The 64335-nt window shown below is 44.0% G+C and overlaps 2 protein-coding genes across 3 annotated transcripts; one reads left to right on the plus strand and one right to left on the minus strand.

Moving 5' to 3' along the window:
* Positions 1–32354: 32354 nt before the first annotated feature.
* LOC134164774 (cyclin-dependent kinase-like 2) lies at positions 32355–41117 on the minus strand. The gene is given in 6 exon segments (XM_062620910.1): positions 32355–32789; positions 33090–33202; positions 33948–34126; positions 35404–35598; positions 40666–40785; positions 40787–41117. Coding segments are annotated over 6 exon segments (801 nt in total). The 5' UTR covers positions 40832–41117; the 3' UTR covers positions 32355–32640.
* Positions 41118–44099: 2982 nt separating this feature from the next.
* On the plus strand, positions 44100–60416 carry AP1AR (adaptor related protein complex 1 associated regulatory protein). Of its 2 annotated transcripts, XM_062620841.1 has the most exons (10): positions 44100–44255; positions 47691–47739; positions 49659–49685; positions 50523–50548; positions 51421–51517; positions 52248–52346; positions 55448–55509; positions 56567–56640; positions 57662–57790; positions 59844–60416. In XM_062620841.1, exons 1-10 carry the CDS (start codon positions 44179–44181, stop codon positions 60107–60109), a joined length of 906 nt encoding a protein of 301 aa, XP_062476825.1. In that variant the 5' UTR covers positions 44100–44178; the 3' UTR covers positions 60110–60416. The 2 variants fall into 2 exon arrangements, with proteins under 2 accessions (XP_062476825.1, XP_062476826.1); XM_062620842.1 differs by lacking the exon at positions 52248–52346.
* Positions 60417–64335: the final 3919 nt, after the last annotated feature.

Here is a 64335-nt window from a genome sequence, read left to right on the forward strand (position 1 = left end):
ACCTTAACGTTGCCTCCTTTACAAACAGCAAGGGTAACACCAAATGCACATCACTCAGAGGACCCACAAGCCATTTTTCTCCACTGCTTCACTTCAGTAAGTCAGAAAACCAGTCATGAAGCTCCCACAGCTAGGGGTAAGCACAGCTGGCACAGTGACATTCGGGAAGGGTGCTCGTGGACTGCGGAGCCTGCTCCAGTGAGGAGAATTCTACATACTTTAAGATATTAACTTTTAGCATTGGCTGTTCTCACTATTTAAAACCACCAAAACACTGAAGTTGTCTGGCTGGATCATCTTGAACATCTCCTTGTGTTGACTCCTCCTCTTGTCTTGAGGGGTGAAAAAGATTTGACCAGTTGTGTCCATAGATCAGATGATTCTTAGTCCAGAAATAAGGATCTTAGCTTATGGCCTGAGAAGCTGAACATTTAACAGTTATTTCAGGCTGTGCCATTGGTTATTTTCTCCTGTTGGGAACGGTTCTCAGTCTCCCAAACAAATAGTCATCGTATTTTGACTAATGAAGGTATCTCAGAAGTTAGAACTTAGAAGTTTCTCAAAACTTGAATGAGTATAGGTTTGGGTATTTTATTTTGTATTGCTTTCTCAGCCGGATGAGAAATTAAGGGTCTGCATTTCTGCAAGAGTTACAGCACACACAGACAGCTTCAGTGGTGAGTAAAATAAGCTTAAAAGCACACGCGCTGAATGCGGCATGCACCTTCACCTGTGTCAGGCCAAGTCCCCAGCTGATGTAAAATGTCCTCACTTCCCTGGAATCAGTGCTGCTGTGGCAGTTTAAGCCAGATCTTCAGGAAGTGGCTATAACTTTCATTATTATTTAGTTATGTTTATATATCTTCTTTGGGATCAAAGACAAGAATGTAAGAACTTGGTTTGGTGTAGTATCCAGGTTGGTATTTTAAACTATTATATATCTGCCCTGAGATTTTTATCATATGTATTTCTTGCAGAGTTCCATGACATGGAGCAATATAGCAGTGCTGAACCCAAAGTCAAGAAATACACGCATTTTCTGTCCTGCATACAGATAGCGCTTAGAACCTCTTCTTCCCATGTTTTTAGAAGTACACAGAGTTCTAATCAGGTCACAGTAGAACTGAAATCTGTTTTCTGTGGGGGGCACCACTGGTCCTGGAAGCTCTGGGTTGCTACCAAGAGAGGTTATTTATTTCGTAAGAAAGGAAAGGAAAAGGGTGGAGGTTTGGAAATCCAGGAGTACCCCTAGTTGTCAGATCATAGGAAAAGTCATAAAGCCGTTCTGGCTTCTGAGATTGGTGCAGTCAACATGCAGAATTCTGATTTTTCAGCAGCATCCAAAATGAGGAAATGTGAAGGCCTATGCTAGAGGGCCTGCGTGTGTAAGGAAGCAATATGCAAGTAATAAGGGTAAAATGACAAAAAAATCTTATTCCTAAGTTTAGAAGGTTTAAGGTTATTCACATTTTCAGAGTCAGGCAATCAGTGAAACGTAACAGTCATTTTTGATTAGCGTGCCTTATTTTTAGTTAAATTATCTACTTAACAAATAAGTATTTAAACTACTCACAGAAATCATCTTCTGAACTGCCCTCTAAACGGTGGTAGAATTTAAGGAAAAGTTTGTAGCTACTTCAGACTTAAAGCAGGCTGTAAGCGTTAAAACCAACTGCTGTTTAAAAAGCACACACACCCCCAACACCAAACCCTAGATTTGTTGACAAATATTGTACCTATTGGAAACTGTAAGAGAAAATGTAAACATTATAATGGCATGTTTGCAAGATGACTTTGACAAACTCCTTGCAAAAGTATGATGAAATGTTTCGCATCCAGATGCGTTCATGACCTTACATTCTGTGTGGTGAGACAAAGATGGAAAATCACACGTGCCGATGCTACAGTTGTGGTCAGTTTTCATGTTTATTCAGAAGTTAAGTGAGACACTGGATTACCACTGTTGTTCCCTCCAGTAATATTATTCTTTGTGGGATAATGGATACTCTTTTAGATACTAATATATGATAGGATCGTAAGATATAACTTGATAGCAGTCAGGCTATAAAATCTTCTGTGGAGCATGTCAGAGAAGTATCTTAAAGACAAACTTACTAAAAGCATCTGTTATTTGATAGAGCATTTGGTGTTTGGAGAACCAAAATAATTTAGTAATTAAAGATCTACTACTCCTGTGAAAAGATGGAACTTAATCTGTGTTTCATCGTGAAAGCCTTGTCAGGGATCTGACTTGTGTCTGATTGTTGTGCTTTGTTTTTCTTTCAACTTTGTAGGATGAAGAAGACCAGATAAAAGAACATACTGTCAGCAACACCAGGAAGATAACAACTGGAACTCTTGAGAAGCTCATAGAAAAGCTTATAACATCTTTTGAGGATAACGATTTTACTTACATCAATACGTTTCTATCAACATACAGGGCTTTTGCTTCCACTAAGGAAGTACTAGAGTTTCTCCTTGACAGGTAAGAGCCAGTATAATGAAAACTAAGCCATTGTTTACATGATAGGGGAATGTTGTCAGGAATTCCTTCCATTACATGTAGTGCACATGAACTTAATAACCCAATGGACAGATGTCAATAATACTGCAAAATCCACAATTTCCACATAAACTTGAAGCGCATAAAGGCATGTTGCCCACATCCCAAGTCTCATTAAAGCATAGTCGCCAGATAGAGAGTGTGCTGTGTCTGATTGTTAAAAAACGAAACCGAAACCGGGACTGACACAAGACAATGAATATTGTTACCACCCCCCCCCCCCCACCCCCCCCCCCCCCCCCCCCCAAAAAAAAAAAGGCTAGAATGCATGGGCTGCAAATCCCATAAGAATCTAGAATAGATGTTTATGTTTTGCTGGATACTGATATTTCCAGACCTAATTCTGTTTTCTGGGGACTGCTGATTTGAAACAAGGATTGTACAGCCATAAGCAAGATTTCACCATACCCTTCTATTACTTCATATGAACATGCAGTCATAATTTTTTACAGACAAGAACTTCTTAATGTTCATTAGTGTAGAAGAGCAGCATTAAGAACTCACAGGTTTTAACCTTGACTCTCCTCACTAGACAGATAAGGAACCAAGGCATAGATAAGTTATCTGTGCTCTTCTTTTGTATTTGAAAAGCAGTATAGTACTCCTTGCTTTAAATGAATGTTTTGTGGCTCAGTTCATAGCAGTGTTGAAATGCCTAGCTGCCAGGCCTGCTGTGATTGTAGCAATAGCTGCGGTTGCTCAAGTGTAGCAACTTCACAGTCAGGGAAGAAGTCAGATGAGGAAAGAGCAGCCATCCTGGGGAGCAGACTGCAGTGAGCTTTACTACTGTGAGCTTTACCTGTCAGTCCATACCAATTCAGATGCAGAAAATGAGGAGCAATAAAAATTGCATATATGAAAGAATATAAAAATGTTGAGGAGTTCCTTCTTTTGAGTGGGTAATTCTATGCCTTCAGGTTTGGATTCTAAATTTTTGACGTATATATCTTTGAAGACTAAAATAGGAAAGGACATCAAGTTTGTGTGGATTCTAATAACTTTAGAGAGGAGCTGACTTGCCAAGTGACAATGTCATGAGATCTCTTGCTGCCTAAGCATGTTGATTGCCAAAGAGAATCCAGGAGCTGTATGCATATACATTGTGACTTTCAGCCAGTAATCTTTCATGTATGATTTATTTTACTTACTTTCATTAAGATACTTTTTTAAATGAAAAATTCTGAATGAATGAAATTTGCATCTTTTGCAAGGATGCTTTGCCCCAAATGGCTATTTTCAGTATCATTCCCCTAAGTGCAGTTTTTCTTGCTATGTATTGGTGGGTTGCCAGACTGCTCATTTGTGGTTCTTATGTGTTAATTGATGTGTATCTGGGGAAATTTTCTTTCTGTAATCAGTGAGAACTTGCAAAGAGCTCAAATAATGTAAATCAGTCATTCAAAGGTGGATTTGAACAGGATGATATACAACAAGTAGTCCTAAGAGAACTTATTCTGTCTTAAAGTACATTCATATATCCACTTTAGATTCCCAGAAAGCATATTTATGTGCATTCCCCAATATGGCCAACATAGTTTTGACTTTTAGTAGTTTCCATTCTTACTTCTCTCTTACTGAGGTACCTCAGTTATGCAAACAAATGTCCCACCTGAGACTGCGGCTTCATTTTAAAACTCACTGTCCAAACATGCCTAGAACTTTTTGCAACAGACCCCACCATAAAGACCCTCTACTGTCTGTTTTTTCAGATACGGATGCCTGGATATTCAAACCCTTGAACAACTTGGCAATGGGAGTTCCTGTGGAAGGGAAGCAGTTGTCCACACGTAAGTGTAGTTTTGCCCTGAGAGCTGTATTCAGGATTCAATATTAGAGGAGGATGTGGTCTTATTCATGGGGTAGTACAATGTCTGATGAGTTTATCTGATGCAGTTTTCATTAATAGAGTCAGCACAGCTGATTATTTTTCCAAGATTGTTATTATATTGAAAAGAAAATGCCCGATGTAAGGTTTTGGTTTGGATTTTTTTTCCTTTTCTTGGTTAATTAGTGTTCCACCTCGTGCTCATGTAGCAAGTTCTATACTAGGGCTTGAGGTCAATTATGGCACAGCCTCATTTGAGAGACTTGTGGGAGCTATAAGCCCCTCCTGATGTTTCCAAATTCAGGGTCCAAGCCAGCAGTTACTTCTCCCACTTGTTGCAGTGACATGTAATTGTTACTGACCTAAGATCATTTCAGCTGTGTTCAAAATCCCCAGAGTTCCATACTTGCCAGCCTATCCCTACATAAAGGACAACTCCCCCTCCCCGCCTGCTGGACCTGTCTTTCCTAAAGAGCCTGTAACCTTCCATTCCAACACTCCAGTCATAGGAGCCATCCCACCATGTTTCTGTGGTGCCTATTATACCCCCATAGATGTGCACACATCTCTAATTCCTCTTGTTTGTTCCCCATGCTACGGGCATTTGTATAGAGGCATCTGAGCCGAGCTCCAAATGAAGCCAGCTCATTGGCTGGAGCGGCTGGAATATCTCTACATTGCTCTGAGCATTTGTTATAGGTGCTGGCAACTGACTGGGTGCGTTGGGATTTATGATGCACCCCTCCCCCAACACACCTAGTTTAAAGCATCCTCGACCAGTCTGGCAAGCCTCCTACCAAAACCACTCAGCAGCTCCACCAGTCCCCAGTAGACCTGGCCTACAGACTTTGGGGGTTCAAGACACCCAAACCCCTGACTATGACACCACCCTTTTAACCATATATTAACCTGGCCAATCCTCCTAGCTTTTTTAAGGTCCTCCCCTGTATCCTGGAGAATTGACGAAAAGACTATCTGAGCTCCAGAGCCCCTAACCACCTCTCCCAGGGCTCTGTAGTCCTTCTTTATGTTCCCCAGGCTACTACTATCTATATCCCTAGCACCCACATGTATCACTAGAAGTGGGTAATAGTCCGTGGGACTTCCTAGAGCAGGCAGCCACTCTGCAACACCCCTGATCTGTGTCCCCAGGTAGGCAACACACCTCCCTTGAGATTGGGTCAGGCCGACAGATGGGTGCTTCTGTCCCTTTCAAAGTAGAGTCCCCTGCTACTACAACCCGCTGCTTTTTCCTGGCAGCACCAGTAGAGATCTTTACCAGTGCATCAGCCGGCTGTTTCTGGAGCAAGTGCCTTTCCTCGTGAGCCCCCTGCAGGACAGCAAAGCAGTTCTGCGTGGGGATAACAGATTTAGGAGGAAGCCCCTTGCTTTTAATTGTCCTCTTCCTCCTTTTTTTTTTGTTTGTTTTTTTTTTTCTGTTACTAATTCCCAGCTTCCCCGGTTAATGGCTTCCTTCATGAACTAGAGGGGAAGCTTGAGGCCCCTGCACAGTTTGGGCCTGGAGCAAGCATTCCTGCTTCCTCTCAGCTTCCCTGACATCTTGCAGCCTACCAACAGCATTCCGCAGCTCAGCCACTTGCTGCAGGAGGACTTCCACCAGGGAGAACCGAGTGCATCCCCGCCCATTGTGCACCTTTCCCTCACCAGACCAGTGCAGGCACTCTCTACATTCCGAGCTCTGCACTGCAGCCTCCCCTGTCATCTGCTCTGTCTGGGTGCCTATGCTGGCCACTGCCGGGGCAGCCGGAGCAGAGCTCCCAGACTGGGCTCTGGTCATATGGCGAGCGCTCACCATTCCACTCGCCTACCCGCACAAACTGCCTCACCACTCTCCTGGTTGCTCGCGCTCCCTGGGGCAGGCTTTTAACCAGTCAGGGCTGGTGCCGCTCCTCCTGCCCCCCCCCCCCCCCCCCCCCCCCCCCCCCCCCCGTGAGTCCCTGCTCGTGTCAGCTGCGCTGCCGTTTCCTGGGCAGGTCCTGTCGAGGACTTGAGGCTCACTCGGTGTCTCTCGCTGCTCTGAGTTGAGGCTCCTGGAAGCTGATCTCGCCCCCGCTCCCGTGTTGAAGGTATCTTCTCTCGAGCTACTCACCTCAGCAATAGCCAGAGGCAGAGGCGCACTGTTATACCCGTGCACAAGCTTTTTATCCATTCTCTGCTGCATCAGCCAAATACCTATTCATAGTTATCCTGAGAACAGGGAGGAATTATTACAATTGCTTCTCCGAAAGGATTTCCATAATTCCACCCTGGTCTCCTCCTTTTGGCGCATGCTCTCTGTCTCCTGGTGGTCATCTCAGGGGTCTTTTGGGATGAAGATGTCTTCCTCTAAGGTGAACTTTTCACCTGGGTCGTGAGCCAGTTCTGACCAGTCCTGTGGGTGTTAGTTCCTTCAGTTTCTCTCACTGGTGTTACATTAGAGGATGGTCATGTTTGATAAGCTTTTATCTTGTGTAGGCCACGTATGCTTGATAAAAGCAAAATTTCATTAACCCTTTATTACCTCTCACAATGCCCATCCTACCCCTGTGGTGGCTGAGTCCCTCCAGCACTGAGAACACCCATCGTTTCCTTAAAACAGAGTAAAGCAAAGGGATATGGGTGCCATCCTATCCCTGGGGTGTCCCTGCCCTGGCCTGCGAGAGCTCTTCTCTGGGTGAGGATAGAGGGTTCCAGGGGTGCCTGGGCAGGGCTCCCACATACACCCCTTTCCCCATCCCCACCCCGGCATACCACAGTGCTGGGCACTGAGTATCCCCATGGCCCATACTGCAGGGAGCGGGCGGTGGACTGCCCATACCCCAGCATTCCACGGCAGTATGGGGGCCAGAACACTGGATTCCAGCCTGACCCACCCAGTAGCCCATGGCCACTCAAGCCTGCCCCAAGGAGCACCCCAAGAATGCTCAATCCCTTCACCGTGCACCCCAGCAAGGCAGGGATGAAGAAGGTAGGTACCCGGTGGCGGCAGCTGAGGCTGGGAGTGTGACGATGAGCATATGGGCTGGGGGGATGCAGGCCTCAGTATACCCAGCAGAGCTGGATATGGAGGGCTGCTTAGGGATGCTGAATTCTGACCCATGCTTTAGCCAGCCCCCTCTCTCCTTCCTAGGAGGGTGATGATAACACAGAGCTGCTGGGATTCAGCAGCTCGTCACTCTGGCCACTACAACAAAAGCAGCTTTCCTGGAACTTCAGGTCAGGGGTGTCTCTTTCAAGCTTAACAGGTGAAAAGCAAGTAGTCCAATATAGTTCCCTTTGTACTCCAAGTCTCACAGATCCCCCAGGAGGAACTGGAATCTAAGGATAAATATGAAAAACTTGTCTTCCTGTCTGCTGCTCACTCCACATTTTACCCTCCAGTAGTACACGTAGGTGCCATTCAGTAGCAGTAAAGCTGACTTTCCATTTATTACAAGACCTGTCACAAAAGGCAAGGATGCCATGGTCCAGTAGCAATTTTTCTTTTTCTTCTTCCACATTTTTTACCTCTGCTTTGTTTCACAGGTTCTTTTCTGCAAAGGTCATATTTGTATTGTTTTCCCTTAAAAAAAATGCTGGCAAAGTTTTCTTTTAATGGTAACCACCCTCTGGAGAAACAAGAACGATCCTAAGCCAATAAATGTTTCTCACAGATTGCATATTGTCTGTTGAATTCAGACCCATGACATAAAAAGGTATTAGTTCCCTGATACTTACAATATGCACCAGGACTTCCATTTTTGAAGTGTTAATTGCATTTGCTACTATTTGACACGTCACTCCTATAATCAAGGCTGCAGATACAATGTTTAAGGGAGAGAAGTGAGCTCATTGGTAGTTCATTCAGAAAGAGCAGAAGAACCCCATTGCACAGCTGAGCTTAGTGTTCATCCACAGGGATTGTGGAGAAGAATAGAAAGGCTAAGTGCTTCAAAGTCTAAACACCTTCTGGCCACTGAAAGGACAGCCTCCTTCCATTGTTTCATTTCAGACTTCAGATATCAGTAGTGAAGCATGAAGACAACTTGATGGAATCATACTGAGCCAAGGCTCTTCTCTCACCTCCCAAAGCCCTGATCTTCACGGACAAGATGGAGGATGTAGCAAGCAGCAGTCAGATTACTTGTAGAGAGGAAGAGCCAAGTTTTTCTTCAACTCAATTCAAATGTTAGGCAAAATCTGGGTGTACTCACGGACCTACAAGACGGTGAGTGTCTTTGCAGATTCCCATAAGGCCTCAGAAGGAGGTCCTCAAAGAAGCCAGGGAATGTTACATAGCCGGGGAGGAACGAACCATCCCTCTCCACTGAAGCAGGAGCTTCTCAGCTAGCCACATGGTGACAGCAACACAGTTCCCCTCACCACTGCAGAGCAGAATGTAAGAGCAAGGACAGGATAATGTAAAATCATCCTGCATCAGCCTGCATACCTTACCTGGATGTAAACTAGAAGTGATGACTAGTATTGACCTGACATGCTGGCTTACATTAGAAGATGGACTCTGATTCAGAATATAAACACTACAGTTAAAGAAATATTTAATTTTAACTAGAGAAAGAAGAGCAAAAAAAAGGCAAAAATGCATATGTTCCTGTAGGGATGATTACATTTTTACATTTTTACATTTTTAGCATGAAGGTTGTTTAGAAGACCAAGAATTTATGTATTTCTAATGATTAAGACACTGGTTAATAAAAAAAACAAAACAAAAAATATCCCATTATTCCTTGTTGTAAAGCCTCATCTCCTCAGAACTGCAAAATTACAGTTGTTGCACAGTACTACAACTGCACAAGCAGAGCTTTCTGAGTACAGTTCACAAGCACTGGTTACAACCTCACATTTATACCATGTGTTTAAATCAATTCTTAAATTCATAGTCATGAAGGATTTCTTGGATGCCAGGTGCTAGAAATACTCATATACTCACATGAAGCCCCGAGCCAGGACTACTTTCTCTGGAGGACAGGAGGTATGTTTATTTATACACATGTATACACCAAAATTCCCTGGTACTGAGGAGAGCGTCCAGCCTGGTCATGCTTTTCACAAAGGCTGGGAACTCACTTGAAGAAGTCATCACAAATGTTGCCATGGTCAGTATTTACTTAGGGGAGAATTTGCTGGAGGCACAAATTGGCAGCAAGACTGAAACTGCCCTTGCTTTACCCACAGCTTCCTCCTGCATTTTTATCGAGAAGGTGTTAGAAAAAGGCACTGTGAAAGTGGTGTTGCTCCTTTGCCAGAGGTGGAAAGAGAGAAACAGGTCAGCAAGACAGAAAGAAGATTCTCTTAGGCTTGAGAGACCCCAGGCAATCACATAAGTTCATCTTTCAACTAATATCAGTCTCTCAGTGAAGTTACATTATCTGACTTTGTGCCACCCAAACCACACTTTGCTGGCTACATTCAAGCTGAACCAGCTCAGATGTGTCCCCAGGGCTCTGTCAAAAGGTCAGGGGCTCATCTCAGCCTCTCAAGGGGCAGCAGAGATCCTTCCAAGCCCAGTAAGACAGTGCAAGCATAAAATATTTTCTTTTACCATTGCAAGGAAAAGGCCTAAGGTGTCTGTCCTAAGGTGTCACTTCTATAATCAAGGCTGCAGATCTAATGCTTAAGGGAGAGAAGAGAGCTCCTTGGTAATTCATTCAGAAAGAGCAGAACAAACCCATTGTACAGCTGAGCTTAGTGTTCATCTACAGAGATTGTGGAGAAGAACAGCAAGGCCAAGTGCTTCAAAACCGAAAAACGTTCTGGCCACTGAAAGGACAGCCTCCTTCCACCGTTTCATTTCAGACTTCAGATGTCAGTAGTGAAGCATGAAGACAACTTGATGGACTCATACTGGGACAAGCAAATAAGTTAGCCCAGGCTCTTCTCTCACCTCCCAAAGTCCTGATCTTCACGGGCAAGATGGAGTAAGCAGCAAGCAGCAGTCAGATTGCTTATTCCTTATTGTAAAGCCTTACCTCCTCAGAACAGCAAAAATACAGTTGTTGCACAATACTACAACTGCACAAGCAGCCCCTCCTGAGTACAGTTCACAAGCACAGGTTACAACTTCACATTTATACCATGTGTTTAAATCAATTCTTAAATTCGTAGTCATGAAGAATTTCTTGGATGCCAGCTGCTAGAAATACTCATATTCTGAACATGAAGCTCCGAGGCAGGATTACTTTCTCTGGAAGACAAGAGATACGCTTATTTGTACACATGTGCAGAATGCAATGTTTACATAACACTTACAAGCAGAGAGGAAAGGAAAGCTTTTCAGCTTTCACTGATGGCAGTACTTCAGGAGATCCAATACCGGAGAGTGTCTGAGATATGCTGACGCATACTCAAGCTAGAGAAAGGCTCAGAGTTAACATATTCACCTATTTCACTGGTCTCTACTGCAGCTCAAAGAGCACCAGGCACATAAACAACACAAGCTCTAAACAATGGAGAATGTTTTTACCTGTGCCTAGGTCCTGAACCCATCCCTCCTCCCAGCATGCCACGCAAACTTAGGGGAACAGGCGCTGCCTGTCTCAGGCTGACACAGCCCAGGAGTCACACCTGTTTGCTGCTGAAAGGCAGAGTTCAAAAAGCAGTCACAGACCACACTAAAAGGTTTGTAAGCCTCAGGCCTTAACCCAGCAAGTCTGATTGTGCCTGTGCCATTTCCATGGCTGCACTAGTTTGCATGCTAGGCCTTTTACTCCTGAAGTGGTTGTACCTCCAGGGTTGGACTGCCAGGTGACTAGTTAGCTAAGCAGAGCGTTTCTGCTATTGTCCTTGAGCTTCTTCCAATGTCTCTGTCAGGAGAAAGGCTTCAGTCTTCATGTTAATGCCAGCAACTTCTTAGCAAAACAAAAATGAAAAAAATCATAGCAAAGATTGTGGGACCTGTTTCCATCTTCCTCATAGATGCATTTATCTTCTCAACTTGCGCACCTCTGCTAGCATTAGCGCTACTTTTACAAGAAATAGGTTGTTTCCTGTGACTTGCCATTTCATCACTTTTTGGGAACTTTAATGGAACCTATGACTCACCAAGGCATGCATTTCAAAGTTGAAGTTTCATGCCTACAGATGAGAGACTAGCTACAGCAATAAATACCAACAGCTAAATTCCAAAAGAATTCAAAAGTGAAAAGAAGCAGATCCCTGAATCCTCCCTTCTGAAGGCAAATGCTGCCTCAATATGTTTCAGAAAGAACCTGGAGCACTAACCAGGAAGAGACCTGGGCACGGAGAAGCAGCTCCTGGCAGGGATGGCTCCAGGCAGCAGAGGCAAGGGCAAGCAGTGAGTGGGGGTAAACTGCAAACCAGCCAGAGCGGTGGGTGCTTTCAGGCAGCTCTCTTGTGGCCTCTCACTGCAGGTGTTCTCTGGCCGTGCTCTGCGGGAGAGACAGCTGTCTCTCTGGAGTATCTCCTCTTCAGTTTCCCGGCTGAGTGCTCTGCCCTGTGTCCTTCACTTTTCATTTACTGTTATACATTTTTTTCCTCTCAGGTGGAGCTTCAGTGACTCCAGTCACACTTTCTTTTATTCCTGTTTTTGTAAAGTTCTCTTGCTTCTCATCTAAAGATAGAGACAATAAAAAGTATAAAGGACATGCTTGGTGAGGGGTGGCCGTACCTTGGGGGTGGGAACTTCGGGATGGAAGTGTGCTTTAGTATGATAATGAGATTATAACGGGCAAGGTTCACCTAAGGAAAGCGATTTTTCCACAGCTGTTGACTCAGCCACAGACGTATTTTCTTACATTTGCCATTTGACTGCTGCTGATTGTTTGAGTCACTCTGTGATTTCATACTATGCCATTGATCTAAGTAGGTGTATGCATACATACATACACATTTAGTTGTAAGATTATTAAGTCCATCCTTTGGTAGACAATTTGTGTATTTAATTACCTCGCTGTAAGTAACACTCCCATTCTCTCTTGTTATTTGGAATGGATGTTTTTCCAACTTACACTCAGCCCTAATTTCTTCTCCTTTTAAAGAGAACTGCAAACAAACTGCAAAGTTGCAGAATTGGATTTACTGTTTTTCTGAGAGACAGGACATCTTTTTAGTGCTTTATTATAAATTTCTGCATTCATCTGGTGGATAAGTCAGAGAAAATACCTTATTTTCCTTGGAAAGCTTTTTAATACAGCAAGATGTTTTGCTCTGAAGAGCAACAGTTGAAAGATGGTATCACTAAACCCCAAATAATATTTTCTGCATTGTGGAGTGATGTTACACTTTCTTTTCACAACAACAGCCTCAATACTGGACTTTAGAATGGTGGCATTAGCGAGAGAAAAGCTATTTTGTGCAGCAAGAAGTTTTCAAAGTTCAGAAAGATTTTTTTTATGTCCACAACTCAAAGACTCAACATCCAGTTACAGAGGAAGAAATAAAGAACAAGGACGATACTTGCTCACATTAATTTGCTTTCCTAAGATTCCTATCACAGAAAAGCAAGGCTGGCTTAAAAGGATGCGGCAAATTCGTTTGGAGCCAAATGCGTTGTTATAAAATGTACTGGTTTCGTACTGCAGCAGATGCTGTTGCTTCTTTCCACCCAGCCAAACATGTTTCCCTCGAAGCACAGCCCACTTGAAGTTAAAGCAGAATACAGGCTCTGGTAGACTGCAGGGGGCTTACTTGGGTTCTGCACACCAATCCTGGGGTTCAGCTCTTTTCCCTTTGGGAGCTGACTTTTCTCCCCTTGCAGCTGGCTGTGAACTCACGGCATTGCCAGTTCAGTCTCCCTGGTGCTAGGTCCATCAGCTGTGTAAACCTTGGCGCACGTGAATAATGCTCTTTTTTGCCACCCTACAGGAAGTAGTGGAAGCTCTAAAATAAGCAGGAGGGGAAAGTCTCAGAGCAGTGGAGGTTTTTATTGCTTTTCAAAGTGCTTGCCTCTCGTTCAGTCTATCAAAGAGTAGGGACCAAATACCCGTTTCCTACCTGTCTGTAATGCTTTCTGCCTTGCTCCCGAGTTGTCTGAAGGAACTCCAAGCTCTAGCTCAATCGTTAAACACAAGCTGTTAAACACTGCCTTGGCTGTTAGTACCTGCTGCACAGCTCTGAAACTGCCTATTATGATGACATTTCTTGATAAGGTACTATGGAAAAAATTACATTTCCTGTTTCTCCAACACAGAAATATTCAAATTGCAGTGCCAGCTCACTGAACACAATTCCCTTGGATTTCAGGGTGAAGTCTTGCTACATGAAGCAGCCGAGAGCAAGCTCCAGAGACGTGGCATTTATATGCAATCTCCTTATGAAACTGAGGAGCGACGGCAATGATGGTTACAAAGTTGCAAAACTGACTCTGTGCTGAAGTGGCCTAGAACATGCTTTCTGTACTGTCTCTTCGGCTGTGTGAGCAGAGGCCGACCGTTTTGCTCTACTCACTGTGATACTATGCAGCCGAGAGCGACAACTGGAGTAGTTGGATTCAAAAGGAATTTTTGGTATGAAACCGGGGAGCGACAGCAATGATGGTGACGCCATTGCAGAGGTGACTGCGTGCTGAAGAAGCCCAGGAGCAGCTTTCCCTCCTGGCTCTTTGGCTGTGGGAGCAGAGGAAAACGTTCTTGCTCTACTCTCTGTGCTGCTGGGCAGCCAAGCGCAAGCTCCGGAGAGGTTGCATTCAAATGCACTTTCAGGCATGAAAGTGAGGAGCGACAGCAATGATGGAGGCACCCCTGCAAATCTTACTGTGTGCTGAAAATTCCCAGCCCTGGCTTTCAAACCTGGCTCTTCGGCTGTGGGAGCAGATGCCAAACATTCGTGCTTTCCTCACTGTGCTGCTGGGCAGCCTAGAGCGAGCTCCAGAGTGGTTGCATTCAAATGGACTTTCAGGCTTGAAAGCGAACTGTGTGCTGAATATTCCCAGGACATGATTTCTCTCCTCGCTCTTCGGCCGTGGGAGCAGAGGCCAAATGTTCGTGCTCTATTCATTGTGCTGCTGGGCAGCAGAGAGCGAGCTACGGAGAGGTACGATTCAAATGGAGTTTATTCATGAAACCGAAGAGCGACAGCAATGATGGTGACACTGTTGCAAAGCTGACAGTCTGCTGAAGAATCCCAGCACCAGCTTTCCCCCTTAGCTCCTTGGCTGTGGGAGTAGAGGCCAAAGGTTCTTTCTCTAACCACTGTGCTGCTGGGCTACCGAGAACAAGCTCGCATTCACAAGGACTTTTAGGTATGAAATGGAGGGGCGATTGCAATGATGATGATACTGTTGCGAAGTCGATTGTGTGCTGAAGAGGCCAAGCACCAATACTTCCTCCTGCTTCTTCGGCTGTAGGAGCAGAGGTCAAACATTCTTCCTCTCCTCTCTGGGCTGTAGGGCAGCTGAGAGCAAGCTCCAGAGAGGTTGCATTCAAATGGACTTTTAGGTAAGAAACTGAGGAGCGAAAACAATGATGGTGACACCGTTGCAAATCTGACTGTGTGCTGAAGATTCCCAGCACCATCATTCCCTCCTGGCTGTTAGGCTGTGGGAGCACAAGCCAAAAGTTCGTGCTCTAGTCACTGTGCTACTGGGCAGCCTAGAGCGACAACCAAAGAAGTTGGATTCAAATGGACTTTTAGGCATGAAACCAAAGAGCGACTGCAATGATGGTAGCACCGTTACAAAGCTGACTGTGTGCTGAAGAGGCCAGGCACCAGCTTTCCCTTTTGGCTCTTGGGCTGTGTGAGAAGATTCAAAACGCTCATGCTCTACTCACCGTGCTGCTGGGCAGAAGAGAGCAAGCTCTGGAGATACTACATTCAAATGGACTTTCAGGAAAGAAAGTGATGAGCGACACCAATTATAGAGTTACCATTGCAAAGCCCTCTGTGTATTGAAGCGGCCCAGCCGCAGCTTTCAATTTTGGCTCTTTGACTCTGTGAGCAGAGGCCAAAATTTCGTGCTCTAATCACTGAGCTGCTGGGCAGCCGAGAGCGACAAACAGCGAAGTTGTATTCAAATAGAATTTTATTAACGAAACCAAGGAGCGACAGCACTGATGGCGACAACATTGCAAAGCTGGCTGTGTGCTGAAGATTTCCACCACCACCTTTTAATCCTGGCACTTTGGCTGTTGGAACCGAGGCCGAACGTTCTCGCTCTACACACTGTGCTGCAGGGCACCCAAGAGCAAGCTCCGGTTGCATTCATATGCAATTTCAGGCATGAAAGTGAGGAGTGACAGGAATGATGGTGACACCGTTGCAAATATGACTGTGCGCTGAAGATTCCCAACACCAGATTTTCCTCCTGGCTCTTAGGCTGTGGCAGCAGAGGCCAAACATTTGTGCTACACTCACTGAGCTGCTAGGCAGCAGAGCTAAGGAGAGGCACAATTCAAACGGACTTTTAGGTATGAAACCAAGGATCGACCGCAATGATGGTGACACCGTTGCAAAGCTGAGTGCGTGCTGAATAGGCCCAGCACTAGCATTCCCTCCTGCCGCTTCAGCTGTGGGAGCAGAGGCCAAACGTTCGTGCTCTCCTCACTGTGCTGCTGGGCAGCCGAGAGCATGCTCCGAACAGCTTGCATGCAAATGGACTTTTAGGTATGAAATGGAGGACCGACAGCAATGATTGTGACACCGTTGCAAAGCTGACAGTGTGCTGAACATTCCCAGTACCGGCTTTCCCTCCTGGCTCTTAGGCTGTGGGAGCAGAGGCCAAACGTTCATTCTCTACCCACTGTGCTGCCTGGCTGCCAAGAGCAAGCTCCGGAGTGATTGGATTCACAAGGACTTTTAGGTATGAAGTGGAGGAGCCATTACAATGATGGTGTCACCGTTGCAAAGCTGACTATGTGCTGAAGATTCCCAGCACCAACTTTCCCTTTTGCCTCTTCTGCTGTGGGAGTAGAGGCCAAACGTTCGTGATCTCCTCACTGTGGTGCTGGGCAGCTGAGAGTATGCTCCAGAGAAGTTGCATTCAAATGGACTTTAGGTAAGAAAGCGAGAACCGACAGCAATGATGGTGACACAGTTGCAAAGCTGACTCTGTGCTGAAGAGGCCAGGCACCAGCTTTTCCTCCTGGCTCTTCCGCTGTGGAAGCAGTGGTCAAACTTCCATGCTCTATTCACTGTGCTGCTGGGCAACTGAGCGCATGCTCCGAAGAAGTTGCATTTAAAGGGATGTTTAGATATGAAAGTTTGGAGTGACAGCAATGATGGCGACCCCATTGCAAAGCTGACAGTGTGCTGAAGATTCCCAGCACCAGCTTTCCCTCCTGACTCTTCGTCTGTTGGAGTAGAGGCCAAACGTTCATGCTCTACTCACTGTGCTGCTGGGACCACTAGAGCAAGCTCTGGAGAGGTACTTTTAGGCATGAAACCAAAGAGCGACATCAATGTTCGTGTCACCATTGCAAAGTTGACGGCGGGCTGAAGAGGCTCAGCACATGCTTTTTCTCCTGGGTTTTCAGCTGTGGGAACAGAGGGCAGATGTTCGCGCTCTACTCACTGTCCTGCTGGACGTCCTAGAGAGACCACAGGAGCGGTTGGATTCAAAAGGACTTTTAGGTATGAAAACGAAGACCGACAGCACTGATGGTGACACCGTTGCAAAGCTGACTGTGTGCTGAAGAAGCCCAGCACAAGCTTTCCCTCCTGTGTGTTCAGGTGTGGGAGCAGAGGCCAAACGGTGATGCAATGCTCATTATGCTGGTAGGCAGCAGAGAGCATGCTCCGGAGAGGGACGATTCAAATGGACTTCTAGGTATGAAACCGAGGAGGGACAGCAATGATAGTAACACCCTTGCAAAGCTGACTGTGTGCTGAAGATTCCCAGCAGCGGTTTTTCTTCCGGGCTCTTCGGCTGTGGGACCAGAGGCCAAGCATTCATGCCCTAGTCACTGTGCCGCTGGGCAGCCGAGAGCATGCTCCGGAGAGGTTGCATTCAAATGGACTTTTAGGTATGAAAGCAAAGACCGACAGCAATGACGGTGACAATGTTGCAAAGCTAACTGTGCGCTGAAGAGCCTAAGCACATGCTTTCCCTCCAGTCTCTTCAGCTGTGTGAGCAGGGCCAAATATTCCTGCTTTCCTCACTGCGCTGCTGGGCAGCTGAGAGCATGCTCCAGAGAGGTTCCATTCAAACGGACTTCTAGGTATGAAACCGACGAGAGACAGCAATGATAGTAACACCTTTGCAAAGCTGTGTGCTGAAGATTCCCAGCACCAGTTTTCCTTCCTGCCTCTTCGGCTGTGCAAGCAGAGGCCAAACGTTGGTGCTCTGCTCACGCTGCTGCTGGGACCCCTATCGCAAGCTCCGGAGAGGTACGATTCAAATGGACTTTTAGGTATGAAACCGAGGAGCGACAGCAATGGTAGCGACATCGTTGCAAAGCTGACTGTGTGCTGAAGATTCCCAGCACAAGCTTTCCCCCCTGGCTCTTCGGCTGTGGGAGCAGAACTGAAACATTCATGCTCTACTCACTGTGCTACTGGGCAGCCTAGAGCGAAAACCAGAGAAATTGGATTCAAATGGACTTTATGCATGAACCCGAGAAGAGACTGCAATGATGGTAGCACCGTTTCAAAGCTGACTTTGCGCTGAAGATTGCCAGCGGCAGTTATCCTTCCTGGCTCTTCGGCTGTGGGAGCAGAGGCCAAACGTTGGTGCTCCACTCACTGTGCTGCTGGGCAGGCGAGAGAGACCACAGGAGTGGTGGGATTCAAATGGACTTTTAGGTATGAAACGAAGACCGAGAGCAATGATGGTGACACCGTTGCAAAGCTGTGTGCTGAACAGGTCTAGCACACGCATTCTGTCCTGACTCTTCGACTGTGGGAGCAGAGGTGAAACGTTCGTACACTACTCAGTGTGCTACTGGGCAGCCTAGAGCGACAACCAGAGAAACTGTATTCAAATCGACTTTTAGGTATGACCCTTAAGGGAGACAGCTAGGATGTTTCAAGGTTGACTGTTTGTTGAAGATTCCCAGCCGCAATTATCCTTCCAGGCTCTTTGGGTGTGCGAGCAGAGGCCAGACTTTTGTGCTCTACTCACTGTCCTTGTGGGCAGCCGAGAGCAAGCTCTGGAGGGGTTGCATTCAAATGGAATTTTAGCGATGAAAGCAAGGAGCGACAACAATGATGGTGTCACCGTTTGAAATCTGACAGTGTGCTGAAGAGGCTCAGCGCATCCTTTCCTTCCTGGGTCTTCGGCTGTGGGTACAGAGGCCAAACGCTCATTCTCTGCACACTGTGCTGCCTGGCAGCAGCCAAACGTTGGTGCGCTACTCACTATGCTGCTGGGTAGCTCTGGAGCTCTGGAGAGGAACGATTCCAATTCACCATTAGGTACGAAACTGAGGAGTGCCAGCACTGATGGTGACACCGTTGCAAAGCTGACTGTGTGCTGAAAGACCCAACACAACCTTTCCCTCCTGGCTGTGGGAGCAGAGGCCAAAGGTTCGTTCTCTCCTCACTGTGCTGCTGGGCAGCAGAGAGCATCCTCCAAAGTGGTTGCCTTCAAACGGACTTTTAGGTAGGAAACCGAGGAGCGACAGAAATGATAGTGACATCGATGCAAAGAGGACTGTGTGTTGAAGAGGCACAGCACAAGCTTTCCCTCCTGGCTCTTCGGTTGTGGGAGCAGAGGCCAAACTTTTGTGCTCTACTCCTGCTGGGCAACCGAGAGCAATCTCTGAAAAGGTACGATTCACCTGGACTTTAAGGTATGAAACCGAGGAACGACAGAACTGATGGTGACACATTTGCAAAGCTGACTGTTTGCTGAAGTGGCCCAGCACAAGCTTTCCCTCCAGGCTCTTCGGCTGTGGGAGCAGAGGAAAAACTTTGGTGCTCTACTCACGCTGCTGCTGCGTGCCGTAGCGCAAGCTCTGGAGAGGTACAATTCAAATGGACTTTTAGGTATGAAACCGAGGAGTGACAGCAATGATAGTGACATCATTGCAAAGCTGACTGTCTGCTGAAAATGCCCAGCACAACCTTTTCCTCCTGGGTCTTCTGCTGAGAGAGCAGAGGCCAAACTTTCATGCTCTACTCACTGTGCTGCTGGGCAGCCAAGAACATGCCTCTAAGAAGTTGCTTTCAAATGGACTTTTTGGAAGGAAAGCCAGGAGCGACAGCACTGATGGTGACACCGTTGCAAAGCTGACTGTGTGCTGAAGAGGCCTAGCACCAGCTTTCCCTCCTGGCTCTTCTGCTGTGGGAGCAGAGGCCAATCGTTCAAGCTCTACTCACTGAGCTGCTGGGCAGCTGAGAGCGAGTTCCGGACAGGCACGATTTAAATGGAATTTTAGGTATTAAACCGAGGAGCGACAGCAAGGATGGTGACACCACTGGAAAGCTGATAGAGTGCTGAAGAGGCTCAGCACATCCTTTCCTTCCTGCATCTTCTGCTGTGGGAGCAGAGGCCGAACGTTCGTGTTCTACTCACTGTCCTCGTGGGCAGCCGAGAGCAAACTCCAAAAAGGTACGATTCAAATGCACTTTTAAATATGAAACAGAAGAGCGACAGCAATGATGGTGACATTGTTGCAAAGCTGACTGTGCGCTGAGGAGCCTAGCACACGCTTTCTCTCCTGGCTCTTCGGCTTTGGGAGCAGAGGTGAAACACTGGTGCTCTACTCCCTGGGCTGCTGGGCAGCAGAGAGCAAGTTCCGGAGAGGCACGATTCAAATGGGCTTTTAGGTATTAAACAGAGGAGAGAAAGCAATGGTGGTGACACCATTGCAAAGCTCACTGAGTGCTGAAGAAGCTGAGCACCAGCTTTCCCTTCTGGCTCCTCGCCTGTAGGAGCAGGGGCCAAAATTTCATTCCCTCCTGACTGTGCTGCTGGGCAGCCGAGAGCAAGCTCCGCAGAGCTTGCATTCAAATGGACTTTTAGGCATGAAACCAAGGCGCGACATCAATGATGGTGTCACCCCGGGAAATCTGACAGTGTGTTCAAGAGGCTCAGCACGTCCTCTGCTTCCTGGGTCTTCAGCTGTGGGTACAAAGGCCAAACGCTCGTTCTCTACGCACTGCTGCCTGGCAGCCAAGATTAAGCTCTGGAGAGGTTGCATCAAATGTGAAAAGCAACAGCACTGATGGTGACATCGTCACACAGCTGAGAGTGTGCTGAAGACGACCAGCATCAGCTTTCCCTCCTGACTCTTTGGCTGTTTGATCAGAGGCAAACGTTCTTGCTCTCCTCACTCTGCTGCTGGGACCCCAGGAGCTAGACCCTAAGATGTATGATTCAAATGAACCTTTATGTTTGAAACCGAGGAGCAGCAGCAATGAAGGTGTCACCGTTGAAAAAGTGACTGTGCGCTGAAGAAGCCCAGCAGCAGCAACGGTGTCACCATCATTGCAGTCTCTCCTCGGTTTCATACCTAAAAGTCCATTTAAATACAAATTCTCTGGTGCTTGCTATCAGCTCCCCAGCAGCACAGTGAGTAGAGCACAAACGTTTGGCCTCTACTCCCTCAGCTGAAGAGCTAAAGGGGAAAGCTGGTGCTGCGAATCTTGAGCACACAGTCAGCTTTGCAACGGGGCCTCCATCATTGCTTTAACTGCTCCCTTTCATACATGAAAGTACATTTGAATGCAACGTATCCGGAGCTTGCACTCTGCTGACCAGCAACACAGTGAGTAGAGCATGAACGTTTGGCCTCTGCTCTCTCAGCCGAAGAGCCAGGAGGGAAAGCTGGTGCTAGTGACCTTCAGCACACAGTCAGCTTTGCAACGGTACCGCCATCATTGCTGTCAGTGCTCACTTTCATACGTGAGAGTGCATTTGTATGCAACGTCTGCGGAGCTTGCTGTCTGCCTCCCAGCAGCACGCACTGAGTAGACAAGGAACGTTTGGCCTCTGTTCTCACAGCCGAAGAGCCAGGAGGGAAAGTTGGTGCTGGAAATCTTCAGCACACAGTCAGCTTTGCAACTTTGTTACCATCAGTGCTGGGCCTCCTCTGTTTCATAGCAAAAGTTCATTTGAGTAGTGCCTCTCCGGAGCTTGTTCTAAGCTGCCCAGCAGCACGGTGAGTAGAGCAGGAACGTTTAGCCTCAGCTCCCACAGCCGAAGAGCCAGGAGGGAATGCTGGTGCTAGTGATTTACAGTACACAGTCAGCTTTGCAACGGTACCTCCAGAATTGCCGTCAGTGCTCACTTTCATAGGTGAGAGTGCATTTGAATGCAACGTCTCCGGAGATTGCTGTCTGCTGCCCAGCAGCACGCAGTGTTTAGAGCATGAACGTTTGGCTTCTGCTTCCCACAGAAGAAGAGGCAGGAGGGAAACCTGGTGCTGGGAATCTTCAGCACACAGTCAGCTTTGCAACGGTATCACCATCAGTGGTGTCGCTCCTAGCTTTCAAACCTAAACTTGCATTTGAATGCAACCTCTCCTGATCCTCCTCTCGGCTGAAGAGGCCCAGCACCTTCTTTAGCTCCTACGTCTTCTACTGTGGGAGCAGAACCCAAAAGTTTATGCTCTGCTCACTGTGCTGCTGGCCAGCCGAGAGCAGGCTCTGGAGAGGTTGCATTCTAATGCACTCTTACGTGTGAAAGTGAGCAGTGACAGGAATGATGGTGACACCGTTGTAAAGCTGACTGTGTGCTGAAGATTCCCAGCACCAGCTTTCCCCTTTAGCTCTTCAGCTGTGGGAGCAGAGGCAAAACGTTCATGCTCTGCTCACTGTGCTGCTGTGCAGCTGGGAGCAGGAGCTGGAGAGGTTGCATTCAAATGCACTTTCAACTATGAAAGTGAGCAGTGAGAGCAATGATTGAGACATCGTTGCCAAGCTGACTGTGCTGAAGATCACTCGCAGCAGCTTTCCCTCTTGGCTGTGGAAGCTGAGGGCAAACGTTCGTCCTCTACTCACTGCATGCTGCTGTGCAGCATACAGCAAGCTCCGCAGAGGTTGCATTCAAATGAACTATCACGTGTGAAAGTGAGCAGTGACAGGAATGCTGGTGACACCGTTGAAAAACTGTGTGCTGAAGATTCCCAGCACCACCTTTCCCTCCTACCACTTCTACTGTGGGAGCAGAACCCAAACGTTCATGCTCTGCTCACTGTGCTGCTGTGCAGCTGGGAGCAGGCTCTGGAGAGGTTGCATTCAAGTGCACTTTCAACTATGAAAGTGAGCAGTGAGAGCAATGATGGAGGCACGTTTTCAAAGCTGACTGTGTGCTGAAGATCACTCGCAGCAGCTTTCCCTCCTGCCTCTTCGGCTGTGGAAGCTGAGGGCAAACGTTCCTGCCCTCCTCGCTGTGCTACTGGGCCCCCTAGAGCAAGCTCCGGAGAGGTACAATTCAAAAGGACTTTCACGTAGGAAAGTGAGCAGTGACAAGCATGATGGTGACACCGTTGTAAAGCTGACTCTGTGCTGAAGAGGCCCAGCACCTGCTTTCCCTCCTACGCCTTCTACTGAGGGACCAGTACCCAAACGTTCTTGCTCTGCTCACTGTGCTGCTGGGCAGCAGAGAGCAGGCTCTGGAGAGGTTGCATTCAAATGCACTTTCATGCATGAAAGTGAGCAGTGACAGGAATGATGGTGACACCGTTGTAAAACTCACTGTCGGCTGAAGAGGGCCAGCAACAGCTTTCTCTCCTACCTCTTCTGCTGTGGGAGCAGAGGCCATACGTTCATGCTCTGCTCCCTGGGCTGCTGGGCAGCTGGGAGCAGGCTCTGGAGAGGTTACTTTCAAATGCACTTTCAACTATGAAAGTGAGCAGTGAGAGCAATGATGGAGGCACATTTGAAATCCTGACTGTGTGCTGAAGAAGGCCATCACCAGCTTTCCCTGCTGCCTCTTCTGCTGTGGGAGCAGAACCCATACGTTCATGCTCTGCTCACTGGGCTGCTGGGTAGGCAAGAGGAAGCTTTGGAGATGTTGCATTCAAATGCGCTCTCAGATATGAAAGCGAGCAGTGACAGCAATGATGGAGGCACCGTTGAAAAGCTGAATGTGTGCTGAAGATCACTCGCAGCAGCTTTCCCTCCTGGCTCTTCGGCTGTGAGAACAGAGGCGAAACGTTCGTGCTCTACTCCCTGCGTTCTGCTGTGCAGCACACAGCAGGCTTCGCAGAGGTTGCATTCAAATGCACTCTCACGTGTGAAAGTGAGCAGTGACAGGAATGATGGTGACACCGTTGTAAAGCTGACTGTGTACTGAAGAGGCCCAGCACTGCTTTCCCTCCTGCCTGTTCTCCTGTGGGAGCAGAACCCAAAGGTTAATGCTCTACTCAATGCGTGCTGCAGTGCGGCATAAAGGAAGCTCCACAGAGGTTGCATTCAAATGCACTGTCACGTGTGAAAGTGAGCATTGACAGGAATGATGGTGACACCGCTGTAAAACTGACTGTGTGATGAAGATTCCGAGCACCACCTTTCCCTCCTACTTCTTCTACTGTGGGAGCAGAACCCAAACGTTCATGCTCTGCTCACTGTGCTGCTGTGCAGCTGGGAGCAGGCTCTGGAGAGGTTGCATTCAAATGCACTTTCAACTATGAAAGTGAGCAGTGAGAGCAATGATGGAGGCACGTTTTCAAAGCTGACTGTGTGCTGAAGATCACTCGCAGCAGCTTTCCCTCCTGCCTCTTCGGCTGTGGAAGCTGAGGGCAAACGTTCCTGCCCTCCTCGCTGTGCTACTGGGCCCCCTAGAGCAAGCTCCGGAGAGGTACAATTCAAAAGGACTTTCACGTAGGAAAGTGAGCAGTGACAAGCATGATGGTGACACCGTTGTAAAGCTGACTCTGTGCTGAAGAGGCCCAGCACCTGCTTTCCCTCCTACGCCTTCTACTGAGGGACCAGTACCCAAACATTCTTGCTCTGCTCTCTGTGCTGCTGGGCAGCAGAGAGCACGCTCTGGAGAGGTTGCATTCAAATGCACTTTCATGCATGAAAATGAGCAGTGACAGGAATGATGGTGACACCGTTGTAAAACTCACTGTCGGCTGAAGAGGGCCAGCAACAGCTTTCTCTCCTACCTCTTCTGCTGTGGGAGCAGAGGCCATACGTTCATGCTCTGCTCCCTGGGCTGCTGGGCAGCTGGGAGCAGGCTCTGGAGAGGTTACTTTCAAATGCACTTTCAACTATGAAAGTGAGCAGTGAGAGCAATGATGGAGGCACATTTGAAAACCTGACTGTGTGCTGAAGAAGGCCATCAGCAGCTTTCCCTGCTGCCTCTTCTGCTGTGGGAGCAGAACCCATACGTTCATGCTCTGCTCACTGGGCTGCTGGGTAGGCAAGAGGAAGCTTCGGAGATGTTGCATTCAAATGCGCTCTCAGATATGAAAGCGAGCAGTGACAGGAATGATGGTGACACCGTTGTAAAGCTGACTGTATACTGAAGAGGCCCAGCACCAGCTTTCCCTCCTTCCTGTTCTCCTGTGGGAACAGAACCCAAAGGTTCATGCTCTACTCACAGTGCTGCTGGGCAGGGGAGAGCAGGATCTGGAGAGGTTGCATTCAAATGAAATTTTAGGTTTGAAAGCTAGGAGCGACAGCTCTGATGGGGATACCGTTGTAAAGCTGACTGTGTGCTGAAGATGCCCAGCGCCAGCTTTCCCTCCTGCCTCTTCGCCTGTGAGAACAGAGGCCAAACATTCGTGGTCTACTCACTGCATGCTGCTGGGCGGCATAAAGGAAGCTCCGCAGAGGTTGCATTCAAATGCACTGTCACGTGTGAAAGTGAGCATCGGCAGGAATGATGGTGACACTGTTTTAAAACTGACTGTGTGCTGAAGATTCCAAGCACCAGCTTTCCGTCCTATCTCTTCTACTGTGGGAGCAGAACCCAAACGTGTGGGCTCAGTCCGCCCTCGACACGGTCTAGTTGCCTCCAGTCCCTGCGGGCCTGTGGCGGAACATGTCATGGAGGAGCAGGCTCCCTATCTTCCGTCGTGCTTTCAGGCGGGTACAAGCCAAACAGGACCCCGACACCCTTGCACAGCAATGGTGGGGAAGCACAAAGGAGGGCCAACACATCGTGTGCCCGTGGTTAATGGGTTGTTATGAGATGTAAAAAACAAATAGCGTTGGCTTGATGTTTGGTCAGAATACAGTACTCACCCTGCTATTATGGCACAGTTGGCTTCTTGTGATAGCGTTAGTTGACATTTAACATCCATTCCAAGAACAGATACAGGCTCCCAAGCACAACTACAGGCTGGCCAGAGGCTGGATTGAGAGTAGCTCTGAGGAGCAGGACTTGGGGGGGGGGGTCTGTCCTGGGAGGTGGTTCGTTACTGAGAAGCTCCACGAGCCGGCAGTGTGTGCTTGCAGCCTGCATCCAGAAAGCCAACCGTGTGCTGGGCTGTATCAAAAGGACTGTGACCAGCAGGTCGAGGGAGGGGATTTTCCCCCTCTACTCTGCTTTCCTGATACCCCACCTGCAGTACTGCATTCAGCTCTGGGGCCCCCAGTACAAAAGGGACATGGACCTGCTCAAGCAAGTCCAGAGGAGGCCACGAAGATGATGCTGGAGCAATTCTTCTAAGGAAACAGGCTGAGAGAGTTCGGGTTGTTCAGCCTGGAGAAGGGAAAGCTCAGGGGAGACCTTATGGCAGCTTCCAGTGCCTAAGGAGACCTACAAGAAATCTGGAGAGGGGCTTTTGACAAGGGCATGCACTGATAGGACAAGGGGGAGAGGTTTTAAACTGCAAGATGGCAGATTTAGATGAAATATTACAAAGAAATTCTTCAGTGAGGGTGGTGAGGCACTGGCACAGGTTGCCCAGAGAAGCTGTGGATGCCCCATCCCTGGCAGCGTTCGAGGTCAGGTTTGATGGGGCTTGGAGCAATCTGGTCTAGTGGAAGGTGTCTCTGCCCGTGGCAGGGGGTTGGAACTGGGTAAGATTTAAGCTCTCTTCCAACCCAAACCATTCTAGGATTCTATGATTTATCAGAAAGGGCAGAATGAGTAAGGAAGGAATGAGTACGGAAGGAATGAAGAATGAAGTAAGTAAGAATGAGTAAGTTCCTCATTTAAGGAAGATTTTCTAAAAGCGCACCATATGTGTTGTTCACCTAGGTGGATTCTAGATTGTCAGCAGTGGATTCTAGAACAGTTCTACCTCTCTTACATACTAAGATTTTCAGAATAATGTTTGAGTTTCCAAGTGGGATCTGAAGCGAAGGGTGTTTGAAGTCACACTAGGAAGCAACCCCTGTGTTTTTTACTCAGATACATAATAGCTGTGACCACAGAAAGAGTAAAAAAGTAACAGAAACACTGGCTTCTGCAAGATTAACCATTGTGCTTTTTCATGATTGATGTTACCTGGGAAGGAACCCCTGTTTCCTGTGGGGAGCAATACGTTCTTGACTTTAGTTGACCCATTCTTTACGACCTGTAGTATAATAACAAATATATTGAATCACAAAGTGAAAACACCGCTCAAAAGGATAGGAACATTTTTTGCTGCAAGTTGCACTCGGGCTGGGTAGACCTGTGCTGTCTACATTATCCTGTTAGATATTTCTTACTATTAGAAAGTTACACAGCTTTGTGAGGTTGCTCTAGGGCAGCAGCCCTAGGGAAAAAGTACACAAACAAACGCGCACGTATCTTTGTGTCCGTAATTCCTCCTGTTATAAAGGAAACAGCTGGTGGGAGAGCAAGCTCTGAGGGATCCTCAAAGTTAATATTAAATATATCAATGAGAAAGAAAGTCTGTCTGTCTCACTCCCTCCCCCCCCCCCCCTTTCATAGATGCAGTCTAGAAGCTGTGGCAGAAAATTTGGTGGTTACAATAGTGATAATACTAAATGGAAATGTGTGTGTGTGTGTGTGTGTGTGTGTGTGTATGTAAAAGATGGGAAAATCAGTCCTTTCACTGAAAAAATCGGTAAGCTCCATCTCCCTGTCTTCTCCTTGATATGCATGTTTGCCTATTCCTCTGTGAAGAAATCGTAAGATAAAGGAACACAGTCCCATTGTTTATGAACAGAGTGAACTCAACAGCAGAAGCAACTTCTGCTTCATTAATACCCTGCTATCCCCCAACAGAGTCTTGTTTCAAGCACTGTGCAGTATCTGAGTGCTTTGGACGCTGCCTCTTCTTGCTCTGTTCTAGCTGGTTTGTATCATCTTTATACAAATAAATTACTGAAAAATATTACCTTGTATGACTGTAGATACCTTTTCTTTTTTTTTTTTTTTTCTTTCTTGGAGTTTATTTGAATTATCCTGAAAGACTAATAACCTCACGCAACTCGTAGGCAGTTCAGGTCTAACTTCATGCTAAACTTCCAGCTGAGCAAGAGGTGGGCTGTGCTGGTGCAGGGTCTGCTCCAGCATCCAAGTCTCCACCTTGTTGCAGAATGGCTCTAAGAGCAAGGCCATGGAGCCTTAGAGGCCCTGTGCGAGCAAGGCAAGGGGTAGGCCTCACAGGTAACCGGATACCGGATGTGGGAGGAGAATGTGAAGGAAGCTGTGTAGAACTAACCAATACTGTTCTGACTAGTAGGCGTGGCTAAACACCACGTGGATTTAAGCGAAGTGCGCCACAAATAAAGTAGAAGTTTGCTTATCACCCATACTGGGTTGGCATGTCTTGCTTCTCCTCGCCGTTTCCACCACCTGGCTGAAGTCACCAGCTTCTCCTGGAGCTTTGCTGTATGCCAAGGCCAGCTCCATTTGACCATGTCCTGGGAGAACTGGTGGGGAATCATTGTGCTCTTCAACCTCAGAAGCTTCTGGAGATCTCCCTTCCCACCATTTTTCATTCAGCTTGTGACATCATGATTTTGGTATGGAAAGGACAGCTTCCAAAGAATACCGTCAGTGTTCCCTGAATCTAGAAGTATCCTGTATTGCTTCGATTTTCCTATTTACTTTGTGCAGACCATTTTCTGCCCTCAGCTCTGCACGAAGCAGTAGAGCACCTGGTATAGATTGTGGTTAGCAGAGGAGGGAAGACATTCCTTTCTCTTACTTTTCTTTCTTTCCCCTTTTTCCTGGCAGAGCATAGGTGAGGAGGAAGATGGTGCTGTTTCCCAGTTATCTTGGTGAGAGCGCTGATTCATGCCGCTCCTGACAAAGGAACACCATCGCTAGGGGTAAGCAAAGCTGGCACAGTGGCATTTTGGAGAGCTGCTTATGGACTTCAGAGCCTGCTCCAGGAATAAACAGCAATAAGACATAATTCCAACGCTTCCCCCCCTCTTTATTATTTTCTTCTTTTCATCGTAAGAATTTTAACGTTACAAAAAATTACAACCACTGAACAGAAAAAGACTCTCCCTAGTACTGTAATGATACTGCTTTATAAAAGCTGACTAATTTTTGCCTTTGGTAATTCAACTGAGTTGTTGCATCTTTTCTACATTTTGGGTCAGGGAGGGAGGGAAGCACTGCATTGTATCATTGATAGAAGTCACGAAAAAGTTCAAGGGCACCTAATGAAAGAGGCAGAGAGTGGATTTTGGTTGTCCCAACCAATGTTACATGTCCCAGTATGCTGATTCATAGCCTGACAGTGTAATAATCTTCAATTCAAGTGAGGGTATGAAGTTTTTGACAGTGTAGGTAGTTAAATCAACATAGATGTGTATGTATGGAGATTAGGAGGATTTAGGGAGTTGAATTTTATACTTTCATCCACTGAAAGTCAATGCAAGTCCTTGCAAACACTCTATTTTTAAATTTGTACCTAGAGAAAAATATCAACTGCAGAATAAATTTTAAAAACATTCTTGATAAATCTTGTTGCATACAAAACCACTCATTTCAGCAGGGACTTTAGCAATAGGACATGGGGCAATGGGTTTAAACATGAGCAGTGGAAGTTCAGCTTAGATATAAGTAACAAGTCCGTTACTGTGAGAGTGGTGAGACGCTGGAAGAAGTTGCCCGAAGAAGTTGCCCAAAGAAGTGGTAAACGCTCCATCCCTGGCAGTGCTCTTGATTTCTTTCTTTCCCCTTTTCCTGCAGAGCTCAGCTGGGGACGAGAAGGAAGAGGGCGCTCTTTCCGATGCTACCTTGGAAAGAGCACAGATTCAGGAGGCTCCTGCAAAAGAAACAGCACCACTAGGGGTAAGTAAAACCGGCACAGTGGCAATTTGGAAGGCTGCTCATGGACTGCGGACAACTGAAGTTGTCTGCCTGGATCATCTGAAAGACCTCTCTCCTTCTGTTGACTCCTCCTCTTTTCTTGATGCGTAAAAAGGATTGCCTTCACCTTTGTCAGGCCAAGTCCCCAGCTGATACAAAATATCCTCTTCTTTGGAATCGGCGCCACTGTGGCAGTTTGAGCCAGATCTTCAGGAAGTGGCTATAACTTTCATTAGCATTTAGTTATGTTTATCTAATTTCTTTGGGATCGAAGGCAAGAACTTGTTTTGATGTAGTATCCAAGTTGGTATTTTAAACTACTCTTTAAGTGCCCTGAGATTTTTCTCCTATCCATTTCTTATGAAGCTCCGTGACATGGAGCAATGCAGCAGTGCTGAAACCAAAGTCAGCAGCCCAAGGCAACTGGAAAATGAGACTTTCTCATGTCTTTGCTCTGACCTGAACTGAAACCTATGTTCTGTTACGCTAGTGGGAAGCCTTTGTTGGCTTGGCTTAACAGCATTGTGATCTAGGACCAGAGAATCTCACAGAGTGCCCATCTGCCCATCCCAGTGTGCAAGAATTTGGTTTAGGTCTGACTGAGAAATCTGTCCATGTCTTCAGCATCCAGGAGACCTGTCCTAGATGACTGGCATTCACCAGGCTGCTTGACATGAGGTCTAGGAATTTCTGAGTCTTTCGAAGTCCACCCACAATAAACGGGGGCATAGTTTGCAAATTTAATATGGGTCATTTAGAATAAAAAGCAAAACCCCAAACCCCAAAGAACAAATAAGATCAACTATGATAGTAATACAAGGATTTATAATTAATTTATCCCTGTTACCTGAGGCTTGATTTCTTTCTTTCCCCTTTTCCTGCAGAGTTTAATTGATGACCAGCCATGATCATCTTGAAAAAAAGGACTTCTCAACCAATATTGCACTTGAAAAGTATCATAGATAGGATAAGGTATGATAGGAGGATAGGATAGGAGAGGACAGGATAGGGTACACTTAGCATGGGTTTACATTTCAATTAGTATAGTTTATTCATATTATTTTACAATATATGTTAGTATATATTTAGACTACTATAAGATTTACCACTTCTATTTACAAGTACGAACATGTACCTCCTAGTTCAAACAGTTCAAGAATACCAATTCAGGGGTTTTTTGAAAGTAAAGATAGTGCGATTCCATTGTTTACACTTTTCATTACATTATATATGAAAAAGATGTTTTTAATTGCTTTCCTGCAGTCTTTATAGATAAGTATTAAAAGTTTTTCCACTGGTATTTGCCTTGAGTTAGTCTATGTTCTTACCTCAGACTCTCTTACTGCATGTCAGGTTGGGGGGCTCTGTTTGTTTGGTGTTGGTTTTGGGTTTTGTTTAATGCCTCACACCACCTCTGTCACTGTTTACTTAATTGCTTTTACTGTTGGAACTTCTTCCAGCTCCCACAACTCATCTTCCCTGCTCCCTTGAGAACTTGAAACGCTACATTTCAGCTGAATGCCCTGTAGGTGTAACCCTTCAGCTACAACCCTCCTTCAGCATTGCTTTCATTTTCAATATCACACCCAGTAACAAGGTATGGACTGGTTGTAACACCGCCAGCATTACTGGCATGCATCTTCTTTAAATTCCTGCAGTTTTTTTATGAGGGTAACTTCTGTGTTTCAACAACAGTGGGGCTAGAAATAGTTGTCCAAGTAAACCAGTGTTGTGGTTTAAGCCCAGCCAATAACTCAGAACCACGCAACTGCTCGCTCACTTCCCGCCTACTTCCTCCCCCAGCAACCAGGATAAGGAGGAGAATCAAAAGAATGTAAATCCCACGGGTTGAGGTAAGAACAGTCCAGTAACTAAGTTACTACTGCTGCCACCAATAATAATAATGATAACGGAAATAACAAGGGAAGAGAATACAATACCACCCGCTGACCGACACCCAGCCCGACCGAGCAGTGAACCAGCCCTGCCAGGTAACTCTCAGTTTACATCCTCGGCATGACATCCTGTGGTATGGAATACCTCTTTGGCCAGTTTGGGTCAGGTGTCCTGTCTCTGCTTCTTCCCAGCTTCTCCTCCTCCCTGGCAGAGCATGAGACTCAGTTAAGTCCTTGGTCAGACTAAACATTTGAGCAGTAACTAAAACCATCTATGTTATCAGCGCTGTTCCCATGCCAAAAGTCAAAAACACAGCGCTGCATCAGCTATTAAGAAGGAGAAAAAATGATAGCTACTGCTGAACCCAGGACAAAGGGAAATAGAGGGATGGTCATAGCAAGGCACAAGAACTACCACAGGGTGAGGTAAAGTTGGTCTCAAGGGATGTTAAGACTGGCTACAGTAAGAGAGGACTGAAGAACAGACTGGGATTTCTGCTCCTGCAGCCCTACATGCCTCAATAAGAGTGTCCGTGTGCCCCCATTCAGTTATCTGGAACTTGTCTTTGCTTCTTCTTGACACTGCCCTCAAAGTGCTGAATCTCCTCTTTCAAATCTATTCCACAGTGCAAATGTCAGGAATTTCAAGCTGAAGATGGAGCTTGCGTTTGCATGTGGGAAACATGGACAAATGTGCTTTCTCTAATTACTATTTTCACTGTTAGTTTGGTTCAGCTGCAGACATTATAAGCTTCCCTTTCCTTTCTTTCCCTCACAGATATGAGTCTATTCCAAAGTTATAGGCTTCCTAACTTGCACACAAGCAGGCGCATCCCTCCACCAGCAAGGAATGCAAGCATGCTTCCTTGCAGCACCTCCATCAGCAAGCAGAAGTAGGGTTGTCAGAAAACATTGTTTCCACACAGGTCTGCTAGCCAGTAACAAGTAAGCTTATGATCTACAAAACACCCACTTAAGTAGCAGATGAGGGGCAAAGCTTGTTGGGAGATGAGTCAGATGATGCTTTCAACACACCAGTCCTTCTTTACCTTTTAAATCTCCTTGGAAAACTTGATCAGTGGGGCATTATATGCTACAAATCCTCCCTGGAGGATATGCACTGACCATTTTGGCTCTGGAGATGGCTGGCTTAGTCTTGCCAGTCACCCAGGAAGGTTGCTGTTGTAACCTTGCAGCCCCACTAAGCCACCAAACCAAACAGTTGATCATGCATGGGTAGTTGAGAGAAAGCCACTTTAACAGCCACAGCTCTTTCTGTAGGCTGTATTCTGCTTCCCAAGGACAAGTAAACAGAGAAACATTCATAGTAAACCACCAGTTAAATTACCTTGGCTAAATCTAGCACTGAAGCAGGGAGCTTGGGATAGCGTTTGTGCAGAGATTTGGCCTCCTTCACTTCAGGCAACCTCATGCCAGCAAAGAGGGGATTTTTATAAAATAACTCTTGGTGTCTTGGAATTAAATTACCTGGAATCACACAAACAAAGCAACCATCACAGAAGAAATACAGGACAGTCCGGTGAAACATTTAAGAAGCTGGAACACTTTGCCAGCACTACCCTTAAGGGCTATAGTCTGCCATGAATTGATACTGTACTCATGAATTCTTAGATCCTCATTTGTAAACGGTGCTAAGAGCACACGCTCTCAGAGACAGTTCAGCACACACAAACAGCCTTTCCCCCAACACCTTCCTTCCCCCCATCAAAATGTATCTGACCCCTCCATTAGTAAACAGGTATGAGGATCCTGACAGGCTATTCTTACCCAGGCATTTGGTGATATGGTAGAGCTGGTCAATGTCTGAATCTCCTGGGAAAAGGGGCTCTCCTGTGAGCATTTCTGTTATCAGAGAGCCAATAGGCCACACATCGACATCCCTGGAAATTAAAAAAAAACAAACACCACCCCAGCTAGGTTTAGGTAATACAGGAACATACATAAACGTGCACAATCATACTAAGAGACCTGTGGGTCACACAGTTTAAGCTCTGACCTGGTTTTGTGACACTGGGGATCTCAATAAGAAAAATCTTATCCTCTCTCCCAAAATGTCTGTCTGAAATTGTTTGGAGGGACTTTTCTGCCTTCCCTCCATAATTCCAACTGTGCAGCAGTCACAGGCTCCCCAATACCAGCACTGGCAACTGAAAAGCTCCTACAGACAACAGACCAGGAATGCCAAGGGCTCCCTTGCCTTCTGAGTCAGGAAAGCCTAGCACTGGCAGGAGTTAGCTGCAGAGTGTGAGAATAAGGAGGAAAGCTTCAACCTTTATAACGGAAAGCTTCAACTTTTACAAGGGAATAATCAGGGAATGCTGAACAGCACAGAATCACAGAATGGTTTGGTTTGGAAAGGACCTTAAGATCATCTAGTTCCAACCCCCTACCAATGGCAGGGACATCTCACACTAGACCAGGTTGCTCCAAGCCCTGCCCAACCTGGCCTTGAACAGTGCCATGGATTGGGCATTCACAACTTCTCTGGGCAACCTGTTCCAACCCTTTAACCTATCTGCCAAGCAACAGTCCCTTGCCTCCCCAAAAAACAGAGCAACCCAAAAAAACAGAGCAACCCCTCCATAAACTCCACAACCCTTCCACAGGCTGACATGCCAGTCTTACTTGCCCTACTTGATGTCTCCCACCAGCAGATCTGGAGCTCTGTACCACTGGGTTGCCACATAGTCTGTGTAAGGTTTCCAAGAAGCTGCTAAGGTCCAGGCAAATCCAAAGTCACAGAGTTTTACAACTCCCGACTGGGAAACTAGTATGTTCTCTGGCTTAATATCCAAATGGATTATCTGCATGGAAATAAAACAAGTCAAGACAAATAAATTCCCCCTTTCTAAACAGTAAATGGACTGGGTCACCAAAACCACTAGCTTTCTCACATGTAGGGAGAAAAATCCTATTTTTGCAGGCACGAGAAACATATGGAGTCTGTAAAATACAGCTACATTCACTTAGTCAAGGAACAGTTGCTGACCCTAGATAGGTAAGTATAGAACCTCTAACTTTTGCACACAGAAACATTTATTTCATGTATCTCTATGCAGGTGTATTTACCATAGATATTTTAACAGGCACAATTTATTATGCTTGAAAATCTAGCCTTGACCACAAGTTTAAGAGCCGTATGTATTGCAAAGGCCATGAGCATGTCCTGCAGTCAAACATTAAGAGTATTTTAGGCACTCATAAGAGAAATAGGTTCCCAAACATATAAATAAATACATAAATGTGTATGTATCTATATATATATAGTTACACAACTAGGATTAAATTGGCAAACCTGCCAACCAGTTGAGAAGAAAAACCTAAAAATACTGAAGAGAAAAAGCAAGCCTACATGTTTACATAGACACTATCAGAATCCAACTTTCAACAGAGAGACTCATAGAATCACAGAATGGTTTGAGTTTGAAAGGACCTTAAGATCATCCAGTTCCAACCCCCTGCCATGGGCAGGGACATCTGACACTGGAGCATGTTGCTCAAGGCTCTACCCAACCTGGCTTTGGGTACTGCCAGGGACGGAGCATTCACAACTCCTCTGGCCAACCTGTGCCTGTGCCTCACCACCCTCACACGGAAGAACTCCTTCCTTATATATAACCTGAACTTCCTCTGTTTAAGTTTAAACCCATTACCCCTTGTCCTACTGCTACAGTCGCTGATGAAGAATCCCTCTCTAGCATCCTTGCAGGCCCCCTTCAGATCCTGGGAGGCTGCTCTGAAGTCTCCACACAGCTTCTCTTCTCCAGGCTGAACAGCCCCTATTTTCTCCCTCTGCAAGATGAGCCAACCCATGATAAGGTGCTACCCAAGTACTGAATCCCCATGGACTTCTGGACCCTTCCTTTGAAACACTCTCACAAATCAATCAGAGACAGACTGATATATTAACTGACATCAAGCTCCGGCATTTTATATGAAATTCAGTCCTGCCCTCCTGCCCTGATTCTTCCCTTTCAGCCAAAGCTCTATTTCTCTAAGTCTTAACATATATCAAAATGATACACTTCTGTATCTTTTCATTCAAGGTTACCTGCAGAACTGGCTTCTTGTGCATACTTACGTTATGGCTGTGGCAAAATGCTGTTCCTCTCATGATCTGAAATAAGTATTTCCGAACCCTGTTGTAGTCTAGTCCATTTGGAAATGCCTCCAGGTCACCAAGTACTCTGTGGTCCACAAATTCAAACACCAAGTACCACCGTTTCTTTTATTTACACACTTCCAGCAGTTTCACGAGAGTCTCATGCCGGAGTTGCTGTTACAAAACAGGAAATATTTTGTGAGAGCTTCACAGCATGTAATAGATAAAGGGTGACCAGATACTTTTAACTGTGACCCAGCCACTGTACTGCCCTGGAATGCTCTTCTCCTCATGGCACTCAGATTCATTTGTTCTTAAAATCAAGCTCATTTATATTTTAGAATATTATTTTGCCTATTTTATTTTTTAAATATTATCTGGAGGATTCCCACCACCTCATGTACACAGACACCTGGGTCTGTAACCTAAAAATAAATAAAACACTGTCTAAGGATGCTTCTTCTTAATGGGGATGCTTAAAATACAGTTTTGTTGTTGGAACACCTCACATGTTCTGCTCCTCACAACAATATCCTCACATAAGAGGTGACACTATCTATCTTACATCATGATCTTGACGAGCTTTAGAGCAAGCTTACGTGCCACATGAGAGAAATCTTGAGGAAGTCAAAAAGAATTCCAGAGGAGCATGTGGTGAGCACATGAGAGACAGTAGGCACTTAGCAACGTCTCCCAGAAAGACTTGGTGTGACAAAGGAAAATCCAGAGCTCCCCAAACTGGCAGGAAATACAAAACAGGCTGGTTTGTACTGGGAAACTCAGCATGCTGCCCAGTATGTCTCTGACAACTGCAAGAAGAATGACAGGACAATTAACCACGAGTGGTGAGCCACAGAGACTCCTTGCTTGTTCCCTGGCCATGCTCACAAACAACTCAAGCAGCAATAAACACAGCTTGTTCCCCTTACACTGGCTGTATCTGTGCCTCAACCCCCTTGAGAAAATATTCCCAAGGTGATGGAAAAATCCTATGCTATTTTGCCTGCTCCCTCAGGCTTCTCTTTTAAGCTCCTGACATACCCAAAGCACTTCTGTTGACAATGCCATCTTAAACACATTCACAACAACTAACACGTGCCAGAATACAAGCACATTGAATAGATAAAAGGAAAGTTCAGCATTCTTACCTGTGATACTGTTATAACAATTAAACAGCTTCTATTAAACTGTGTCTAGTGGATTCACAGGGAAAACTGACCAGCCAAGGACCTGAAGAAATATTTTTTTTTCTCTTATATTATGAAGAAGTGAAAGCTGAAGACAGCGTAGAGAAAAGTATGCAACTTAAATGAATAGGGAAAAAAAAAAAAAAGCAGCAGTATTTTCTAGTTATTTTGTCATAGCACTTTGACCAGACAAGAACCCACCCCCACTTCCGTTACACATTTGTAACATTCGTTTAACACACACCAACAAAACAGATCATGCTACAATGTACAGTTACTTATTAGCTTGGAGTCCAGCAGGGCAACGGCACTAGAGGCTGTACTGCACCAGGGATGGCGTCCAAGGAGGACTGCAGAGCAAAGAGATGGGCAGGGAAATGCTCTGCAGGGCAGGAGCCTGCCAGCCCCAAACCCCACAGGTTCACAGGGAGCATGCAAATGAAGAAACTCCAGAATGATTATACCTCTAGGTGTTTGTCTGCACTGTCAGAGGCTACAATACTGAGCTATGTATGGAAATGATCCCATTTATGCAGGAAAACAAGTTAATGCCCAGCACATCTGGGAGATGGTACGTGCTTTGAGTCAGTAACTGAGTCAAACACCTCAGGTACGTTCCAGACTCACACAGATTCACTTGAAAATTCGAGTCTGAGAGGACAACGCTAGGAGCTGCTGGCTGAGTGTTGAGAAAACGTACATTTCCATTAACTCTAAGGGTCTGAGGCTCTTCATAAGAAGAACCTCTTTTCATAAGAAGGACATGGAGCTGTTGGAGCAAGTCCAGAGGAGGCCATGAAGATGATCAGGGGCTGGAGCACCTCCCATAAAAAGACAGGCTGAGGAAACTGGGGCTGTTCAGCCTGGAGAGGAGGAGCTGAATGGAGACCTCAGAGCAGCCTTCCAGTATCTGAAGGGGGCCTGCAAGGATGACAGAGAGGGACTTTTCTTCAGGGACAAAGTGACAGGACGAGGGGTGATGGTGATGCGTGGATTGACTCCACAACTCGTTAAAGTTGTAAAGTAGGTATGCTTTTTATTCAGCGCTGAGACGCACGGGGATAATTCCTCAGTCATGCCTACCTCAGTGTTGTTTCCCTCTACATTTATTCTCTAAAGTTATATATATTCATAAGGTTGCACAACACGCCTATACATATTCATGTCCTATCCCCGCTTCGTATTATAATGAGCCAGAAGGTCCTCTGCACCTGCGCAGTACCCCCTCTGGTCATGGGCAGGGTCTCAAGATGAAGTAACTGAGTCTTCCTCCTGTGGGTAGGGGTCTTCGAGATGAAGTAAATGAGTCTTCCTCTTCTTGCACTTTTCACCTTTGTCGTGGTTTAAACCCAGTCAGGCAACTCGTTCACTCACTCCCCCCCTTCTTTCCCTCCCCCTACTCCCGGAGGGACGGAGAGGAGAATCGAAAAGAATGCAACTCCCACAGGTTGAGATAAGAACAGTTTAGTAACTAAGGTATAACACAGATCACTACTGCTACCACCAATGATAATAATGATAAAGGAAATAACAAGGGAAGAGAATACATCATCTCACCACCAGCCGACCGATAACTCGCTCCCCCCAGCCCGACCAAGCTCCGACCGATACCTCCTCCAACCCTGCAGTCTCCCAGCCCTTCCGGCTAACTCCCCGTTACATCCTGGGCATGACGTGCTGTGGTATGGAATACCTCTTTGGTCAGTTTGGGTCAGGTGTCCTGTCTCTGCTTCCTCCTGGCTTCCCCTCCTCCCTGGCAGAGCATGAGGCTCACAAAGTCCTTGGCCAAACCAAAACATCGCTTGTTATCAGCTCTGTTCCCGAGCTGAAAGTCAAAACATTGCACTGCACCAGCTACGAAGAAGGGGAAAAATGACTGCTACTGCTGAACCCATGACAACCTTTCAGTCTTCACATATGGCCTTAGGGTTTGGTCCGTATCCCAGCCATAAACCATTTGCTTCTCCCCCTTATCAGTAGATTCAGGCGTGTGCTTTTCCTTATCAATAGCTGCTTATCAATAGGACCAAGTGTCTGCTTTTCCTTATCAATAGCTGCTTATCAATAGGACCAAGTGTCTGCTTTTCCTTATCAATAGCTGCTTATCAATAGGACCAAGTGTCTGCTTTTCCTTATCAATAGGACCAGGTGCCTTTGTTCTGCTTAGCAGGCATTTACAACAGACAGTACTTTTGTTTAAGCAAGCAAATTCTTCTAACCCCCTTGTACAACCCCCCTGTACATTGGTCAACTCTCTGCATCAATGGGTTTAAACTGAAACAGGGGAAGTTCAGGTTAGGTACAAGGAAGGAGTTCTTCCGTGTGAGGGTGGTGAGGCCCTGGCACAGGTTGGCCAGAGCAGTTGTGAATGCTCCATTCCTGGCAGTGCTCAAGGCCAGGCTGGATGGGACTTTAAGCAACATGGCCTAGTGGAAGGTGTCCCTGCCCATGGCAGGGGGTTCGAACTGGATGAGCTTTAAGGGCCTTTCCAGCCTGAACGTGCTCCAACTGAAAAAAGACTTTCCTTCATTGCTTCATCAGACACATCACCTGTGTCTCAACACTTAAAACCAGGTGCCCAGGCCCAAAGACAGCACTTTTCTGTGCATATCTCCTGTGGGACAAGGAGAAAAGGAAAACGCTGCAACTACTGCTAGAGGTTACAAACTACCACTTGCTAGAGGTGGCAAACACAGGGGCTTAAGGTGGCAGAAGAGGAAGCAGAAGAACTGACATATATCCTGGCAAGGAATGCCACACTGCATCCTTGGCATTCATGAAGGAATGCAGCAGGAAAAAAAACTTGCAGAGAAAACAGTCTAGGAGCTTGCAAAAGCTTCTGTAGGAAGAACAAAGCCAAGACAGGAAGCAGAAAGGCCATATGACAAAACACTGAAGAGCACACACACATAGAACCCAGTTCTATGGGTACTTTCCCAGGCAGAGTATATGGAGCCCATCAAGTGAAATACCTTTAACAAATCAACCCACACAAAAAGGCTACACCACATAATGCTGCTGATAAGAAGCTAACAGGCTGCAGGATGACTGGACATTTAGGTGAGCTATAAAGCATCCACAAGTGATACCAGGCAAATCATGTACTCAAACAGCAAAGTACATTAAGCCAGCTGGATTGGCAAGGTTCAGGGGATTTGATCAGTCTTCCTCCTCTAGCCTCTGGCTGGCAGTACAAGCCTTCTAGAAAAGTGCCATTAATAAAATAACATGGATTTTTTTAATTCCTAGGAGGATTTTTTTTCATATCAGGTAACACCAGTACCCCCTCTGGCTAGGCACACTGTCTCATATTCAGATCATCATTCACCTGCAAGTTTTAGAAGTTCAGCATTTCTTTCATCTTCTGCAAATTCTCAGCAGCAAGGTACACAACACAGGGGGACACAGTTACCATCTGGAGACCCTGTGCCTCCCTTCCACATAACTTTCCCCGCTGAATACAGGTCACATAAACAAGTCAGGTTTAGCCAAACAAATCCAGCACAGCACTCATCTGAGAGGAAAATCAGCTCTACAAGGCTGCAACTCAAAGGTTAAATGAAGATAGCATGGCTTGGCTGCTCCCTGAAATACACAGGGCCCAACTAAGCCTCTTTTGGTTTGGACTTAGTTACACTTTGGATACTGTGGTCAGAAACAACCGCTTTTCCTTTCAAGACTGACCAAATGGCTTAAATTTACACCTATCCTACAACTTCACTAGACAAATATCACTCTTTAAAGGACTATTTATGAAGGAGTTTCAAGAGCCGGTTTCTCCCTAAGAACCCATCAACTCTCTGCAGGTGTATCTCACCCACACCATGAGCTCTCAACAACTACCACCATTACTGCAAGAAAAGCCTCAAAGCACAGACATCAGGTTACTATTCTGCTTGAAGGTGACATTTGCTTTCTTGAAGGTATTTAAACACCTGACTACAATATGCCTGAGCAATACAGACGCCTTCCAGCTGAATGAAGGGTGATGAATTTAACCACAAAGCCATAAAAAACCCATTGTTTTGGCCAGGCTTTGTGGCCCCCTGCTCACCTTCAGCAGTTTGATCTCCCTCACGGGGATATTCCTCACCGTGTTATCCCTGCTCTCCAGGAACTTCTTGATGGCAACAATCTGCCTGCTCTCTTTGTTTCTGCACTTGGCCAGCCACCCTGTAGCTGCCTTCCTCCACAAGGCCCAGCACTTGGTACTTCTCCATGGACGTGGATTTTCTTCCCCCAGGGTACCGGAAGCTCTGCTGCTGGAACGGACCACGGCCTCCTGCCCTGTCACAAGGGTGACAGCCTGCCTGTCGCAGCAGCTGCGCTGTGCCGTACCGCACGCCTGAGCGAGCTGCTCCGAGGGATGGCGGGGTCCTGAGGTAGCGCTGCTCCTGTTTTGGGTTGATTTGTTTATTATTTGCTGAAGGGCTCACCTCCTTTGTGTGTGTGTCCGTGCAGCCCCCAGTGGGGTGACATCAAACCTCCTCCTGCTGGCAGATGCCACCAGGTATCTTGCACTTTTCTTACACAGTAACTTTGGCGGAGAAGCTCGGTGGCTCTTCTCAGCTAAGGTCATTGGTAAGGTATGGATGTCAGCTAGACCAGATTCCTTAGTTATTAATAAATCATCAACATACTGTATCCATATAGATCTGTTGGTTTTAAACATAGCCTCCTACGAATCCACTAGAAGTTTAGAAAACTAGTTGTAGGACACAGTGAAGCCCTGAGAGAGATCTATCTCTATTAGCTGCATCTTTCCCTAAGTAATTAAAAAATAAGGTATTACGAGCCCAGATGAATAGGTCTACTGATTTAAGGTGACTCTTCATCAGGGACTGTAGCAATAGCAGAGGGGGGGTGTGATGGGTTCAAACTTAAACGGGAAGTTCAGGTTACATACAAGGAAGAAGTTCTTTACTGTGAGGGTGGTGAGGCACTGGTGCAGGTTGCCCAAAGAAGCAGTGAATACTCCACCCCTGTCAGTGTTCAAGGCCAGGTTTAACGGAGCCTTGGGCGACATGGTCTAGTGTGAGGTGCTCCTGCCCACGGCAGGGGGTTGGAACTGCATGATCTTAAGGTCATTGCCAACACAACCAGCCTGTGATTCTATGAAGAAAATAATAATAATGCTGTATTTATTAGACATCTAATTAGTTATCTAATTATGTCCATTAATTAAAAGGTTTAAGACCATATCCTCAAAGCATCTTGCATTTAGTAGGGACTAGGTGAAGGGAAGGGCTGCAAAATTTGGGAAGCTTTCAGGCCATGGAGGGCATCCCCCTTCTCGATGATCTGGCTGGCCATGGTAATTCCATGGGTCTCCTGTTCCTCAGGTCCTACCGCTCCCTAAATGTCCTCCTCTGATGTCACCTTGAAGGACTCGGGCTGGTGGCCCACATCTCACAACCTCTGAACCCTTGAAGAAAAGGTCTCCATTTGCTCTGAAGAAATACATGAACACCCAGCAGGTCTGGCTGCTGCAGTATTTCTCTTTGGGAAAGGTGTATCACCCTTGCCAAAATACCAATTCCTTGGAAAATATCCTCATGAGGCATCATATGCCAATAATACTTTCTGAAAACTTTATCATATTTCTCTTGAGTTACATGGGTATGTGTCACCTCCCATCATCCCTTTCTGATTGTTATTTCTCCTTCACCCTCATTCCCACTCCTATATGTCATCACTGTAATGCACAATGCATTTCCAGGAAAAAAAAAAGACAATAAACCTGGGCCCAGTTGGCATTATTTTATTGTATTCTTCCCCCCTTCTACTGCTCATCATTACTGTAGTGAGTAATGCTGGTTTCTACCATCAGCAACATGACAATCATTTCTTTTGGCTACTGGTTGCCCTGGGGGTTTCTTTTTTGTATTTTTTACTTTTATATCCATAACATCACTGTTAATTTATGATGCTCGGTGTTGGTGCAGTGTATTAATTTAAACCACAGAGATTGGAGGTGGTGAAGGAGGGAGGTTGTCTCACTAAACCATATAGTACCCATGCTCCAGACATGTTTGCCATCCTGTTGGTATCTCTATGGCACTGATCAAGCTTTGGTAACTTGAGAAAACCCTTTTTCTCTCATAACATGATGTCTTGCTGTACCTCTCAGAAACATTCATCTGGACAATGCCCAACACAGTCTCAGTTCTGATTTCATTTTTCTATTTTCTTTGATAGACATCACGGTCTCTGCCAGAATCCTCCACAGAATCAACTAGGTTGGAAAACACCTTTAAGATCATCAAGCACTGCAAAGCCCACCACAAAACCATGTAACTGAGGGCCTCATTTACACAGCTTGTGAACACTTCCAGGGACGGTGATTCTACCACTGCCCTGGGCAGCTTGTTCCAATGTCTGACCACCCGCTCAGTGAAGAAATTGTTCCTAATGTCCAGTCTAAACCTCCCCTGGCACAGCTTGAGCCCATTTCCTCTTGTCCTGTCACTTGTTACTTAGGAGAAGAGATCATCATAGTTAAGCCTCAGGAAGACAAATACTGGGTTTTAGATGAGCCACACAATCAGTTCATACTTTTGATAACTAAGAATCATACCACTTAGAGAAGTTAGAAATCAAGTAACCTGGTGCCCTGAGTGATCTTCTAGGGCGGACATTACAATGGTAGGGTTTTGGGTTTTTTTTGTTGTTTTTTTTTGTTGTTGGGTTTTTTTTTAATTAGTGAACTTTTTTTCACATACAAGCTGTACTGAACATATGGCAAAACACAAATGTCACCGCATACTCTATTCCTCTTCACCTCACAAAGCAGAGGGGAATCACAGAATGGTTTGGGTTGGCAAGGACCTTAAGATCATCCAGTTCCAACCCCTGCCATGGGCAGGGACGCCTCACACTAGATCACGGCACCCAAGGCTCTGTCCAGCCTGGCCTTGAACACTGCCAGGGATGGGGCATTTACTTCTCTGGGCAGCCTGTGCCAGTGCCTCACCACTCTCACAGTAAAGAGCTTAAATTTAAAAGTAAAACCAACACCTGTGGCACACAGCAGTGATAAGACAGTCGATCTCGAGATGCTACTGCCTTCTTTTTAAGGCGGTTTTGTGGTAAAACACCTCACTTTCTTTCCCAGATGACAGAGCCTCCCTCTGTGCCTGTTTAAGTTCACTCAAGACCATCCCAACTACCTCACACCAACCAAGACAATTCAATCTTTCCTCTCTCTCCTGTTACGTGAGCTCCTGGAAGAGAAATAAATACCTTCAGCGGCGTTTTTTAAGGAAAGGAGCCTTTTAACGCCTACTCCTGGGGAAGGGCTGCGCGACTTCCTCTTCGCTCTGGGTTAGGCGGACCGGGCTGGTCCCCTCAGGGCGGAGCGAGGCGGGGCTAGCGCCCGGGCATGCGGCGTTCGCCGCTGCGCCGCGGTCATGAGGCGTTGTGTGTAGAGTTTCCGCCCAGCGTTCGGCCCTGTGTGTGTGTGTGTGTGTGTGTGTGTGTGTGTGTGTGTGTGTGTGTGTGTGATGGTGGGTCTGAACTGAGTGCGCCTGAGGGGAGTAGGAGGAACCGTTGAGGAGCTCAGGATGCGATGGGGAACTGCTGGGCGCAGTGGTGCTCCGGCCTGTTCTACCGGACGGACGCCGGCCGGCTCCAGCGCGGCGGAGGGTAAGCAGCATCCCAGCAGCCCCGCTCCCTGCCCTCTCCGGGGCGGGGAGGTATTGAGGCCGTCTGGCCCCGCCTTCGAAGCGGCCGGTGTCGTGGCCGACCCGGATGGGAGAGGGGCGGAACCGTCGCTGCGGTATGCCGGACGGGTGAAATGGCGGGGGAAGGCGGCTCGGCTCCGTGCGGGTGTTTAGTAGTTGGCTGCGGGAACAGCCCTGCTCCTGTTCCTCTTGCCAGGTGTTTTTTTCCCGGAAGCAGCGTAAAGAGGTGTATGGGTCGGTTGCTGAAATCTATTCAGGCTGCTGTGGTTGTGGGAAGGTAGAAACCCCCAGCGTTTCCTGGAGTATGGTGCCTTGTTCCCTGTGAGTGAGGGGCTGAGCGGTACAGAAGCTCAGGAGCAGCCTGATTCCAACAAACTGGCTTTTATCTTGGAAATGTTGGTTTCCACGTTTTCTTCTGTGCAACCAGTTCGTGGAAGAGCAGTGTACAACAGGGGAAGGGCATGTTACCTGAAGAAGAACTTGGCTTTCTTCCATATAATAATCTGTATTCAACAGTTACAGATCCCTTACTTTTGCTAGTAACATAATAGCTCTAGGTAGACATGCAGAGCATTTTACCCATCACAAACTCACGACCTCTGCTTCCACACCACCTGCAGCAGGCAAATTCCATCTTCTGCTTGTCCTTCTAGGAGAACTTGTCAGAGTAAAGAGTGGAAGACCAGGACAAGTATGTGTGTGGATACCTGCCTGTGCTGGCAGAGCTCTGTAGCAGAGGGTATGTGAGCAGCTGAAATGAAACAGCCAGCACTTACCTGTCTCTTTCTTGTGCTGAGAAAAACAGGTAATTTTCAAGAGGTTCTTGTTTTGCAGGTGTTTTTTCCTGAGCCTCAACTCATGGATTTATGCCCTTTTTTTCTGCAGTCAGGGGTAGTGACTGTAAGTCTCTGGAAACATGTACTTACCCTTTAAATTATTGCTTTGATCTGAGTTAAAATATTGGTTGTAGGGTCTCCTTGGTCCTTTATTTCACCCCCAGTAACTTTTAACTGACCTAATAACAGACTGATGATCACTGGATAGGAGACAGAGTCCAAAAAGGCACAAGACTTCTGGTTGTAACAGCAAATTCAACATAGATGGTTATCTTTTAACCTTCTGTTTGCTCTAAAGTGACTATCACCTGTGTTTTTTGTTAGTTTTCCCCTTGTATTTTTTTTTTCTTATACTTTTGCAGTACTTTGTATCATTTGCTATTAAGTATTTTCCTCCTGCTGTGTGGTGGGAGGTGCAGGGAATTGTAGTAAAAACAGAATCATAAATACGTCTTGTAAATTTTCTGTTTGTTAGATTGCTGCCAAATTCTGCATATTTGGCTACTTGCCAAACAGCATCACATAACTGGGTACCTTATTGAGTTAATGGTGATCACTCAGGTTCCCCCCCCAAAAATAGTGCTTCATTATTTTTAGATGCTCCAAGATTTAAGTGTATGAAACAAACCATGAATGGAATGAAGTATAGAGTTTTTAAGAAGCCTTTCAGTATCCTGTAAGGTTATAAATCGCTTTTGCTTGGAATTGTGCTTAGAATCTTGGAGACTTGGGTATGAGTTGCTGCAGTGATTTTGGCATTCATGGAGAGCATGTGCAGAGAGAGGTGAAACACCAAAACCTTTTTTTTTAGTGTAGTGTAAGTTTAACCTCCTGTAAATGTACCAACTTCCAGCTGGTAATTTGTTTTAGGAAGTTTCCTTATGCTTCCGCTGAAATAGTTTTGCTCGAAGTACTACAAGCTGCAGCTGTAATTAGGAAGTAGGCCATGGCTAATTTGTCACTATATTCAACCATAAGTATTCCTCTTTACTCCTGGAGGAGTGTTTAAAAGAAAGGGGAGGAAAAAAAAAGAGGGAGAAAAGTAGCTATAATTTGTCTTTGTTTTTTTTTTGTTGTTTGCTTGTTTTGTTTAATTTGGTTATATATCTGGGTTATTTATTTACATTCTTATTTGGTTAGTTTGGGAGAAGGTATGTAGCAAAACTGAAACAATCCTTTTTGTCACTCGTGTGGAAAAAGTAAGTTTATCTCATGCCCTGGTTTTCATAGAGTAAAGGTTCATTTTTAGTGACTTTTTTCCCCACGTAATCTGTAAAAGCTGGTTCTTCTTTTCTTAAATAAAGTAACATGACTTTGTGTAAAAGGAGAATAAAGCAAGTGTGTATGGGGTGCTGCAACGCTAGTCTTATTAATAGCTCTAGCTCTTTGAAGACTGATCTGACAGTCTCTGTTGATCTGATGGCCTGTTAGCTAGATGGTTTTCTTTAGTTGCCATCAAACCTAAGAGCCTGTTTTAGAAGATAATGAAACAGGAGAGCTTAAAGGAGAATACTAAAAGCTGTATGCATTTTGACTGGTGACTGTTTTATTTCAACTGAATTTACTCAGCAGAGCTGTGCACTGTGAGATGTGCTGCTGTGCAGACGGAAAGAAAGGGTACGCAATGAGGAAGAAGTGGGTTGTGCAACAAGTTGCCAGGGGAGATGTACCCTAACTGACTTACAAAGAAAAATGTTCTAAGGATGGAAATGTGATGGAATTAAAATAATTCAGGCTTTGGCTGGGTGTTACTTTTAGTATAGTAGAAGCAGGTACTGGTTGAAGTATGGAACAGTCTTCAAGTATATAAGTGCCTGAGTTTATTCCTGATATCACTCAGTGCCTGCAACTGGAATCTGTTTTTTAAATGTGAGATGGATGTTGTACTGAAGCACTGGTTTGCATTTGAGTGTACTTTTGGGTGATGGCCAAACCTCTTTCGCTAGGCAAAAATGTATTTGGGTAACTTAATGCTGTATTGTTTTTCATAGAGGATGGCGTTAAGCTGAAGAACCAAGATGACTGACTCCCTGTAGAAAACTAGACTGAATAATTTTATGTAGTTGAAAAGCACTGTCTTGACCTCTTCATCATCACTTTTCTCTGAGGTTCAACCTCCTAGCTGTGCCAAGCTGTCAAAATAAAAAATATTGTTTGACATTCATGTTGTATGAGATGCTGTGCTAGTGCCACGGTGAGCAGTGGTGTTTTCAGAAATTGCCTGGAATAATGTTTTGTGAAGGGCAAAATGCATTAAAAGTAGTGCAGAGCATGCCAAGTGTCTATAATGTCAAGCTCAGCATCCTGATGAGGGGTTTCTCTTCACTTGAAGGCATTCATCTTCTCTCCAGTTCCACAGATGTTTTCATGCTTTGTCTTCTTTCTGCTGTGGTAGTGATGCAGAACCCGACCTAACAAGTAAATGTGTCTAATGCATGAAGATTTTATGCTTATTTCACATTTAACATATTTCAACTGCTATTTAAAATTATCAGGCTTATTTTCCTTCTGCTGTGAATTGAGGACTATTCTATAGTGTAACTGTAGATTTTTCTTTCCAGATCCAAGTATTTTAGAACTCATTCAACAGGAGAACACTTCACTATAGAGGTGAGTGCTTACATTTCTAGTGGTTGCAAAAAAAGCCAGTAGGAAGACCTGAATTCTAGCAGTGTCTTTAACCCTTTTTGCATTTTGTGTACTCTGAAATATTCTGGGTTATTCTAAACCGAACTGCTGGGTGGCAAGATAGTGGTTGTTACAGCACCTCAGAACATTAATACCTTATCTCACCCTAATCATTATTTGAAAGAAGAGAAGTATCTGTTATGATATCTTACTCAGCACTGGAGGATTCTAAAGTCTGCTTATTCCATTGCTGTGTAGGGACGGATTTTTCTTTTCTGTGTAAATGCAGGATATCTAGTTCTTCACTCCAGGATCATCAATCTGATCCTAGAAAAATCCACTTTGCTCACCACAAAGATCCTTTCTTGGCCATTGAATAGCACCCCTTTTTTGCCAAGGGTAGTATGAGGTTAACTTGTTTGAGACTCTCAGAATAACCTGGTTTACTTTCTCTGAGTGTTCCTTACAGTCTAAAATTCCTGGACTGTTCAGATTACCCCTGTTACTAAGAACAAAATCTGTTTTAGTGTCCAACTTCCCGGAGTGAGAGAGGGTTTCTGTGGCAGAAATATGATAGGAAAAAGAAAGTTTTGTCCTCTTCCCAAACTGTTATTCATAGTCAGTCTACAGCTATTAGTTAATGTACAGATCAAACAAGAAGTCTTGCTGTAGGAATTGACTTCTGTGTTTGGTGTATTGACTATGTGTAATATTACTGTACTGAAAATAGTACAGTGAATTTCTGTTTGTTTTCATGTGATAGTTCAAGTTAGCTGTTTTTAGAGTACTGCGTTGAAAGTAATTGTCTTCTGTAAATTAAATACATCTTGAAACACTTTTGGATAAGCAGCACAGTTGATATGTGAGATAGAGGTTGTGTGTGCTACACTTCTTATATTTTCTACATTATTAAACTGAGTGGGAGCTGTACTGTTGTGGTTTCAACAAAGTCAGCCATAAATAATGCAGTTGCTCTCTCACTCCCCCTCCCCTTTTTGCCCTCCCCCTGCTCCCAGAGGGATGGGAAGGAGAATCAAAAGAATGCAACTCCCAGGGGTTGAGATAAGAACAGTTTAGTAACTAAGGTATAACACAAATCACTACTGCTATCACCAATAATAATAATGATAAGGGAAATAACAAGGGAAGAGAATACAACACCTCACTACCCGCTGACCGATAACTCGCCCCTCCAGCCCGACCAAGCACCAACCAATACCTAGTCCAGCCCCGCAGTCCTGGCCCTTCCGGGTAACTCTATTACATCCTGGGCATGACATGCTGTGGTATTGAATACCTCTTTGGCTAATTTGGGTCAGGTGTCCTGTCTCTGCTTCCTCCTGGCTTCCCCTCCTCCCTGGCAAAGCATGAGGCTCAGAAAGTCCTTGGCCAGACCAAACATTTGAGCAGTAACTAAAAACATCGGTGCTGTCAGCACCGTTCCCAGGCCGAAAGTCAAAATGCAGCTCCACACCAGCTACTAAGAAGGAGAAAAATGACTGCTACTGCTGAACCCAGGACATGTACCATGCCTTCCCCTGCTTGTATTATCATGCTTCGGCTACACAGAGTTATTGGCAATCTTACAAGCTAATGAGATTTCATTTTTATCAGGACCCTCAGGTAAGTTGTAAAAACATGAGTGTGTTTTAATTTTGACTTTTCTCCTTTTAGGCAAATGTAAGCTTTAGGAAAAGGAACATTGGTAAGAAGATAGGTCCTACTCTGAAAGCAATACTGCAGATAAAGTAGGGACTTCCATAAATGCTGTTACAGTCCCTGGAGTATCACTGGAGCAGTGCTTTTACAAGACAGATTAAATACATAGTTGTATTTGCAGTATGTGTTTAGTGACTTGTCGCATTGAATAGTAAAGATTGTTTACTGTTTTCTCTCTGCAGTTTGAGAACCTGGTGGAAAGTGATGAGGTAGGTACCTAGATGATATTGTGAAACCTGCTAGTACAACCCTCAGAAGTGGTTCCAAGAGCTGTATTTTCCTTCCACTTTATGTGATGCTGTAACTTAAATCACAAGGAGTTGTTTTTTTTTAATTCTGAGTTTTGCTTGCTCTAGTAATAAGTATTAAACGCTTTGGGAGAAATTAAGACCTAAGAGAAGAGAAAACTCATTCGGGGCAGTATGGGAAGTAACCCCTTTGGGAAGAGAGCATTATGAAGGCAAAAAGAAAAGAAGGGGGTGGGGGTGTGGAAACATAGAGGGCGGAGGGAAAGACTTGATAGTTTGCTTCTGGTGTAACTCCTGTTTAAGACTCAGCAAATACTCTCTCTGAGAACAGAAACAGACCAGGGTTGCTTTGCTAAGGAAAGTTGTGGGTGTCTTTGCAGTTCTTGTGGTTATGGGTAAACTGTACTTCAGAAAAATAGAAGTTGGCCTTTAAGCTTTATACATTTAATACAGCTTGATAACAGGTGGGACATACACCTCATTTGCAACACCCTGCTTTGTATTTTAAAACATGAGGCCTGATAGTTTATAAACAATTGGAATATTTATTATCAGTTGGAGGAACCTGTTTTACTGAGCCATTTCAGCTGATGGCACAGAAGTTTGTTTTTGTTTTTTTTTTTTCCAATTCCAAATTAAAGGAGAGGATTTGTCTGCTTCCTCTTCCCTGCCAACCACCTTCCCCTCCAACTACAAAACCAATATATAGGATAAACTGATTTCATACTAGGGTTTTTCCTATCTTGAAATTGATTGATGTGATTCTCATAAACTCAGACTTTTCTCTTTTTGTAACAGGGAGAAAGCCCAGGAAATAGTCACAGGTAAGACTTTGAGCTTCCAGACCTCTCTTTCCCACTGCTCTCCTGCTGTGACTATTAAATTTTTAACAGTTCCTGTCAAACCTCTTCTGTCTTTAGTTGTCAGATACATGGAAAGGATGGATGTCAAGCTAACCTCGATGCTTAACCCTGTCAGAACAGTTCAAATGATAATCCATCGTGCAAAAGCTGTACGAGACAGTTAAAACAGTATATTGCAAAGAGAATCTTGTTCCCAGAGTCTTTTTACAAGTTAAATGGGTGTTAGTGATACAGCTCCAGCGAATTTTCTGTGACTGTTTTAATACTGACATAAGCAGCAGGGACTTGAGGTCTGCACTACAGGAAACCTCTGCAGGGTATGCTTTATTGGGCAACTTGCAGATGTTTTGTGGTGTTTGAGAGCTCCCAATTTTTGCTGTCAGTGATCCCAAAGAAGTGATGTAGCAAGCCTTGTAATTTATAATACTGCTTTTGCAGTCTTGTTTGTTAGATGCATAAAAGCAGACATAAAATAGAGAACAGATGAAAGGGGAACAATTTATAATTGGAGGAACCAAAACAAGCAAGAAAAAAGTGACATTTACACTGCAGTGATGTTAACCTATTCCATTAGTTCTGTTAGTGAACAGTGCTTTGTAAATATGCTTTCTATAAAGATACAAAAGGTCCTTTTCTGAGAGTAAGGAGAGACAGCATTGTCTTGAGTAAACTGGAATTTTGGAGCTCTCTTCTCATGAGGAGCAGGCCAGAAACACAACTTGTTGAATTTGCATTAGAGGACCAGTCAAGAAGGACTTGCGTATGTTTAATTGTGACTTGCAGTTATCATACATAAATAATTGATAGAGTCTCTGTTTCTCCCATGCATTTAGACCTCTGACTGAGGAGGAAATTGCTGACTTGAAAGACAGACATTATGACTTCATTGCTGAGAAGCAGAGAGTTGTTGATATGAAGCTTCAGGCAGAGGTAAGCGGTTGCAATGACATGGTGTGGAGATTTTCTCTTTAAAACTAGCTAAAATCAATCATGAGCACAAGGAGAGTCCATTGACATGAATGAAAAGATGGGGTTTTGTTCATCAGTTGGTATTTTGTGGTCTACAAGATGCACAACTAAGTTTGCATCAGAGATGGCTGCTTTTTAATAGCCTCTTGGCTGAAAAATTGTATAGACTGGTGCTACAATTGACATCTGTTAAATTTGAACTTTTTTAGGAAAGAACAAATGGGGAGTATATTTGGTTCAACTTGTGCTCGTTTTTTCCCAGAGCATTTCTTAAGGAAAAGAAACCATAATTTGTAATTTTGTTTTAGTGATATAGTAATTAATGGAATATAATGTGGAATACAATATAGAAATTGAGAATGACTTTTTAGTAAAGGACCAATGAAATATGCAACTGAAAAGATATGTCTTGCACTACAGTTCCTAGTGAAATGCAGTGTGCATTTCCAACAGTTGCTAGTCATGATGTTTATTCAATAGGGTAATGTTTAGTTATCTGAATTTCTTGGAATGGTTGGTGAGGGGAAAGCTGTTAGATTCAGCTAATGAAGAAAAATGTTTTAGTTATGGTCTATTTTCCTTCATTTTTATTTTCTAGTAGCACTTTTGTTTTATTGATCTTATGGCTTTATTGATAGGAAGATAGATAGGTTCTGCTTTTGTTAACCATTACTATTCTGTTCATATACAGTTAGCCTTAGAAGAGGAGAAGTTAAGACTAGAAGAGGAGGCTTTATATGCTGCACAGCGTGAAGCAGCCAGGGCAGCAAAGCAGAAAAAGCTTTTGGAGGTGAGGGGAAACAGACCCCAATGTATACCAGAGCTTCTTTTTCTGTTTCTATGTATGCAGACTTTCCTAATACTCTTTACATCTCAGAAATGTAATGGGGAAATTGCTTTGGCTCGTATATTCCAGTAGAAAAAGAAATGCACTCTTTGAAAGTGCAGCTGAAAATTATCGTGGTTGTTTGAAATGGCTTATGTGGCTGAGTATAGATTTTGAATGAGATAATGATTTTAATGTATAATTAGCTTAACGGACTTCTTGCATTGTGTAGAAGTTACTAACTTTAATGTGATCTGTGATAATTTCTAGTTAAACACTCTGAAATTAAGCATACATTGTGACATGATTTAGGCATGTAAAATATACTTTATATATTTGTGCACTTAATTATTCCTTTTCTCTGTGGTTTGTGGTAACATGAAGATAAGTGCTTCCAAGGCATCTGTGAATTTACTGCTGGCCCTGCTTGGAGCTTACCTCCTGGGGCCCCTTCCCCTCTCCCTGCATCACTTCTCTCATTTTGTGATTTGTATGTGTAGTAGGCAAAGTCTGGTAATGGCTTAAATAGTCTTTATTTAATGTGTCTGTGCCTACTTTCACATGTCTGGTGTTCCCACTTTTGGAGCTTGGTCAAGTAAAATGAAAGCCCACATCACGTTTTCCTGTTTCTTTGAAAGCATGCTGTTTAGATGGTTTTCATGTTGCAGTTCAGTTAGGTATTATCAGTGCATTTAATATTTGTTGCTGTATTACTCACCTATCAAAGTATGTGCTCTGACATGAATTTCAGATTGCCAGTAATGTGTATGAGAAAGAATGTTTTCACTTTGTAGAGTGTGTTTGGCTGCAGTTGTAGGAGACAGCCTGCTACATGTTATGTGTTAAATTAGAAGTAAATTTTCCAAAATTCAGGTTTAGACCAATTGTAAAAGTCTGTGGTCTGCAATAGGTATTGGGGAGATCTGTAACCTTCATGTATTGTCAATATTCAAAAGAGAGTGAAAATTGTTGTTCCAAGGCTGATAGTGATGACTCAGATTTCATCTAATATTTATGTTGCAAGTATAGGTCTCATTTCACATTTCTCTTTCCAGCCTCTTATTGTTTGGTAGGGGAGGGCTGATTCTTTGTGACCTTTTCCTTGTCTGCCTTTCTTTGTGGTTGTTTTGTGTGGGTTTTGTTTGTTTGTCAGGTTTTTGTTTCATTTTGTTTTTTTTGGAGGGGATTGTTGTTGGTTTTTTTTTTTTTTTGCTCTGTTGTTTTGTTGTTTTTTTTTGGGGGGGGTGTCATTTTTGTTTGGGTTTTTTTCTTTGTTTAAAAAATTTTTTTTGATCTGTATACACCTATTCTAGTCAGGACCTAAGATTAAATGCGTTATAGAGATTTTAATTTCCTCCTCTTCTAAAATTAGTACCACTTACTTCCTTTGGAAACAGCCCATACAGATTTCCAAGGAAGCATTTTTGTGGAGATTGGCATCAAACATTTAATCTTTCTAAATAAACTAGAAACTTTTTTTTGAATGCGTAACTCCAGCCTTTGCTGTTTGTAGGCAGCAGCCTTTTACATGAGAGAATGGCTTTTTCATTAGAAATGTGGTAGCCCTTTAAAACTAATTTGGCTTGTTGATGTTGCCCTGCTAAATGTCAGGGTTTGAAGCAGTGGAGAACTCTAATATGCATGTATCCTGGACCTCACATTGGTAGATATTTATATGTGACCTGGCAGAACAGATAATTGAAATTAGTTATTATGTGGGTATATGAGTCTTAAAAGAAAATTGTTGTGTATGCCAGTAACCGACTTTTACAGCTTGTGACTATGTTGGTGCCAAATTCATGTCCCTTTCTCCCTGCATACTTAAGTCTTCTCGCCTCTAATTACCATTACATGATACTTCTGCTTCTTCTGCACTTCCCATTGCCTTACTGGTTTCCATCTGCTTATTCTGATACTCTTTATTTAAATACCCAAGATGGAAAAGTGTTCCAAGAAATGAAGCCATCAGCATTCGGGATTGAAAAGTACTCAATCTAGTGCAGTTATCTTGCAAGACAATTTACCCAATGAAGTTCAAGTCAACATTAAACATTCTGATTTATTTACCTCTGCTTTCCTTTTGTTGGGACAGATCCATTAAATTTGAGAATAGTTTTTTTCAGAAGGCTAATAGCTAGATACATCAGACCTGGCTGTAAAACTAGCTTATTCATTTTTAGCTTAGTCTTTGACACAATCAGTGAACAATTACTACTTCATAACTGATTCACCTTGAATCACAGAGTTGATGCGCTCAGTTTTTATGCTCCCACTTTTCTCAAGGCAGGGGAAAGAAACTTAAGAGACCTCAAAATGTTTAAACCCTAAAACTTAAGCAGAACTCTACTTCCATGACATCTGTTGTTTCTCCTGTAACTGCAAAGTAAATGCATTTATGGCTTCTGTCTTGCATTTTTTGTTCTGGTTTTGCCTATGGATACTATGAAAGCTTTCTACCTTAAGAGTGTAGAGGTAGTAATACTTTTGGCTCAGCAAGGGAACAAAGCTTTTATTAATATAGATGAAGCACTTGGTGAGGATACAGGCAGCTGGAGGAGCTGGTGGTATTGATTTTTACAGAGATAAAAGGACCTGTAGGAAATGTTTCTTTTAAAATGATAGGCTGACTGTTCGTGGGCACAGAGCAAAAGGAATCAAACATAACCCAGGTGCTGAAAATACCCATTGGTTAAGAAGAGAAGGCTAGAGGACAGATATAGTCAAAAATGAGGTGGTGTTCACAGGCTGCTAGCCAAATTAATGCAGATTTTGTTGGTTTTTTTTTATGGTGCATGAAATAGGTAAAATGTTGAGAGCTCTGTTCAGCAAGCTATCTGCTTTTAAATCTGAGCTATAAAAACAATACTACTTCAGTCCCTTCAATATCCTAAAATTTGATCTTCACTTGAAAGTCGGTTTTTTCCCGGGTCATACTGAAACTCCTCCAGGGCCAGGGCACTGCTCCCTCTAATATCTCAGATAAAGCAACACTTATCTGAGTGTTATCTACATTACTCTGAGTGATTTCATTCAGCTTTTTCAACTGTTTTTTCTTGTTTTGATAGCAACGTAGACAGCAAAGGATAACCCAGAGAGCACATGCTATTAATAATGGAGAATATCAGAGGTAAGTTGTAAAGTTTTATTCATGATAATAGAGAGCTGTGACTGTTTTTACTCCTGTTCCTCATTTCCCCCGACCAGAAAAAGAAAAACTCACTGCATTTTTCAAACCTTACACATTTCTAAGTCAGAATTGGTTTCATTCTTTGCAGTTCTCTTCATACCAAGTAGTTGCCGAATTCAAATTAGTTACCATTAATCTGCAAAATAGAGGGTAGCTTGCATTCATTCTGGTTTTCACTGTAATTATTAGACTGACGCATACAAAATTGAACTCACTCCCAGCTAGTTACACATGCACACCCAATCAGTGGTTTACAGCAAAAATGTGTTTATATGTGTAATTTTTGGCTAATATAAAAATACCTTTATTATTCAGAACCCTGTTTGAAATGGCCAATAATAATACACACTAATCAAATGGGGAATTGGTTTATCTAGTCTGCCTGTTATTTCATTAATACTATAAATTTAATGCTCTTCACTCCCACCTTCTGTGTTGGGGGGGGGGGGGGGGGGGGAGGGAAGGGAGAGGGGAGAGAAAAGCAAAAGTAATCTGAAGAAATTTACAGTTGAATGGTATCTGAGTTTAGAAAAGACCCTGAAATCAGACAACTGTTTTTGGATGGAAGAGAACGGGGTAGGAGGGATTTTTGGTTATGGAAGTATGTTTAGAAAATGAGCTGTAAAAACCGAGGTTTTATGGTGTGGGAGGAACAATACAGATTTTAGGAATGAAAGACTACAAGTAGCAGGATTTGAATTCATTAGTTAAAAAAGGGAACTGAAAATTAAGGAGGCATTCTCTAAAGTGACAAAGATTGAGAGGAAGTGCAGTTTTGTGACAGAAGTGAATTTTTAACTGAAAATGCTACTGAAAATTGAGCAGGAGCTCAGGAAGGGAGACAATGTGATGAGTAGGAATGGGAAAAGCATAAAGATTTAGTTAAATGTGTATGTGCTTTGTAGCATAGAACTGGGAGGGAGGGCATGTTGATTAATGTATTTTATAGCCTCCTGAGAGGCTATAAAAAAATAAAATATGTGCATTGTATTTGCAGCTCAGTGGCAGAGGAAGGCCTCGATTCTTTCTTAAGAAATACAAAATTCCAGTATGACACTTTTCGCAGTAGTAGTAAGTCTTCCTTTTATTTTTATGAGTGTCTTTAAGTGATTGAGGAGCACAGAATGCTCTTTCTTTTCCTAGATAAATATAATAACTTATTTTTATACCACATGTATATAAAATGTGTATACATGTATCTATTAAAAAAAAAATTGATAGAACCTTTTCCTCTAATCCCTGGTGCTTCAGGTTTTCGAAACTCGGCATTTGTAACTTGTACTACAGCCACTGCAGCTCCCAAAGGCAAGTTAAGTAAGCAAACAAGTCCTGTGCATGGATTTTATTTTACTAAGGTTTTCCAACTGGCTCCATGGAGGCAACATCAATGCAGTGAACTTATCTTGTAAAGCCCAGCTGTGTATTAAAGATGCCAATGTGTGTGTGTAGCTTTTTTAACAATCTCTCGGCAAAATAAGTGGAATCATACTAATTGGTGGTTTTTTTTTCCTAATGAAGTGAGAGGATTCAGCTGACTATATTTAAAAATTCCACTAACTATTTAGAGGAAAATGACTTTATACACTTGGATCCATGTCTTGATGACAGTACATGATAGTCACTAAGCAATTGTAGGACTGATGTTAGTTACTTCTTGGGAAACAGTGTGTGCAGTTTGAGGTTTTTTGGAGGGAAAGGTTGATTTGTTTGTTTGGATTTTTTGTTTTGTGGGGTTTTTTGTTTGGTTGGTTTGGTTTTTTGATTTTTGTCTTTACACAAGCTTACCCAATTTCTCTATAGTTCTAGTTAGTCTTGCTTAATGTCCTCGTGCAATATCTTAGTAATGTTGACTATTAAAAAGTTACTGTAGACACTTTGAAGTGATGGATGAAGTGTTTTTTCAAGTGTTCCTGAGCTTTAAAGGCCACAAGGCACAAAACCTCCTTTCTTTGAGAGTTGTTTTACATATTGAACCTCAAATTCAAGTATGTATATGAATTAAAAATAGTTTATTTGGTTTTGTTTTTTTTTGTTTGTTTGTTTTGCTTTGGGGGTGGGGGGTTGTTGTGGGTTGTTTTTTTTTTTTATCTAGGACTTTCATCTGATGCTACAGTGCTTACACCCAACACGGAGAGCAGTTGTGACTTAATGACCAAAACCAAATCAGTGAGTGGAAATGATGACAGCACTTCATTAGATTTAGAGTGGGAAGATGAAGAAGGTATTTCTTCTGCTCTTGAGTTTCATTCTGAACCTCCAAGTTAAAAATGCTAATAGTGTTAAACTATGTTGATTGTAAATGTTGTTTTTGAAAGGGAAGGTGATTTAAAACTTAATTCTGATGGAACTTGTCAAGTGCGTAATGATTAAACTGTAGATTATTTTTACATAGGAAATTTATTATTTTGAAGAATTCCTAATAAATTAATCCATTTCTTTGAATCCTTCAATGTCTTTTCCTGCATTTTGTAGAATGGACTTGTAAACTCACACCAGCCATAACAGTAAAGAAATGCTGCCCTCTTGTGAGCCAGTAGTAGTAGGAACAGCTTGTTCCTTGTCTTACAATGTGTAAGTTGGTCAGAAGCGCCAAAACCCGCCTAAAACAGAGAACAACATGACTGTATAGTTGCATTTCTGATTCCTAGTAGCTTGTGCTTTACAAAGGGGAGTAATTTTAATAGGTCATTGTGGCAGCAGTGCATCCCTTCACTCTAGTAACCTCTGATCTTGAGCAGAACAGGGGTAAGATAATGTAAGGAAGACTGCTTGAGAACATAACTGGTTTTCATGGCTGCAAAGGAAGGAATGTTCATCTGAAAGAAATACAAGCCAGTGTTGCAAGGGCTTTGTGTCGTTTTTAGGACATTCTTAGTAGATCTGGACCAACTTAAGTGTATTAAAACGATCTCCCTAAAGGGGCTGACTGCTTGCTCAGTTACTGTGTGTGCTGTCAAAATCTACTGTGGAGGCTGAACAACTTAAAAAGTAGAGGGGTGTGGGGTTTAGTGTGAGCTGGGGTGTTAATTTATGGTCTCATTTTTGCTGTTAGTAGACAAAGTCATAGGGGAGCTGAATGCAAAGTAGAGAAGAACCAGTGCTTTTCGATAGTATTATCCTTGAAAAACCCAACCACTAAGAACAGTACAAAAAGATGACATTGCTTGACAGAAAAGTTGCCAGGTTAGGAGCTTTCTAACAGGGAAACAATGTCCTTCATGAATTACACACTTCTGAGACAGGAGTTGTTTTCATTCTCTGGTGTCATGTACCGATACCAAACAAGGAACTTGTAATACTGATGTTGTATTGGTATTTTTGGCAGAGTATCCTCAGATAGACAACAGCTTCAGTGAGCCATTGGTACCAGAGGAAAAACTAAATTGAAAATAGCTATGTTTTAAGAGAACCATGAAACCATAACATAAAATCTATCATTTGGTGTCTGATGAAGGGAAAAATTTTCCTCATACTTTTTCCCTGTGGCTTACCCACTGCAAGAGTTCTGTGTTTCACTTGCAATATGAAGTTTTTAATTATAATTAATTAGTTAGCTAGTTACTCCACATTTAAAGGGGAGTTTACTTAGGAATGTATGAGAACAGCAAATAAGAGGATCATCATAAATCCTCCTCTTTTTTGCTTCCAGTGGTTTGGGTTTTGGTACACCATGACTAAAGTCAATAATTACTGACAAATAGCATCTCTGATGTGCTTGTGCAGTTTTCAACCAATCTTTTGCCTTATTTTTTGTGAAATTGAATATACTTTTTCAGACAAACTGAAGAGCTTTCCTAGACAAATATACCCAATATTCCTCTAGAGTTTAGTTGCTGTTTAAAATGTTTCATGTGATGATGTTTTATCTGTTTGTCAGTTACAGCAGTATTACAGGTTTCTGCAGACATTAAGCTTTTCTGGAAATGGCATGGTACCAAAGATCTTCTAATATTTACATACCTATAATATGGGGCAGCAGGTCGTTTAAATACGAGAGAGAAATACTGCCAGGGAGATGTTCTGTTGTGTTGTCTGGGTTCATTAGAACTCTAAAGCAACATCAGTGGCTGTGTTCATTTGGGCTAAAACTGACTGCAAACTATGGATTTAATATGAACACTACCACCAGAAAAAATATGCTGATGCTCAGGAGTGAAATTATCAGGGTTTGGGTTTCTAAAGGATTCTTACTGTTTCTTCTAACGCTCTAAGGCAAACGTAAAGGTACTTCCTTCAAAATGATGTCTTTCTCATAAACACTTCTTAACTCACAGGCATGAACAGGATGATTCCAATGAGAGAACGCTCCAAAACAGAAGAAGATATACTCTGGGCAGCACTGAAATTCAATAACAAGAAGAAAGGAAGTAATCCAGCTTCAGCCTCTGACGATTCCAATGGATTAGAGTGGGAGAATGACTTTGTTAGTGCTGAAATGGATGATAATGGCAATTCTGAATATGCCGGATTTGTAAATCCTGTGTTAGAGTTGTCTGTATCAGATGTAAAGACATCTGTTTCTGATTGTCAAGACAGGTAGTGAAACTGCAAGGCCCTTATCTGTGAACAAATGCTGGGAAGTGGAATAGAATGTACAAACCCAATTCACTCTTTTGAATGTGGTTCCCTTTTTCTTCCCAATTGAGTGGCAAGGAGTGGGAATGACTTGCTATCTGAATTAATTCAGAATTAAGTGCAATTTCATCATCTACCTTCTAAACTTTTATGAAAACTGGGATGATTCTCTTGTGTATATTTCTGGATACCTGGATTTAATATAAAATTGTCTGCACTAATTTAAGCTTCATAGCTTGGCATATCTATATTTTAAGTAGCCTTACCCCCCTACACCCTGGATGTCGTTTATGCCAATTTTGTTTCTAAAAGTCATTAGTAGCCTGACATCTAAGAAATGGACTTACATTAATTTAATGAATACTCGAATATAGAAGAGGAATTTTAAAATTTTATTTCCAACATGTGCTTTTGGACTTGTTCTTTAGCTATTGAGAGAGTGTGCTTAGCCAGCTGCAAAACAAATATCCCTTGGGATAAATGGCAGGTTTTCCCCATTTAGCTTACAGTCTTTCTAGCCTTATGTTGTCATTCTCATTTATTTCATTTTTTTTTTATTACTTTAAGCACAGTTAACCTCAATAAACATAATATAAATCATTGGGTTAGGTTAGGTAAGATACTGTCTTGTATAGTATAGTATGCCAGACTTAGTAAGTGTGTGCTAGATAGAAAAATTACTATAAAAAAATCTATATGCATCGAACAGGAAACTTCAACCCATATCTAGTGGAGAACTAGGAGGACCAAATCCTTGATTTTCCCCCTCTTCCTGCCCCCCCCCCCGCCCCGAAAAGATCAACATCTGTTCCTACATTGTCCTTAAAATTCTTTAGTGATAGAAAATTTACAATTCAACAACTGGAAGGATTAGTGAAAAACAACATTTTCTGAACAAACTGAGGGAAGACTAGTTGCTCTGCTTCTGGGGTATGAAGAAGAACCTAAAGGCTGAATTTCTGTTTTTTAAAGCAAGGGAATAAAAAGTTCAAGTTACAAACCAGTGTGTTTAAGTGATCAAGCTTTCCTGTGACTCTGAACTGGATAGGTAATACTGCTATTACAGACTGAAATTCAAGGAAGTGTTTGTTTGGTTATTGCAAATCTGGTGTATCCCCTGGTACTTTTGCAGGTTATACTTTTTAAAAAAGGCTCACTGAAGAAGGTGCAAAACAGTTGTAGAAGTCAGGCTTTCCCCAGAGTTTCAGTAAAGCCATTCTACTTTACTGCTGTTTTGTGTGGCTGTCGTGTTTTCCCCTGGAAAAAAGGGGGATGGGTTTAACTTAACCTCTGTTTAGTAATAGCAGCACACTAACTAATGTATCTGCAACACCAGAGAACTGAATTTGTCAGTGACTGTTGTGTCTCTGTTTTAGCCTGCATGTGATATTAGGGTCATTATAGGGTGGTCCTCTTCATAATAACTTGAACAAAAATACCATACACTGGTATGAAATACGTACAAATATCACCACTAAGGAAGAGATGAATCTTGTTGATAATATTCCTTTTTTTTAATTTAAATTGTAGCTATGTCACTGAAAAATATTTTAATGTCATTATCTACATTTGCAATGCCTGTAATAAGCTTTAAAAATTTGTATGCATCAACTGTCTGTTTTTGGTTTGGTGTAAGCTACTACTGTGTAACTTCTGAACGTTGATTTGTAGAAGAGATTCCTATGGAACTGAAGGCAACTTTCTCAACATGTAAATAACCTGTTTTTTTACCTACTCAAACTGTAACTTACCCTGCAGTGGCAACTACTTCTGGCCAGAGAACATGAGCTTATCTTGTGCTGATGACGCTTTGAGGGAAGAAACTGGCCAGTACTCCTGTGTGTAGAACAAGTGCTTAGGAAAAAGGAAGCGGATTGCAGCTGAAGGCTTTCACTGTGATGCGTATGTTCTGCCATGGCAAACAGCATTCTGCTTTTCAGGGTTCAGGGCACCAACCACACTGAGTGTGGTTGATCAGTCACTGATTGATATTCTAGTAAGTATTTGTGGAAACTGAAGAACTTGAAAGATGACACAAACAGCTCGGGAGAAACAGTTCAATGGTACTGTAAAAGGCATATCTGTACAAATATAAGTCATTAACATTTTCAGTCAGTCTTATGTTTGGCAATGTTTTATCTGTTGCTGGTTCTGTGGCTGTCATGTCATATATAGTGAAAGCAATGTGTGGAGACAAATTGTTCAAATGTTACCTCCAGTTACCTATGCATCAGCAAAGGAAGGTTTTAAGAAATCATTAGCTGTATCTTTACTGAATTCTATAGAATCCCTTCTTGAGACCTGTTCCTTTGGAAGGGAAACTGTAACAAGCTGCAGTAACAGAGGGCTTGAGGAACTTGAAGCCCTTCTTCTATCAGAAGCTGTATTCACAAAGGTAAGATGCTCTTCCTTGTGTAATGCAGGCACCTTTCCTATCTTCCTGCCTCTCCAACACCACTGGAGATGACTTAGCTGATTGTGCCCATATGTAGGAAATAGTGTTTAATAGGAAGCTCTTATTCTTTTTCAATTCCAATTCCAATGAAATGTTTTACTAAGTTGTTCAGTGTTCCAGTTGTTCCTTGTCTTTAAATGGGGGAGACATCAATTTGATGGATGGACGCTGGCTGGATAAGGAATTGGCTGAATGCCCACTTGAAGAGAATTGCATTCAACATCCCAATGCCCAGCTGGATATGGGTTAACGAGTGGTGTCCCTCAGGGGTTGGTGTTGGGACCAATCATGTTCAACATCTTTGCTGGTGACATGGACAGTGGGATCAAGTGCCTTTAGCAAGTTCTGCTGATGACACTAAATTCTGTGGTTCAGTTGATACATTGGAGGGAAGGGATGGTATCCAAAGGGACCTTGACACATTTGAGATGTGGCCAATGCCAACCTCATGAGTTCAATGTGAAGTGCAAAATCCTGCACCTGGTTTGGGGCAATCCCTGGCACAGCTACAGGTTGGGTGGAGAAGAGATTCAGAGCAGCCCTGCAGAGAAGGACTTGGGGATGTTGGTTGATGAGAAACTTAACATGAGCTGGCTTCAGTGTGCACTTGCAGCCCAGAAACCACCCATGTGCTGGGCTGCATCAAAAGGAGCATGACCAGCAAGTCAAAGGAGGTGATCCTGTCCCTCTGCTCTTGTGAGACCCCATTTAGAGCACAGTGTGCAGTTGTGGTGTCCTCAACATAAGGACATGTTCATAAGAAGCAAGTCCAGAGGGCCATGAAGATGATCAGGGGCTGGAGCACCTCTCATATGAAGATAGGCTGAGCAATTTGGTGCTGTTCAGCCTGGAGAAGAGAAGCTGTGTGGAGACCTCATAGTAGCCTTCCATTATCTGAAAGGGGCCTATAAGGATGCTGGAGAGGGGCTCTTCATCAGGGACTGCAGTGATAGGAGAAGTGGTGATGATAGGTTCAAACTGAAACAGGAGCAGTTCAGGTTAGATATAAGGAAGAAGTTCTTTACTGTGAGGGTAGTGAGGCACTGGAACAAGTTGCCCGAAGAAGTTGTGAATGCTCCATCCCCAGTAGTGTTCAAGGCCAGATTGGAAGGGGCTTGGGCGACATGGTCTAATGTGAGGTGTCCCTGCCCATGGCAGGGGGTTGGAATTAGATGATCTTAAGGTCCTTTCCAACACAAACCATTCTGTGATGTTATATATATGTTTCTGTGCTAAATCTGAGCCATTGTTGAATATAAAATCATTTGATGTGACTGAGCAATCTGTTCAGAGTTATTAGATTAAACATAAAATTGGTGTTTCAGCATTTCTTTTAGTGTTCTGTGATAGTGAATACTAAACTGAACCAAGAAAAAAACTACCAAAAATGCTAGCTGCATTTGTGTGTGTAGTATTTCTCACAGTTAAGTTAGCAGGGTAGGACTAATGGCAGCCTTGGGGTGGGGTGGGGGGGGGAAGCAGAAGTCTTCTGGTGAACAAAGTATGTTCTGGCATTCTTTATGCTGAAACAACTCTTCTTCTCCAGTCAAACCAACATTCTGGTCAAATCAGCATAGTGATAGGATCCTCCTAGGAGAGGGTTAATTTTTTTTCAATGTGCATTTTGGGGTTGATTTTTACCCTAGTAAATATAGTTGTAGAAAAGACTAGTGCTTTGAAACCATTAAATTACTGATGTGGTGTTTTGGGTTTTTTTTCCATTGCAAGTTTTGTTC

Source organism: Pezoporus occidentalis, unplaced genomic scaffold (assembly GCF_034315485.1).
Source record: "Pezoporus occidentalis ecotype Australia unplaced genomic scaffold, CSIRO_AGI_Poc_V1 ctg224, whole genome shotgun sequence".
Lineage (NCBI taxonomy): Eukaryota > Metazoa > Chordata > Aves > Psittaciformes > Psittacidae > Pezoporus > Pezoporus occidentalis.

Coding starts and splice junctions, on each gene's coding strand:
- AP1AR (XM_062620841.1), top strand. CDS start 44,179: ATGGGGAACTGCTGGGCGCAGTGGTGCTCCGGCCTGTTCTACCGGACG. Junction 51,518..52,247: donor ATATGAAGCTTCAGGCAGAG/GTAAGCGGTTGC, acceptor GTTCATATACAG/TTAGCCTTAGAAGAGGAGAA. Junction 55,510..56,566: donor AATAATGGAGAATATCAGAG/GTAAGTTGTAAA, acceptor TTGTATTTGCAG/CTCAGTGGCAGAGGAAGGCC.